General features: G+C 37.2%; 1 protein-coding gene and 4 long non-coding RNA genes across 5 annotated transcripts; 2 read left to right on the forward strand and 3 right to left on the reverse strand.

Moving 5' to 3' along the window:
• Nucleotides 1-11,829: 11,829 nt before the first annotated feature.
• LOC142609752 (uncharacterized) lies at nucleotides 11,830-18,314 on the reverse strand. The gene is made up of 3 exons (XR_012839666.1): nucleotides 18,179-18,314; nucleotides 12,210-12,321; nucleotides 11,830-12,099 (listed from the first exon to the last, which is right to left on the reverse strand). It is a non-coding gene; the product is annotated as an uncharacterized LOC142609752 (long non-coding RNA).
• Nucleotides 18,315-20,190: 1,876 nt separating this feature from the next.
• Nucleotides 20,191-20,699, reverse strand: LOC142610202 (uncharacterized). The gene is made up of 3 exons (XR_012839787.1): nucleotides 20,627-20,699; nucleotides 20,351-20,405; nucleotides 20,191-20,231 (listed from the first exon to the last, which is right to left on the reverse strand). It is a non-coding gene; the product is annotated as an uncharacterized LOC142610202 (long non-coding RNA).
• Nucleotides 20,700-31,975: 11,276 nt separating this feature from the next.
• Nucleotides 31,976-41,801, forward strand: LOC142608622 (uncharacterized). Its single transcript, XR_012839553.1, has 4 exons — nucleotides 31,976-32,171; nucleotides 37,346-37,420; nucleotides 39,368-39,474; nucleotides 41,277-41,801. It is a non-coding gene; the product is annotated as an uncharacterized LOC142608622 (long non-coding RNA).
• Nucleotides 41,802-55,600: 13,799 nt separating this feature from the next.
• LOC142609279 (uncharacterized) lies at nucleotides 55,601-55,909 on the reverse strand. The gene has a single exon (XM_075780858.1). The coding sequence runs from the start codon at nucleotides 55,907-55,909 to the stop codon at nucleotides 55,601-55,603; it is 309 nt and encodes a 102-aa protein (XP_075636973.1).
• A 1,436-nt stretch (nucleotides 55,910-57,345) lies between these two features.
• On the forward strand, nucleotides 57,346-59,745 carry LOC142610981 (uncharacterized). Its single transcript, XR_012839926.1, has 4 exons — nucleotides 57,346-57,612; nucleotides 58,559-58,960; nucleotides 59,064-59,244; nucleotides 59,377-59,745. It is a non-coding gene; the product is annotated as an uncharacterized LOC142610981 (long non-coding RNA).
• Nucleotides 59,746-72,089: the final 12,344 nt, after the last annotated feature.

The raw sequence follows: 72,089 nt of genomic DNA on the forward strand, positions 1-72,089 counted from the left end.
GTTTAGAGTTTTGACAACACATGGAAAAACGGCAAAAATGGGCAAATAGCCCTAACGGCTGAAGAATATAGTTAGTAGGCACTGTTTCAGAAGTTTATAGAATACTAGCATCTCGACTCTTAGAGAGTCGATTTTGAGGCTATAAATCGTCTCTTAGATAGTCGATTTCTGTGGGTTGATCAGATCTGATGTGGCGATTTTTCACGTGGTGGCCACCTGAAAATCGACTCTTAGAGAGTCGATTTATATGGGAAGAATTAATTACCATTACATGCTGCCAGCTGGAAAATCGAGTCTCATAGACTCGGTTTTTAAAAAGGAAAATCGAGTCTCTGAGACTCGATTTTCAATGGTTGGTCCCCTTTCTGCCACGTGGTTAGGGCAGCTTCTTTTTATCATACTATACCTATTTTTTGGGTTCTGCCGTTTGCCACACCTCAAAACCCAGCAGCTCTCTCTTCCTCTCTCACTCTCTCTCTCTCACTCTCATAGAAAACTTCAAATCAAACTCATCCTCCATTTACACATTATCATGTCAAGTAAGGTTTTTATACACTCTCTCTAGTTGTTAGTTGTTTTTTTTTTTTGAATAGTTGTTAGTTACATAGATGTAATGTTAGGGTTTTTTATGGGTAGTTGTTAGTTACATATATGTAATGTTAGGTTTTTTATGGGTATGTATCATTAGTTTTTTTGTTTGGTTTGTAATTTTTCTTTATATTTTTTATAGAATGATTTGAATATTTGTGCATTTGGTTTTTTTTTTTTTTTTTTTTAGTATGATTAATGAATTTTTTTTTTTGTTTAGAAACAAATGGTAATGATTGAGTATATATGTTAATGTGGGGTTTGTAGATGCATATGATGTAACAAGTTAGTGTATATATGCTAGGCTTTTTTAAAAAAAAATTTTTTATAAGAAGTAAAAAATATTTAAGATATATATTTGTATTGTTAGGCTTTTATCATGGCTATTTTTGTTGTTGTTTGGTTTAATATTTGTTATTATCTTTTTGTTAGAATGATTTGAAATTTTGTAGTGGGGGTAAGTGTTGTCTTTAGTTTTTTTATTTGTTTGAGTATGAAATAATAATGATTGAGTGTGTTTGTATGTGATGTGGAGTGAGTATATGCAAATGTGGGGTGTGTTGGATGTAAGAAGTTGTAATTTTCCTAGTTTGAGTACATAAAAATGTTTTGTAATTGTGTTAAAATATGTCACTAACATATTACCCTTGACTCTAATAGGTTCACAATCTCTGAAGAATATTGACGTAAATGTATACTACGGTGGTCCCCTTTTCAATCCTGAACAGATTGACGGATTCCCATTTCAAGGGCCGAATATCGAATGCTATTACGTGATGCTACGTCGTAAGTTGAAGACATTGAATGATTTGAAGATGAAAATAATGAAAGAACTGAGTTTGAGCCCTACTTGTTATGACATAAATATTATTTATCGTTACCCACAAGAAGTTCTTCATGAGCGGATAAATTACAAGTACATGGCGATCAAAGAAGATAAACATGTAAAGGTCATGTTTAATAGAATCCATAAAATGCCCCAAGTAAATGCTGCTGAGTTGTACGTAAGTTCCGAGCCGCTCGCAGAAGTTGATGTCGAGGAGTTGCAGCAACAAACAACTACATCTTTGCAATTAGACGATGGATGCACTACAATGGGAGGTTACACATTCCCATCTCAAGATTATGCTGCCAATACTAGTGAAACACTTCAACCTCAAGAGACATATTTAGGGGTGGAGGACGAAGATCATTTTGCGAATAATGATGAAAATCTCGATGATATGGATGAGTACGAAGAGAGGATTGAGCGAGGCGACTTTGAGAAGGATGTGGATGACCATGAACTTGCTTCGAATTTTGAAGAGGAACATATGGAGTGCCATGATGAAGGTGATGCGGACGATGATATTGGTGTCCAGCATGTTACAAATACGACCACTGCCTACACACCTCCTGCTGGGTCATTCTCTGCAAATACTTGGGAAAATATGGTTGATCCTTCACGTCTTCAGATACCATTTGTTTCTACTTGGGAAGATGGGATGCATTTTAATAAAGGGTTAACTTTTGCAAATAAAGAGGCGGTGAAGCGTGCATTGATAATATACGCAGCAAAGGATAATAGAAATTTTATAATCCGGAGGTCGACCAAAAGTAAATTGTGCGCCGCGTGCATTGACCCCAACTGCAACTGGTACGTTGGGGCATTCATGAAGGCTCAATTAAATGGTCTATGGATGGTCACGTCTTATGTGGGTCCACACAGTTGTATACCCTTTGGGCTGCAAAGAGACGGTAAAATGATGGATTCTAATTTTGTTGCATCAGAAATTGTGGGGAAATTGCGACAAAATCACACTGCTCGTATTGATGAGCTCCGGGGCCACATAGATACTAAGTATAATCATAAGCTCTCTTACTATAAGGTATGGGATGCAAAACAAAAGGCAATTGTTAAGATATTTGGAGATTGGGAGGAGTCTTACCAAAGGTTGCGAAAGTTGTTGTTGGCATACTTGGATCAGGATTCGGGTACCCAGTACAGCTATTGGACCATACCTAGCCCCATAGATGGTACTACGTTACTGCGCTATGTATTTTGGGCATTCGCTCCATGCATTGCTGCATTTAGATATTGCGGACGATGATCGGTATTGATGGGACTCATTTGTATGGTAAATATCGAGGGGTGTTGATGATTGCAATGGCAACGGATGCTAACCAAAAGGTTTTGCCTCTCGCCTTTGCTGTTGTGGACAAGGAGTCAGGGGCTAGTTGGGGGTGGTTTTTAGAGTGTCTCAGGAATTCGATAGGGCATGTGATACCTAACGAGGGCATTTGCATTATTTTTGACCGACATAAAGGTATCAAATGCGCCATTGCAGAGTGGCCTTTAGGTGATGATGGAAAGTTACAGGTACATCACGATATTGCCTTCGACATGTTGCTAGCAACTTCAACACACACTTTGATGACCCGACTCTAAAGGCATTGGCCTTGAAAGCTGGATATGCGACTCATGACGCTAAATTTAAGTCCATAATGCAAACTATTAAGGATGTCGAGATTAATGCCGAGGAGGGTAGACCACGATGATTCCCAACTTGAACGATATATGCCATACACGCTATCTAATGAGTGAGGATGTGGAGAAATGGACCGCCCGGTCACATGATGGTGGAAGACGTTACGGGGCGATGACAACCAATATCTCTCGAGTGCTTTAATGGGGTACTTAAAGGTGCCGCGGTTTGCCCATTCTTTGCAATGGTTGAGTTCACTTGGTGCAAACTTGTTGCATATTTCCATGATCGACATAAACAAATTACTTCGATCGCTCTCAAGGTAAGGTGTGGAGTGATTATGCAATGGGGATCTATAACACAAATTTGCAGAAAACTTCAGACACAACTGCGGGAATTTAATCATGAGACGGTGTATATCAAGTGGTTACCCCGTACAACGACCATAGAGGTGGAGGGGAAACCACGATCATGAAAGTGCGCGTATTTGCTAGAACATGTGGTTGTGGAAAGTGGCAAAACATTAAGATCCCTTGTTCACATGCAATTAAAGTTTTGCGACAATTGCATCTCAATGCGACCAGCTATATTGACTCATGTTACAGTTTGGAGAACGCCATTCACACATATTCACATCAATTTGTGGTGCCAATGTCAGAGTCATTGTGGAGGGACGTTCGCGGACCACGGTGGGTGCCCTGACCCAAGTCTGTTGCGGGCCAAAGGTCGCCCTGTGAAGTCAAGAATAAGAAATGAAATGGATGGGGTACGGCGAAAACGGGGAAGCCGGAACCCAGATTCGGAGTTGAGGGAGATTCAACCGAGGCAGCGATGCGGAGTGTGTCATGAAGAGGGGCATAACCGCAGAAGATGTCCCAATTCCCTTGGGGGTTCGACAAGCGGTTCCCGTGGGGCTTCGACAGGCGGTAGTGCTACAAACTAGGCAAGTACCTTTGTTGTTTTGATATAATATGCTCATAATCTTATTTGGTTTTTGTTCTTTGCATTTAGGAACTAACAACTGCATTTTAATGTTTTTCAGGCGAGCGGAGGCTCGATTTTGGAATGGCATTGTACGTGGGAGTTGTAGTTATCTTCGGTATGGACAACAAGTGTTAGGCAACTATGTAGACTATGTTGTATCGACTTAGTTGTTATTTTGTTTATTACTGAATGTTGTTGTAATTAAAGCAGTAGCTATCCATTGTACTCGTTACATTAGTTGCGTTGTGCAGCTTTTTTGCCTATAATGCCAGCAATCGTACTACTTTGGCATTAGTAGCACTTACTTCGGCAAGTTCAACCACAGGGGCCTTGTTTGAAGCAATGATAGGTAGTTATCAAATTGTATGCCGGATGTACACGGCCTTAAATTTGTATGGTCTGTACCTAAGAGGGCAACTATATTGCCCATGCCCAGTAACTAATTAATGTTTGTATACATTGCCCATGTGTTGTGTTCTGGATTTGGTTTACAATTGCAGGGGGGAAGGAAAAAAAATGTCTGGTATACTGCTGCAGGGCATGCCAAGGCCTTGGCTGCGTGCCTTGGCCTTGGCTGCTGCATGCCCATGCCTTGGCCTTGGCAGCACGCCCATGGGGGCTGCCTTGGCCTTGGCTGCATGCCATGCGCCTTGGCCTTGGCTGCATGCCATGCGCCTTGGCCTTGGCTGCTGCATGCCATGTGCCTTGGCCTTGGCTGCTGCATGCACATGGGGGCTGCCTAGGGCCTGGCTGCCTTGGCCTTGGCAGCACGCCCATGGGGGCTGCCAAGGCGGGCCCTAGGCGACCCCATGTGCATGCGGCGGCCAAGGCGCATGGCGTGCGCAGCGTGCCAATGGGGGCTACCTTGGCCTTGGCAGCACGCCCATGGGGGCTGCCTTGGCCTTGGCTGCATGCCCTGCCTTGGCCTTGGCAGCACGCCCATGGGATGCCTTGGCCTCGGCATGCCATGCGCCTTGGCCTTGGGCTGCATGCACATGGGGGCTGCCCTGAGGGCTCGGCTGCCTTGGCCTTGTGCATGCCTTGGCCTTGGCAGCGTGCCCATGGGGGCTACCTTGGCCTTGGCAGCACGCCCATGGCTGCCTTGGCCTTGGCTGCGTGGGCCTTGGCCTTGGCAGCACGCCCGTGGGGGCTGCAAGGCCTTGGCTGCTTGCCTAGGAAGACTAACAGGAAAAAAAAAAAAAACAACCCAGTAGAAATCGACTCTATAAGACTCGATTTCTAGTGCAAATCGAGTTACAAACAGACGATTTGTATACGACTTATTTACGAAAATACCACTGAGATAGAAATCGAGTGTCAGAGACTCGATTTCCACTGGGAATTTTTCCAGTGGCATTTGCCCGTAAATATTTTTCAACTCTCTGCCTAGCGTACTCGCTGGTAGGGAACTCGAGTTCCACTGATGGAAATCGAGTCTCTGTTACTCGATTTCCACTGAATAGAACTCGAGTTTGTAACACTCGATTTACAGTTTAAATCGAGTGTTTAATACTCGATTTATGTAACTTATTTTTTTTAATTTTTTTTTAATCGCAGAACTATAAAAAGATGATGTAACGAACTTCTGCAAAATTCTATGTAAATAAATGGAGGTGATGTGGAATCTGGTACATGTCAGAAGAGTGTTCAAAAATTCAGTGTTAATCTCAACACCTTGAAAATTGTTTAAAAAATAATTATACGAAAAATATAATTTATGCACCTTAAAAAAAATGGAATTTGTAGAATATATGGTTGTTCACACTTAACCTTTTATTGCCAAGACTCCAGATAACATGTCAGTATGACAATTACAAAATATCGAAGTATGAAATTTCGAAATAAAAATTTGAACCCTCGAAAGGCATAGATCCTACCATTTGAAAGATTTGAAGCCATGGGTTCTCTTGCAGTTGTAGCACAGGAAAAGGAAGAAGGAAAAAAAATTTAGTTTTAACGTCGTTTGCTTGGGTTGTTAAATTGGACAGATATCAAACTTTTAATTAGGGAACTTAAAGTACTGTACCTAAGTTTTACCCTTCTAGTATAACCCCTAATAATTTACTAGAAGGTTAAGTTATAGACCGAGTTAATAGATTTTCTGGTTTAAGTAACTCCCATTGAGGGTGGAGACTTGAAACACAAAAAGAAAAATTCTATTCAGTACATCATGATCAATTTTAGAGTAAATTCAAGGACATCATGTCACCCAATTCAAGGACACCAAATATGTAAACTACAAGGATAAAACAACCCTCTGCTAGCATTTCTAGATTTGAAAATGGTACAAAAGAAAAATCCAATAGAATAAAGAGTACCAGACATAAAATGAAAAAATTAAGTCCCCCTAAAAAGCAACTCCAACTTCAAATAGAAACACCATACAATTATTATTGCACCCCGCTCCACCTAGCCCAGTCCACAAATTGCATCCCACCATATACATTGTTGGCAAATCGCACGCCAACTGTGAAAGCCATTGCAACGGGTGGAACCTGCTTTGCTATAGGAGATGCTTCTACCAGATGTTCCAGTCCATTGATGACCTGATAACGGGTGTTGGAAGAAACTGCAAGAAATACACCTGCAAGATTGGAGAGAAAACCAAAACCAATCAGCAGAAAAGAGTAGATACATGACAATTAAACCTCAAGTTATCGCCGAGAGCACAGGCTATATAGATGGCAGTGTGTTTGAGAGGAACTAAAGATTTAGTTATTAGCAACGATAAAGGTACTGAATTTAGTTTTAATGTGTTACTGAATGAAGCTTTTCTCTAGGTAAGGTGTTGAGTCAGACCATAGAATTGTCTTGCATTACTAATTACAAAGGAGGAATGAGGATAAGCCTTTACAAGATTGTAAATGACACAATGGAAGGGAGGTTCAAAGGAATCAACAATGAAGCATCATGAAAATGATTCCATTAGTGCGAAAAAACTGAGGTTTTATACTGAGTTCTTCTATTGCATTTACCATGTAATTCCAACAAACTATCATAGACCATATGACATAAGCCATGTCTAATTTATAGGTTGAATTTTCCTAATTGATAATTGGGCCATTCAAACTCATGCATGTACCTCCTGTCATGATATTTCATAGAAAATACAATTACTGAAACAAGCTCAAGTCATGCACAAGCCTAATGGTTGCCACAGTAATGTCATACCTTATCAGTCTTCTGTCATTTTTGCTGTTGGACCATACTGCTTGCAAGGAATTATCCTGGAAAATGAGCAACAGAGTGTCAGACCTAATGACCAAAAGAGATCAAACACACAACCAGGTCATTTTATCAACCATATTAGACAAACTTACTATCAAATCAGCAAGAGCAGTTTCAAAATTGTATTCCTCCGGTAGCTTTCCATTAACGGATCAGTATCGAGTGTCAAGTCCCACATATTCTCGCAAACCGGAGAAGTTCATCACATAGTAAATGACAACCCTTGATCGGGCACATCTATTGGTGAAAATAAATTCTGCAACTAATAATTTAAAAAGCAAAAGTACACAAATAAAAATGCAAACGGCAACACCTCAAAGGTATGAGCAGTCTCACCAGACGCATCCTAATTCAAAATCAAAACCAAGTAAAAGCATCAACAAGTAAGCATAACCATATAAACAAAACCTCCATTACACTAACCCTCTATCTGGTTGCTTATGCAAAGGAGTTACAATCTAGAAAAAACCAATTTTACAATCTTATTAAATAATTCATAGAGTCAAAATTCAGAAACTCAGATAGAGTAACCCGTATAACTGTATTTTTATAAATTCAGTGCTAATCTCAAATTTTTTAAGTACACCAAAGAGCCCAACACTTCCATTCCCTTTCCTTTGCCACAACCACAAAGCAATCAAACAGGGCAAGAACAATAATGCAACTCATACTCACATGAAGCTGTAAAATGTGACACTTATGAGGCTTAAAACTCTCAAACTTTGGAGCTATCTTGCTTCAAGCCAGCTGGTGATAGTTAACCAACAATAATTACTTTCTTTTTTTTAAAGAAATTCCTTCCAAATCCAATATCTACCACCACCCACAATCCACAAGCAGAAAAATTCAGTCAGATATTCTCTATTTAATATAATCAAAGAATTTTCCAAGCACGGTACAGAAAATAGTCAATTCAATTCAATCCAATCCAACCCTTTACATATAGGACCAATCACAGCCTTAGATATAATATCCATAAACACAGGACAGGAATTACATTAGACACAATAGTGGATACTTTACATATCCACTTTTTAGTTCAAGAAGAAATGGTTTCTAGGAACAACTCCTATATATTTTCATCTTAAAACATATTTCATTACACATTTCAGAAAATAATTTGAACCAGTAAAACTTTCAAATGCATTTAACCTGTACAAATTAGTAGTCTCACTAAAATTACCAGCAGGTCTATTACCAGTCACATGGTCATTAATATGGCTTTTCATGGATTACTTGCAGCAAAAAGCACTGCCACTGGGTTCCTAACTTAGTAACTGCCACATGAATGATGGCATCAGTAATGCACCATACCAAAAAGTGGAAAATGCCCAAAGAATACAAAGATTCTCAAATAAGTGATGGGAACAAAAAGTAAAATGACTACATACTAACCACTATTTAAAATTGCTAATAGAGCAAGAGCAGCAATTAGCATGTGACAGATATAAAGGAAGCATGTATATAGGAAGTATACCGCTTGGCTGTCATGATCAAATTTGCAATCCCTTGACCAATGATGCCACATCCGAAGCCAACTATTCCATACAGGATACCCTGGAAACAGACTTGGTTAATCAACAATAATAAATATGTCAGAAGTTCCACTATGTTTCAGAACAGATATGTATAAGTTACCTAATAAAAATATGTACCAATTCTGTGCTTTACAGTAAATCTACATCCTGACTTCACAGTAAAAGTAACTTTCAAATCATTATAAAAAAATCTTAGATATGGCTTTCAAAAGACTCATTGGATTGTCAACATACCTAGCCATATAATTGGCCACACTAGGCAATCGATGCGCATGCATGAATGAAGACCTTGCTTCATAAACCGTTTCAATTGACTCCATACGAATGAAAAAACACTTGACAGATGAAGAAGTTGGGTCTTTTTTATTTCCTTCTTTGCCTCCATCCTTAAACACTAATCAATATAAAGAAAACATAAATTACACTAGATCTTTTAACAAGTCAAAATTGAAAAGACACATGTTCTATCGGTTAACATGTCACTGGCAACAAAACGATTAACTTGAATGATGTAAGAAGCATGAACTATATTGGATGATGAATGTGAAAGAACTTGAATGGAGGCAGCAAGAACTATCCATTTGAATCAAGGGAAAAGAGCTTGTCAAACAAAACCACAGTAATTGTGGAAAAGTTAAACATGTGTCAAAGTTGCTTACAAATCAATTGTACTTTGTAGAATTCTTTTCACACTAGCTGCACATCCTCCACATGTCATTCCCTACCATACACACACAACACAAAAACACAACCAATAATAAACATAAGACAAATATATGAAGTATGTGCCTATATAACATAGAAATCTGTGTCTCAGTTCAGTGTCTAATTACCTTTTTTGAACCTTACGCTGTCGCGTATAATGAGGAGGAGGTCTTGCATGTCCTTCGTCAGATGCCTCAGGCCCAGCATTGTGTCCATGTTTGTGCCCTCCTGTCCCACAAGGAGGTGCCTTTGCTATGCGTTTCGGCCGACCTCCTGCCTCTGCAGGTAACTTGACAGCAGGCTACTCGCGTGAACATGGGGTGGGTCGATGCCGAGAAGAAGGGCCGGTGGATGTCTTGTGGGAGGTGGGCTGCGGGTGCATGGCGGGCGGGGTTAGATCAAGACCCGGGTCGAAGGAAGGAATGGGTGACAGCTCGGGGAAATGACCGTGGGGTGGGTGGACGGATGTCGAGACCCGAGGACATGGATGTGGAGTGGGTGAAGGGATGGTGGTGGGGGTAGAGGATGGATGTGGGATGGGTGAGGGGATGGTGGGGCTAGGGGATGGATGTGGGATGGGTGAGGGGATCGTGGGGCTAGGGGATGGATTTGGGGTGGATGGGTGGGGATCGGGGGTAGGGACAACTCTCGGGGTAGCAATAGACGAACGAGACCCACGTCCGACAGGAGCTCTGCTTGTGCTTGGGCTTTGAGTAGGCGGCTAGCGGCCGCAGAGTGCTGCCTCCTCATTCGGGGCCTCGGGGATAGGAGGTTGTACACGGCCAATCTCTGCACCGCATTTAGCACATCGTAATGTCCTTGTGGTCCTCGGTGCCCCTTTGGGTGACACCTCGACAAACGGGCATATCCTTCAATGCGAACATGAAAAAACCGGGTATATTAGTAATTCAATCGATAATAAAATAAACATTGGTTTTGAATTGGTTCTGCTAGTAATAATTGCAAGTTATAGGGAGACCGAGTGTTACCTTTGACTAAATTTAAATTATCTTTTATATTAAGGATGTAGCTAGCGCATAGAGTAGACAAAATGCTAATTAAAAATTCAACGAGATAGAAAAGTTACCATTATAATCAATCTAGCACCGAGGACATTGATGAACCTCAGTTATCCTTTTGTACCAATCGAAGTACTCGTGTTGTGGAGGCATATCACCAACCATGCTTCACAACCTTTTGAAGGCGATTACCCACTCTGTAATATGCGCAGCATGTTTCCGCATCCAATCAACACCAACCTTCCCCCTCAAATCAATGGCATGGAGCACTGTATCGGTGTCAACATTACGGGGAATTTCTTGGATCATCCCGAATTGACGAACGACACGATCCGGTGTATGTTTCTCTACTAGGTGGAAACATACAAGTGGCACCGTTGCCGTCCATGGCCCTCACGCAACGCACCACGGCGGAAGGTTCTCGAATTCGGCTTGGTACGGCCGCACACCACCTACGACGGCCAAAAACAAGCAACACATTAGGCAACAATGTTTATATGGCAAAGTTCACTAAACCTATATCTTGTTCCTAAACATGTTAAATAAGGCATTTTCATACAGCTGGCCAACATTGAAGCTATTTGCTCGCGATACCTGTCCGGGAAGATGTGGGCGGGGCTGTTTTCTTGTTTGGGACCCACGACCACCTACAATCCAGGAACAAGGGATCATATTAACCGATATAATTTAGAAAATTTGACACAAAATTATAGTGTATAACCTCTATTTCAAATTGTTTAATATAGACTCAAATAATTTCTAGAAGCTTTTTAAAAAAATAAATTGAAGTTACATGACGTGTATGAGGTAGAGACTTACTTCGGGGACGAGTGGACCACGAGCTGGAGGACCATAAGCATCATCGGCGGGCCATGTGCCAACCTTCGGGCACAAATATGGGAACCTAGCCCATGCCCAATCTTGGACCAACGCAAACACCCACCAAGCTCGATTAGCTTTCTTATCGCTTGCCTGCATAACTCTCGGTACAACCATGCAAGGCAAGCACTTCCAGCTGTACCTTCATGGATTGCGAAGGTCTTCCAGCTGCGCACCCACCATCGAGATGCACCTATCGCCGGATTTGTCCTTGAAGATTGTGTCCCCTAGTAGCGCTAGGATGTAGCATCGTGCGTACTTATGCAAGCTGATCCTCTGTGGCATTAGGCGGCAAGGGATTGGCAACGACTTCCAAAAGCCGTTGGATGAGAATCCTCGGCCATGAAGTTCCTTTCTCGATTGTTTGCAGTGCGAAGCCAAGAAATTCCTCACACACGTTCTCCCATTCTTTCTGCGTGCTCCCTGTAATGACCTCGCCGTCAACAGGAAGCCCGAGAAGAACCTCCACATCTTGCAAGGTGATGGTGACCTCACCATGTGGCATGTGGAAGGTGTGAGTCTCCTGCCGCCATCGCTCCACTAAGGCCGTTATCAGGCCGTGGTCAATCTCTCTACCCGGGGTCCTAAGGAGTCCCTCCAAACCGAGTGCCTTAATGATGTCAATGACTCGGTCGTCCACCATTGGCTCTCGATCGGAGAACTCTTCAGTACGGACACGGCATTTAAGAGACCCTAGATCCTGCACAGAACAAAACCATGGATTAATATATGACAGCAAGTGCGCTCACATTGTATGAATCAAATGTGTGTACATTCATTAAATATTTAATGTTGTGCTTTACCTGCCCATTCCAAATAGATTCAGACCGATGGTTGGCCTGCAACGTCAACACCGACTGGTCAATGGGGCCAGGCTGTGTGTAGTCAATCTGTCCAGCATTTGCAGCAGCCATACTGCACAAGAATGATAAGCAATTAGCATGTAATAGACATTGAAAACAATTAAAGGAAATAAATAATGTTGAACTGCATAAGAAGTAATGGAGACAGATTGTACCACTGTTTACAAGAACTATCAGAGTTCCACAGCTAATAACCCAAAAGAATATCTTTGAGGAAGGATTTGATAAAGTGAAAGGGAAGTAAAAGTTGGTAATCTTGAGTTTATTACCATATCCTGGTAGTAGTCTAAAATAAAATTATGTGATGCAGGGAGTACAGAGATAGTTTTATTTAAGTTTAAAAGTCTAGTAAGGTAATTAGGTTTTAGTATTTTATTTAAGTTCATAGGGTTAACCTTTATTTGTAAGAAGACATACAATTCCAATAACGACTTAACCTTACGATATTTGGTTCACATAATTTCCCATCTATCGTTAAAAAGGATTAAAATAGGTTACAAGAAAAATGAAGGTTCCAGCTAGCTTGGTTGGAGAAGTCTACATCATAACATAATGATAAAACTTGGATTAGACATTTTAGAGATGGGGAGATGAGTCGATCTCATTCCATAGACTGTAGGCTAAGTGGGCATTGGCCAGATAGTCTAGAGCAGAAATGGTGTCAAAACTGGAGGAAAGTAGCCAAGAGAAAATACTTTCAAATGTTGGCCTATGTCAGGCTCACTCAAAGCAGTTTGGGCTTTGATTGGAACAGTTTTCTGAAAATGTTCTCAAAAAACTGTTTAATGTTGTTTTCAAGAATATGTTGTACCTAGTGTACAAAGCTCCCACTTTTGCAGGGTCTGCGAGAAGTGATTGATTGTTTTTGAGAATCAGAACCAAGAAAAAAAAATTTCTGTTGTTTTCAATATCAAAAATTTATTTGGAAAGATGACTTAAAACTGTTTTTAGAAAAGTTCGTGAAGTAATTTCATTCTCAGTTATAATTTTTATAAATGATATAACTATTCCCACATGCCAAAGCCCGGACCACACATGCCCCAACCCCCTATCTACTAAAGCCTTGCCCTTCTCAGCTCTCACATTTTGCATAAAACCCATTCCATAACCCCTTCACGCATTTTTTCTAACACATCTCATATAATTGCCACAAACAAACCATTTCTCAAGCCTCCAACCATTCTCAGCTCAAACCATCAAGAATCCATTTGACTTCAATGGCCACCAATTCGAAACTCCTACCCTTGCTCATCTTAAGACACTTGTTCACTGCTTGGAAATAATATTGAGCATAGAAATTTCTAAAAGTTTAGCATAGACTAATTTACAAAACATCATAGCAATGAAAATTTGCACATGAAGATGGACCATCCATCTGACAATTTCTAAGATGACAACCAAAATGCAATTACAAGTAAATCAAAGATGCACTTTCCCTTTATGGGGCCAAAAAACAATTAACTCCACTAATACTGCCTTGAACTATGCAAGTGATTTTTTTTTTTTTTTTTTTTTGGATACATCAATAGTTGGGGTTGGGGGGATTTGAACCCTGGATGTCTTTGTTGGTGTTGGATTTGAACCCTAGTGAATGCAACTGATTTTCATTTTGGATTTGAACCAGTGGCGGCGCCACGTACATTTCAGGGTGTTCCCAGGAACACCCTGAACTGAATTTTTTTTTTTTATATATATAATAATTTTAAAAAAAATATTTGTTTACCTTAAAAAAAAATTAGGAATACCCTCAATCAAGGGTAGGAACACCCTAAAAAAAAAAAAATTATTTGTTCAGCAAATAAAAAAAGCCAAAAAAAAAAACTTGGAACTAAAATCTGAAAAAAAAAGAAAAAAAAAAAGAAAGTGTAACGGCAAGCCCACAGATTCTCGAAAAAAAACAAGCAAGCCCCACATCAAGCCCAACAGATGGTAGCAAACCCAATAACCCACAGATTCTCCCAAAAAAAAAAAAAAAAAAAAACCTAACCTAATATACTGAAATCGAGATCGAGCAACACTTCACACTTCACACTTCACGGGCGGACGCAAAAAATTTCACGGAACGTCGGAACGGATGACGGAGTAGGAGATCGCCGGATCGGGCCGAGCTCAAAATCGATCTCCCATTCAAACGGAAGCTACATCTCGACGTGCTCCCCGCCCGATCGGTCTTCCTCAGTTCCTCGCCTCGCCACGCCACTGTGCCGATCGGTCTTCCCCAGTTGAGTTCCTCGCCTCGCCTCGCCCTTTGTGCCGACGGCGGCGCCCTCGGGTATTTCATCTATGTGACTGTCTGTCTCAGTCTCTCTGCTCTCTTTATCTGAAGAGTGAAGAGGGAAGAATGAAAGTGAACAAAATGAGACTCTCGGACTCTCCCTCTGTCTCTCTGTCTCAGTCTCTCTCTCTCTTTTAAGACTTTGAACTGAGAACTGTTCTTGTTTTTTTTTTTTTTTTTTTGTGATTGTCATTTGTCTGCTTTTGCCTTTTGGTTAGTATGCTTTATAAAATTTTATTAATATTTGCACTGTTTTTGGAGTTATCCGTTGGTATTGATGTTGGTGTGGTGAGATAAATTAGATGTCTGTGTTGGTGTGGTGTCTTTTTGTGAAATACAATTAATTGGCTTTATCTGATTGGCTCTAGTCTTGTGATTGGAGTCAGGGGCATTGGGTACTGTTGAATTGGGGTGAATGGGGGTGTGGCTGTTTGCAACAGTACAACTAATAATTAATGAATAATCATTTAATTAACTAATAATTAATAAAAAACCATTTAATTAACTAATAATTAATTGAAGGAAATAACTAATAAATAATAAATAATAATTTAATTAACTAATATATTATAAAAGACAAACAAATTAAATTATGTTATTCTAGGCTAAACAACAATTAATAATCTTATAATTAATGAAACAACAATATAACAAATTATAGTTTATAAAAGTCAAAAAATTAAAGAAACAACTAAACAACAATAATTAATAATTTGATAAGAAAACTACGTACCAAAAAAAAAAATTTGGAAAATTTTTTTAGGAACACCCTAAGAAAAATTCCTGGAGCCGCCACTGATTTGAACCCCAGATTTGTAAAAAATACCCTGGATTTGAACCCTGGCTAATGCAAGTGATTTTCATTCTTAGTTTTATATTAAATACACTTTTCTTTTGGGAGCCAAAAAAAAAAATCAATTTAAGATACAGTGAAAATATCTCTTTGTTGTTGCCTGAACTGATCATCACAGTATTTTTAGAGTTACAGTTTTCAAAATGACTTTTCTGAAAATAGATAGGAAAACACCTTCTTTGTATAGTTTTCAATTCTTTCCGTTTTTAAAAATTTTACATCTATCTTACTAGTTCAAGTCCATCCACCAACAATACTAACACTAGACATTATCATTTAACTGGACGCTGAGCAGAGCAGTCATGATTGATGTATATAACTTAATGAGAACAAATATCTTCGTATTCTTCAACAAGCTTCTGACAAATGATAATTGCTGCTTTCAATAACTCAAGTCCCAAATTAACAAATACACAATAAATCCAAGTAAAGTTTCAATGAATGCAGCTTTTAGATTAATGCACCAGTTAGAAAGAGTGGGTTGATTCAAATTGAGGGAATGAAAATAGACAGGGGAAGACAAAAAATAACATTAGTAGAAGTAATTCAAAAGAACATATCAATTAAGGAAGTAATAGAGGCTATGACTTTGGATAGAATAAAACGTAGGAAAAGAATAAATGTGGTCAGCCTAACTAATCTTCTTGAGGATCCTTAGTTGACCCCAAAAAACTTAGGACTAAGGTTTTGTTGTTGTTGCATCATTACAATAGTTGACCAGAAACACAATCCTTGTCATATTTAAGTCAACATTCATATAGTATAGTAGTCACTTTGTACCCTGTAATGCATGTATACATGTAGGGGCCAAAATGCCAACGATATCAAATTGTCAAAATAGACAATTATAAGGCATTTGATTTTCTTTTTCATTTTCCTTTTTTGGGACAAGTAATAGTGAAACTTTATTAGAAAGAGGCAAGGAGAGACCTTAAGTATACAGGATGTGTACAAAAGACACTTAAATAATATGTGATTCAGCTGGCATTTGAATTGCATATATCTAATAAACAATAAAACTTCTAGCATGTTCATAGTACTGATATTGATCTAGTGCTATAATAATCTCAAAGAAACCTCAAAACCAAAACTGGATCGTGATCATATTACTCTTTTAATGTATTTCTGTAATTGTGCTTTTAACACTTAAGGAGCTTCATTCTACATAAAACCACTATTAAAATTTTTGTCGGGCCAACATTCATCATCTAGTGGCAATTTTGTACCAGTCTGATAAAGTTTAATGTGTTCATCTATAACACTGGATGATTTAAATGGCGAATATTTCACTGTAGCAAATCTATAGTAGCAAGCAATAGTGAAATGGAGTTTTCTGGATAACAGTCATATGATATAGTAAAAACCAAAGTTCAGAACTATTTCTTGAAACTGCCTCTTCATATTCTCAGATGCTCAAAAAGAGAAGACCAAACCATTCTACATCAGAGAGAGGAGCATTACTCTGCTACAATCTCTTCAACCAACTTCTAATTCAATGTGAAATCCTCCCCACCCCCCCCCCCCCACCCCCACCCACCCCGGCTGTATATTTTTTCTTTCTTTTTTCATTGAATAAAAAAAAAGAAAAAAAAACTATATATATATTTAAACTTGAAACCTTTCGCTTGCAACCAACTCTGTAGAACTAGGAACTCACTCATCTCATACGTATAACCCCTGCTTGAAATTGCAAGCTCCAGTCTCTAACTAGCAACAAGCTGAGGGGAGGAATTAAAATTTCCATAGCCTGACAATGGTTTTGACATGTCCACCACTAACTTATCCTATGCCAATCTCTCATATGTAATCAAACCAAATGACACTTTCTACATTGTTTCCACCTTTAAGTTTATGAACCTCACAACCTACTATTCTGTTGAGCTTGTCAACCCCACTCTAGTCCCTACCAACCTTTCTATTGGTGTTACTGTCCTTTTTCCTATCTTTTGCAAGTGTCCTAACACGACCCACGTGCAAAACAGAGTCAAATATCTGATATCCTATGTATTGATATAAACACAATATATCTTTTCTTTTCAATTATTGATATAAACACAATAGTCAAGTTTTAAGGAGTTTTAACCACATCCCCTTTATTTTTGGTAGAAAAATTCGACTCGCACTACCATATGAATTGAACTGATTACATCATCCTTCAGCCGCTGATGGGGACAAGATTCCTTTCAAGTCCAAATACCATTGGCTCAAGGAGTTTCAACCCTTTTTTTTTTCTTCCCCCCCCCCCCCTAGTCAAAGAAGTTCAAACTAATTAGGAATTCAGAGTGCTATGTGAAGCAACGTCAATTAAATACAATTTCCTTCCAAACAGCACTAAAATGATTTTCATTCACTTGTGTCTCCTATATCCTCTGCAAAGTCTCCTCTATTTTTCTGCATTCACAGTAATTATCACTTGCAACTTGCCAGATTGCATTAAGAATGTTCACATTGAATTAAAAGAGTAACTTTTCCAATGAAGCATAAATGACTAATAATTGCAAAAATTGCATATAGAACAGTCTTGGATGAGCCATAGTGGCGCTATCTCTGTGCCTGAGAACAAACCATTAGTCTTGATCAAATTTTGTAATTATCTGAGTTAGTCTTCAATTACACAACCTACTGTAATTAGATGGTGCATGCTTCATACGTATTACAATTGTCAAAATTTTGATACTAAATCAATCTAGTCCACATGCAAGGATCAGCAGTCACAAAAACCATGTACTAGACTTTCAACTAACCCACATAAAAAAATCACACTTAAGAAGAAAAACATACCTGCTTACTGAGTGAGAGTGGAGAGAGTGCTTGAGAGTGGAGACTATGGCAGGCCGAGTGACAGCTCAGGGGGCGAGTCAGAGGGTGGAGAGCCGTGACAGCTGCGAGTGAGAAGGTGGACAGAGGCGCGAGAGGGAGAGTGAAGAGGCGCGAGAGGGAGAGTGAGTGACAGAGAGTGGCTCTGGTCTGCGACAGTGAGAGGGTGAGTGACAGAGAGGGAGAGTGAAGAGGCACGAGAGGGAGAGTGAGTGACAGAGAGTGGCTCTGGTCTGCGACAGTGAGAGGGTGAGTGACAGAGAGTGGAGAGAGGCGCGAGAGAGAGAGTCTGTGCGAGAGGCTGGACTTGGGTTAATTTGAAAAACCCCTATTATAAATCGATCCTCAAACACTCGATTTCCAGGTGGTTCAAGTGACATGTACACGTCACCTGGAAACCGAGTATTTAAGAGTCGATATATAAATCGACTCTTAAAAACTCGATTTCTAGGTGGCCGCCACGTGGAAAATCGACACATCAGATCTGATCAACCCACAAAAATCGACTATATAAGAGACGATTTATAGCCTCAAAATCGACTCTTTAAGAGTCGAGATGCTAGTATACTATAAACTTCTGAAACAGTGCCTACTAACTATATTCTTCAGCCGTTAGGGCTATTTGCCCATTTTGTCCTGGAAAAACCCACTCAAATAAAAACGGTCTTTAGTATTTCTGTGACAAAAAGAAATTACGGAATAATTTGTGATCAGATGCTCCAGTCATAATTGCAACCAGAAAAGTCTTATAATTATTCGAACTTTTGAGAAAGATCCATGTTGGTATCTGAGTGTGACAAAGTCCAGCAGTTTGGTGATAGAATATAAGTATATAATTATATTCTATGATTATATATTTTTTAGATCCGGTTTATATGTGCCTTTAGAATTAACTATAACAAACTTTTTGAAACTTTATACCACGCACAATTCTAAAAAAGACATAGGAGAATGAAAATTATAATCCATATTACAAGCATAGTACAAACAATTATAGAAAATGTGGACAGAAGGTTTACATGATGGAAGAAGCTAGAAATGTCCAAAAGAGGGAGGATCACTTTGACAACAAAACACTTAATGTTCTATTCCTATTTATTTTATGTCGTTGTTTATGATGCATACTCATGTAACCAAGAAGCTGGAGATACTTCAAAAGCACTTTCTATGAGGAATTGGGGACACCAAAAAATCACACTTGGTGAATTAGATAGTGGTTTGCTCTCCACTGAAAAATGGTGAATTGGAGATCTAAAGTTGGAAAAGGATCATCTTTCCCCTTCTCTAATAGTGAAAATCAAGTTTTGTGGAGACCAACAAAGAGTGGTGCATTTGAGGGTCGTTCATGTTAAAATGCCCTCAAGAGCTCTACAAGCCACATTTTCCCATGGGAAAAGCATACAGGGTGCAATGACTCGACAAATAGTTACGTTTTTTGCATTGACAACAATGAAAAAAAATACTGACAATTGATAATTTTCGTAAAAGAGATTCATTGATAGTTGATAAGTGTTGAATGTACTTGAGGACCAGAAAATCAAATGAAGTAAAATGACCACATACGGTAGTAAAGGTAGAAGTTTAGCTTTTCATTGAATCTAGTGACTCAACATAGGAGAAATTATGTAAAATGCCAACATTACCATAGTACTAAAAAGTATTACAATATAATAAAATATCTACTCCACACTTTCGTTTCAATTGAAAAGTAAGAAAAATTATCGCTTAGAAATAATTGGACTTCTTTTGCGAAAATTCACTGATTGTTTTATATTCTTTTTTTTTTTAATTGAATACGAGAACTTTATTTTACAGAAGAGGAACATATAGTCCATCTCCATCCAAAACTCCCAATGCAGAGGGAGGAATGGAAGAGATGGAAGGTGTTCCTCTAACATTACGATCACATGCCCAGAAAGTAGAAACAATTGGAAGATCACTTACAAGTTCAGAGATGTACTTCGTTTGTACTGACGTCTGCTATTGGGGCAGCAACTGAAAAATTGGGAGTGTAAAACTGCAATGAACAGCCATACGGGAAAATAAATTTTGGGTAAAATGAGTACATAATATGCAAATTTAGTATGTAAGAAGTAACTTTAAGAAAATTAAGTGCAAGCTACAGTGAATCATTACCAACAAAGAAGAAAGTGATATCTCTCAATAATCTTGAACAAAACACCAACCAACCCTACAGCAACAATGAAAATAATCAATAACAATAATCAAAAACCAAAAAAAGTGTCGTCCTTTTAGAAACATTTTCTAAGAAATGACATTTGTGGACCATTTGTTTCAGGGCAAGCATTTTCCATTGACAAAAGCCCTGTGCAATAGATACATATTTATATATAAAACACTGTTACTACCAGGATTACTGAAATAAGTGTGTCGAGGAGAAACCAGTCCTACCTTGTCCAGTATGCTTCATCCTGACGTTCTTGTCAGAAAGCTTCTAGCCACAGACTGATTCTCCACCTCTTCCATTACCAAGTGCAAAATTACTTCCCTGAGGTAGGGAATAATCCTGTGGAATGTGCTACCAATGTAATGAAGAGGTTTTCCACTCTTTCCAACAACTTTCTCCCCTGAAATAATTAAAAAGAAAGGAACCTATAAGATGAACTTCTAAGACCATTTGTTGTGATAAGGCCAAGGTCAAGATATTATTCAATCCAGAACAGTCAGCAGATTCCTTATAAATCTACAATTCCTTTTACAATTTGCTGAGGAAAGAAGGGTGGCAATGGGGCATATATAGATAGTGTATCTAGAGCATCTGTTAGGTACAAGAGGGTTATTGTTAAGATCAAACTTCTGGTTTAGGTGTTTCATTGTTTAGAGACTAGAGAAATAAACTTGATGAAAAAACTAGAGTAGGGTTTAGTTGTGAGATAATGGGAGAATGAGATAGAATAAGGAATTGTTGAAGAAGTGAAAGATGGATATAGATAGAAAGATAATTGAATTGAGAGGGATTGAGGGAGAGAATTCTACGAGAGAATTATAGAGAATTCTACAAGAGAAAGATCCAAGCATATGCATCACAATTCACTAAAGAGATTATAGTTACAAGTTGAGTATTAATAAAAGGACTTGCTCCAATCCTAGTGGTTCTTCATTTTCTAAATATGAATATGTTATATATGGCTATTTCCATATTTAACATGTGTTAAATGAGCTCTAAATTGAAGAAGAAGCTAGACTAGGAAGCAATTGCTATTCAGACAATTTCACGTGTTAAATGGGCAGTAGTATAAGCAGTGTGCCAAATTATTCTCATGCTTCAAGAAAGCAATTGCAATTCAGACTTTGTGCACATCATGGCTCCTTTATGAATCTTCTGTCTTTTCATCCCTACCTTGTGTTTGACTAATTTGGAAGCACTAGGTGTATGGATTGCTTCATCTTTCTTGCTAGCGTTAGTCAGCTCCATCTTGCTCTGGTCATTACTTGTCATAATTATGTTGTAATTCGTAGTGCTCCTTTTGTCTTTCCCTCTACTGACTCTTCAGTGATTTTGCATTATTAGAGCGCTTAGCACTTTAAACTGCTCTTACGCCACCAACAATACCAGATGACAAGTGATGCTCATTTGAGCTAGGGATAAGGGCATTGATTTTCTTCTCCCTCTTTCTTTTCCTTTGTTCTACTGAACCATTCTTCTCAGTTATAAAACCCATTGCTTTGTGTTTCCTCTTCTCCGGCCTAAAAACAATAAAGCAAAATAAGCAAGTCCAACGGTAATGAGATGGAGATCTAAAGAAAGGATAGAGCGAGATCTAAAGAAAGAACAGATCAGGATATAAAATTAAAATGTGATTAATTGTACATGGATCCAGAAGCCTTTGTAAATGAATCTGCAGGCGTCATTTCTGTATCACCAGCACCAGATTCTTTGGACTTGTTTTCCCATGGCGGTTCTGCAGTAAGATATACAAAGACAGCATAATCTTCCATGATATATTTAATATGATTCTTCATCAAATACACTTCAAATGAACTCCCACCAAAAGAAAAACCACCTCAGGAGGGACATCAGTTTCCCCATGTTTAAACTAATAATGCTCATTCATTAAGGGGGAAAAGAAAGTCATTATGTGTCTTCAACTAGAGGACTTCATCTAATAAATGGGTGAGGACACACTATGAGACCAAATTGATAGTAGAGAACAGAGGAAAAGGGTAAAATAAATGAAGAATGCAAGGATAACAATCAAATAACGCAATAACAGCCTATAGCTGGTCTATGTCAAATTTCAATAACAAAATCAGAATATCTTAACAACCCCCCTCCTCTCTCCCCCCCACCCCCCCCCCCCCAAAAAAAAAAAAAATATATATATATATATATATATATATATATATATATATATATTCAGCATCGGGGATGAATTCTGGTTTATGACACTTCTTACAAACACACAAGGAATTCCAGGCAACACAAGTGCAAGACCATACAAAGGCTCAAAGCCAGACACCAAGCTTCGAACACTAGCTTGGGTTCATTTCATGCACAATGTCTCTGGCATAATTTAAACTCCTCCAGACTTCTAGTCCCCCTTAACTATCCCCCACCTCCATCTTCGTTGTCCACCTAGTCGAGTTCATAGGACGCACTTCTGCCATGTTAATTGTGCATGACACACACAACAAATCTTCGGAAGGCTATTTAAGACATGCTGCAACATTACATTGCTAATGTTTTTCTCAAGATTATAAAATATTTGGAAAGCAGAATAAGCATGTGGGTTATTAATGCCATCTGTCAATAATTTACCATTTAAATGAGGAGGATATTGCCTGGATTGGGAATACTCCATGGCCTTTGGGTTGAAAGTTGAAGGAGGGGCGTGGCCATGGAGGATTCTCCTAGCCTCATATGCATCAGCCATGCTCATAATTATAAAAAGCGCCACTGTCACTGTGGCTACGTGAAGCATTTTTAGAAAAAGAGATGGTACCATATTTAGAAGCAAAGGTGGTTCAGAAGATTTTTGATGAACAACATGGCCAGCATTTGGCTGCTTTATATAGGAAATTTTTACTACTGTAAAAATCAAATTTTACAATTTTTTAACCAAATCAATTATCGAGAAGCTTTTTTACACGTAGCATTAACACAAAGAAGATAATTTCGTGAGCAGACAATTTTAACTTTCTCAAAAAAATAAGTAACTTTTTTATTTTGAGTGGTGGAACACATTAAGAGAAATTCAATCCAAGAATCGCCTAGAGAAATTATTGATCAGTTCCAAGGACTCAGGATTTTAAGTTAGCGAGAGCTAGAGTATAAAGAAAAAAAATTTTAAATAGACATTCATATAGTATTAAAAAAATTATAAATACTCAAAATCGTTGTTTCTAAATACATTAAGATGCAATCATTTACCAACAAAGACAAACAAAAACAAAATAATGTCTTTTTTCACATTAGTGATATTCAAAATTTTAGCTTTTAGCACCTCAAAAAGTTATTTTTATCTATTTTACCACTTCATTCTACAATACACCCAATATCAAATGCTATATTTTTTTTTATAACTTCATTTAAAATAATATAAACAATTCATTAAAACAATAAAGGAAACAAGAGAATTTGAGTTTTTTAATTGAATGAAGAGATATAATAATCTTAATAAAATATTGTATATTATGTTAACAGCTTATTACAATCAATTGGTATTTATACCAATTTATTGTAGTTGCATTTTTGTTTTTTTTTTTTTTTTTTTGAGAATCTAGTTGCAAAAAATTTAATTTTAGCTTCTCCAATAATACATGATTTTTAGTTCTTTAGTGATAAAATAGTTTTTTTTTTTTTTGCTAAAATACAATCACCATTGTGAATATTTTTATTATTTTTGTTAAGTTTTTTGGTTGGATAGTTGCTATTTAAGTAATGCTAGTTAGACTTATTGTAAAGAAAGGGGTCTAAGACTAAGGTTTTGGAAAATGGCCATAAAAAGAAAAATATTATAACTAAAAAAAAAAAAAAAATGGACCCAGGACGGGGCTGGGCTCCCTTGGGCCCCCACCTGGGTCCTGATCAGTTCACCGGTGTTTTATGCAATATTTTTCTCCAACTCTTTAAGCAGCCCTACCAAATTAACAAGAAAAGTAGTCTATCAATCGGTCATGTTTGGTTTGATATCAGATTCTATAACCATTTTCTATGCTGAGGTTTTTTTTTTTTTTGTTAAAATGGAGAATTCATTGAAACTAAAAGCCCAAAATAGGCAAGTTACTGGCTGTGAGCCTTATAGAGTTCAGACCCGAAGTATCTGAGTCCAAAATACTACATAGATTAACAAAAGATGGATTATCTAATACAACAAAAGCAGTAGAACATGTGCAGGCTTCTTTCGCAAGCAGATTTGCACATCTATTGCCTCCCGGTAGATGTGGTTGATCTTGTAACGCTGAAAGTGATGCAACAGGTACTGCAATCATTTAGGAGTGGCGTGTAAGCTCTGACTATGCAGAGAATTGAGAAAATCTAAAACATTCTAATGTTAACTAGCATATTAAAAATTATTATTACCATCATACATCATTGGTGTAATAGTCACTCCATAAGTATAAGTATTTATGAGGTGTAAGAGGTAAGAGATAAGGTTCAAGTCCCCAAAAGCGAACTTCACACGCATATACATTTAGATTATTCTATAATAGAATTTCTATCTTGTATAAAAATAAAAAAATAAAAATTACTATTTTAGAGCATTAGTATTTGGAGGCAAAATTGATTTTCACCTTAAAAAACGTCGTCTCCTTTATAAAATGTTACCGAGGTACATTGTGCGAGCAAGAGATGACACTTTTTTTTTTTCACACGACCTTCAGCATTTGACTCATTTGGTTCTACTGCTACACCATTCAGAAAAAGAGAGAATCTTGCATGTTAGTTAATCATGGAAAAAACACACACACAAAAAAGGACCCACCAACAGATTGAACGCAGCTCGTTAAAATACTCATTATGAGTTATGAGTTATGACATCTCGGTGATCTCATATTCAATTGAATTATTTTCAATCTTAATTTAAGCCCTGCCAAACGAACAACTAGTCCATCAATTGGTCATGTTTGGTTTAATGTGAATTTCTATGGCAACCTTTTTTATGCTGAGAATTGAGAAAATATAAGACATTTTAATGAAAACATCTTCAATTTGTTTGCTCTACCTACAGTTCTACTCAAAGATAGGACATTATTAATATATTAATAATGTGAAAATTAATATATTAAAAACACTAATTTTTAATGTGAGACCTAAACCACAACCAACAAAACATACACATTTTCAGCCAACATGCTATGAGGCTTAGAAAGACAATGTGAGACCTTTCATAAAAGACTTTATAAAGCTTTTGTGTGGTCTTAAGTAACACAGGAACCTAATAAAATTTGAAATAGAGGGGGACCATCCATTACTAGTGTATGAAGTCATCTATAAATTTGAGGTTCTAGCCCCTTTGGATAGTTATTTGTCTTTGTATTTTCTACTTGTGCAGCATAACAATAAGATCACTATCCAGAAGATAGGTAGGACCAAGCAATATAACGACATAGTAGAACCATGTGTTTTTGTGCATAATTGGTTCTCATCCATAACAACAAGCAACATAGCAATAGTTTTGTTATTAATCAAAGTTAGGTAGGCTGTGGGTTTTGTTTTTTTTTTTTTTCTGCTGGCGACTTAGCCATGGAGGTGGAAGAGTCGTGAAGGAGATAGAGAGAGAAACGTGCAAAGAGAGAGAGAGAGAGAGTTGTGCAGTGGAGAGAGAAAGAGTAGATGTATAAGTTTTTTTGGGTTTACAAATAAGTTTGGAATGTATTTAATAAGGAATAATAAATGAGATCAATTAGAATATTAGTATTAATAAAGATTTTTTTTTATAGTTAGATCTACTTAAATTCAATGGTTTAAAAAATGTGCAACTCTTTAGAATTACACCAAGTGTAACTTGAACATCTCTCTCTCTCTCTCTCTCTCTCTCTCTCTCTCTCTCTCTCTCTATATATATATATATATATATATTGTTGGGCTTAACTTAGGACAGAGCCAGAACTTTGAGTTAGGGGGACGACTGTACTGCTAGCTGTGTGCGACGGTTTCAATCTCTAACTCTGCTACTATTTAGCTGTTGAGATTTTTTTTTTGTATGAGTACGAACAAAATTATTTTTGTTTAGAATTTTTTAAAGGACATGATTGTTTATTTTGGATAAAATTAGTTAATTGAGCTTAATTTTTTTTAGTTTTACTATTGGTAATTTTTGTTGTTGAACTTTTTTTTGGCCTTGTATATTTTGGTTTAGATTTTAGATCTATAAATTTTTTTTTATAGTCACTAAAATGAGGAAAATGTTAAATTTACAAACTTTTTTATAAAATACTAATATGATAAGTGGTTGCTAGTAAATAAAAAAATATTGTGAGTGGTTGGTCCATATACGAACTAATAAGAATTTATTATCAAAATAGTTTATAAAAATATTTTAATTTTTTTTTTAGTATAACATTACTCTTAAAAGAATCAATACTATTATTCAAAGAATATGCATGTCATTTTATAGAATAAATTTACAGAAACTTAGTACATATATAATAATAATAATAATAATTAAAAAAAAAAAAGGCCTCTGACCCCAGTGCAATGATGGCTTCGTACCTGGCTTAACCTAACCCTTATCTTAAACAAAACGAGATCTTCTCTTGTAGAAAAAATTGGTACAAAATGACCTATATTGTCATTTTTCTTCAAATGTTTGACCTTCATACCTAGAATCATCATGATATTTTGGAGGTATATATATTTTTTTAATTTTTTTTTTTCGGGTAAAGAGATCTCAGCGTAATTGATATCAGCAGATCTAGGAGTTGGTTAGAGCGTCACCATCTTTTTTTATTTATTTTTTATCACGTCTAACTTAGAGTTTTATGAAGGACATAATCAGAATTTTCCTATCCAGTTGTCTCATATGAGATGTCAAATTGTTCATAGATAGGCTAATATTTTATTCAATAATTTCAATTCGGCAGTTTGTGCTGTAAATCATACAGGTCCCTAAACTAGTAACTAGTCCACCCTATGTGTGGCACTAAAGAGAGTAAAGTACAAAAATAGTAAAATGACAAAATATCTTAAACTACGCTCAAAGAGATGACCAGAAAGATATAAAAAGATTTTATAACGAAGGTTGATTTTCTAAATAAATTAACATTATCAAAAAAAATTTGGAAGACAATCTCCACTTTTTTGAACTTTTCTATTTTATCATCTCAAAAACTATTTTATCAATTATACTATACCATTTTATAATATACCCAACATCCTTTTTTTTTTTTATCTCATCTATTCATTAAAATATTAATTTCACCAACTCTCTCTCTCTTCCTCTGAATAAAAAAAAAAATTAGAAATACTCACCCACCATCACTAGGGAAAAATAATAATAATATAAAAATGTATACAAGTTGCTACAGTGCCATCATAAAAATAGGATGGCATTGTAGCACAATTACAAATTTTTTTTGCAATGGTAAGTGATGATGCGAAAATCATCAGTAATGTAGGTTCATCCAGACAGAGTTGAATCCTCGTCATTGTAACTGTAAATGTGGTGTAAAGCTTTCCCCAGATGGTCACGGGTGTGGTGTTTGTCACAGTGCCTCTGATGATAAAGTCAATAAATGGGTATTTTAGGGAGTAAGGGAGCTCAGAATATCAGAATTATGTGTGCTAGAGTGTTTTTAGGTTGTGTGTATGTACTTGGTCTGATTCTGATGGACTTGTATATATAGCTTCATAGTTTCTAATCGTTGGGGCTTTAATCGTGGCTTTAGTGCTCTTTCTGTAACACCTCAGAGCTTATTAATGCCGGTGTTGATGAGCTTCCAATGGTTTGACAACTAATTTGTAACTGTCCGAGACATTGAAACTTCTTATTAATGATTCCCCTGCCTTCGTCCATGTCATGGCAAGGTGGAAGAATGTTCTTGATAAGGTCGTCTGGGCAAGAGAGTTCGTCGGTCCCATCAGTAAGATTTTGCGAGACTGGGTAATAGGGGATTTTAACTTTTAAGATACTGACACTAAAGATTACCAACATATGACATATATAATGCCCAATGTGAATGCTTTAGTAAAGTTAAGAAAATAGATTTCTATCCATCTCTTAATTAACTAATTTACCAGTACTCCACCAATTAACTTTGTTGCTCTCATAATTCTCAAAAAAAAAAAAAAACTATGTTGCTCTCATGATCATAAATAAAGGATTTTAGGCCCTATACGTCTCTTCAAGATTAAAGACTTCAAGAAAGTGGTGTTCCCTTCCATGCACATGCACATGCACTGGCAAGTGAACATGTCACGGTGATTGTTTCATGTTTTGGAGTTGGTGCTTTTGGACTAATTAATTGGTCAATTGTTTTACATCAATTTGAAGGACCTCCTACTTTATTTTTTCAAAGCGAGCAATTCTTGTGCCACATAAAGTGGCACAACATTGGCCACAACTTGCCCATGTGGCGAGTTGTGGTTGGTGGAGGGGTATCTCCATAGGGGTGTGGTGGGTCCATATGGAGATACCCCTATGGAGTTGTGGCCAATGTTGTGCCACTTTATGTGCCACAAGAATTTCCCTTTCAAAGCTCTCTATTCCACAACCAAGGCTAATTGATTTTGAAAATCAGTGGTGATGTAGGATTGAGTCATAAATTTAAACTAAGTGGCACTTTTTTATTGGGTGAGAGGAGCTGGAAGGACCACATCAGTGTAGGGATGAAACTACCCTTGGACTAAGAGGGGCCTCTTCAATTTTTTTAAAAAAATATTATTATTATATATATATATATATGTATACTAATTTTAGCAATTTTGTTCTATAAAATTACATTTTATTTCTGTTTAATAATATCATTGATTCTTTTAAGAGTAATGATATACTCACAAACTTTTTTATAACATTTTTACAAATCAATTTTGTAGCAAATTTTTATTGATTCGCATATGGGCACACTACTCGCATCATTTTTTTTACTTACTAGTAATCACTTATCACATCAGTAATTTACAAAAAAAACTTGTAGCTCTAGCATTTTCCTCATTTAAGTGACCATAAAAAAAATTATAGATCTAAAATCTAAAACAAAATATACAAGCCAAAAAAATAAAAGACTCAACAACAAAAATTACCAGTAAAACTAAAAAAAAAATTAAGCTCAATTAACTAATTTTATCCAAAATAAATAACCTTGCCCTTTATAAAAATTCTAAACAAAAACACCTTTTGTCTTATCCACCAAAAAAAAAAAAAAATCTTAGTAGCTAAGTAACAGAATCGAAGGTTGAAATCGCTACACACAACCACTAATAAAACTGCCCCCTCTAACTCAAAATTCTAGCTTCGTCCCTGCATCAGTGGTCCTTCAAGAGGTTCCAATAATTTCTCCTGTTTTAGACACTCAGACTTTTTTCTTAGCCAAGAATGCTAGAGTTATTGATACAGATGTCTTTTGGATAGAGGAAAGCTCAAATAATTGTGTTCAGCAATTTAGAGCTTGTTTGGATGGGAAAATTTTTGAGTGATTTCACTCAGTTTTCTGTTTTCATCATCCAAATCATGTGGGTCCCACAGTGAAGCATTTGTTTGGATTAGTTTTGAGTCACAATTTTTATGACTCAATTACTCAAAAAAATGGGTGTGAGCGAGGGAAAGTGAAAACAAGTTTGAGTTGTTTTCAAAACTCAAAAACTGATACTTAGTGGATGTTCCATAAATATAATGAGATTGTGGGCCCTTTCACTAGTGCATTGTCACATCCATCTCAGGCTGGTTATGACCGTTGGAGCTTCCTCTGTTACATTTCATTTCTCCCCAAAATTTTTGCTGAAATTTTTCCCTCTTCATACTTCCCTCCCTCAGCCTCTCCTCATTTTCATTTCCCTCTTCATCCCCAGCGAGCTAGCTCCATGGCACCACAGTCCGTGATCGAAGCACTGAACACTGCCTGAGAAGGACACTGCGTGATTGAAGAACAACGCGTGATCGAAGCACTGAACCAGCCCTGAATCTTCACCGGCAAGTCTACCGAGCTCTATCACCATGTCCATACCTCTCTCTCCCTCTCCTAGGTGCAATATATATCTCCCAGGTGTAATCGAAATCTCTTTCTCCCTCTCCATTTTCCATGTCCATGGTCTGGTTTGGGTTTTTTGTTGGATGTGAAAGGGGGTTTTTGATGTAAAGTACTGATGTTGGTTGTAGCCTCTGAGACAACATTCCTTTGTAATCTTTTGAAATATTAAGTTCTATTGGATGCATTAATATATTAAGTAGAATAAAGTAAACAACACCCATGAGAGAACTAGAACTTGTTTATATGTGTTCATCTTCTCTTTAGCAATCCTTTGTGCAACCTTACATTTTTCTGCCTTTCGCTTTGCAACTCTTTCCCTTTCTCGTTCTTCTTCAAGCGATGCACGTGCTTCTTTCTCACCCATAGAAGCAAGCATTGCCTCATTCTCCAGCCTCTTGAACTTTGCTATCACGATAGGTGTTGTTTCCTTGCCACGCTTGCAAGTATTGCTGTCCAACCATCTAAAAAATTTACAATGTCGGTCATCATCCTGCAGCGTACATGACAATATCAATTAAGGCGAAATGAAGGAATTTATTAAAAATTTACAAACAATGTAACTAAACACAAATGTAAACTCATTGGCGTCCATTCCCTACAACCATAAAACCTCCTACCAAAGTTATGGAGCTTCAATGATGTCCTAACCACACAGTGATCCATGTCGCATATATGGCTATTACAGTTGGAGTAGTAGTTACTTCCTTTCGACATTAGTTCAAACACCACAACCTCTACACACAGCACAAAATAAACAATTATAGTAAAAACAAACAAATAGCACAGAGGCAGCAAAATAATGATTGACCAGGCCATTCTTGAAGTGGGACCTATTAAGCTGAATCAGACCAACCAAACCTAAGTAAAGTTTTTTTTTTTTAATAATAAATCTTTGTGAGGGTTTCTCCTAAAGCAAAATACAAAAATTACTATAAATTTTGCTATACTATTAAGCTTTAGCAATTTATAGTAAATTTTGCTATAATATTATCTTTGGAGAGTTGATGATTCAATGAATTTAAGCTTTAGCAATTAATAATAAAAGTTTGGTGTCAAGAACATTGCGGTTGAATTAACACTTTCTATGTTTTCAACAAATACATCTATGTAATTGTCTTTCATGTGTTGATATTGAAATAATGAAAGTTAAAATTTTCATTTGTAATTTTGGTCCTTAAATCAAAATTTTTAGTTTTCTAATTTTCTTTTTCTTTTTAAATTTTTTTTAAATACTTATTTCTAATATCAAAACAATAATGTCAAAAATTTTGTAGTTCAACAGAGGAGTTCATAATTCAAATCCATAATTCAAATCTTCTATTGCTATCTTAACTATCAAATTTATTTAAAAAGCAATAGTAATTACGCAGAATTTTTAAAAAAAAAAAAAACCCTTCCAAACTCTCAAATGATAAAATAAATAAAATTTGGGAAAGCTGCAATTTAAAGAAATTATGTAGTTTCAAAATTTAACTGAAGTCTATCTTTTAAAAGATTCTTTTAACTCCCAAAAAAAAAAAAAAAATTATAACTCAAAGGCTGTGACGTTTAATTGGCTCATTGAAGAGTTGGCACGTGTTTCTATTGTAACAAGCGCGCCCATTGTTCGAAATGAAAATTTCCTTAAAAGTTCTCTCCAAAACGCGGCATAAACTACAACCATATGGTCTGGTCCTTTGGTGATACATACAACTATGGTTTCACAGTCGGAGAGTTTTTCCAGAAGCGAAGGTGACAATGGGACCCACCCACTCCAACCACAACAGAGAGCTTGAAGAGATAATCAAATCAGACACCGCCACTACTGGTAAATAATTTTCTAAACCATTAACATATTTTATTTTTATAATTTTCCCAATAAAATGTAAATGTTTAATTTTCGGATCTGGGTATTTCATAACGTTTATTGAAAAATTATCATAGTTTTTGTGTTCGCATCAAACTGTTTCTTGTGAAGTATCTGGGATATTCAGTTGTGTTAATTTTTGTTTTTGAAGGTGTCAAAAGCCAAAAAAGTGTCAAATTCTGGAAATTGGGTTCCTAGTTTTTTTTTTTTTTTGGGTAGTTGTTGACTTGTTGTGTTGAGTTTTTAGGAAGTGGGTCCTACTTTTTAAGCACATGAATGTAAAGAGATTGATTTCAATAAGGAGTTGGGAGCAAGGAGGGAAAATCCTCACAAGCCACATCTGAGGCTCTTCCCTTTGCTGATGAGAAAACTTTGCTAGCTCTTGAGTTGCATAGTGACATTCTTTTCTGCACAACTTGGAAAGAAATACATTCAAGGCTTTAACATGTGTTGCCTAATATCATCTAGCAGTAGTTTTGCGTAATCATTCCATATGTTCAGTTAGTGATTTGATAGATTTATGTAATCTGAGTGATTGATTGTATGGTCCCCAGTTGTACACTCCTATAATTGGATCACTCTATTCTTTGACATTAATAAAACTTCATTACAGTTATTTATCAAACAAAGAGAAAGCTGCTACATTTGTAATTGCATTAACCAGCCCAGTGTCTTCACATTCCACAATCACTCAACTAAATCCTGTGACACGGCTCCATTACATCACACATGAAAGAGTAGTAATACACAATTTTTTAATCAACTAGGAGTCTAGGAATCACAAACTCTCCCAGAAAATGCAGCAAACTTTTCACCTGCACTATCATGAATCACGGCTCCCACACCTCCAGTCACATCTCTGAAGCTCAAACCAGCAACTTATAGCTTAAAACAGCTTGTATCAGGAGGTTACTACTTAACTAGATCTGGATTGAAGTGAATCTCCTGCTAGTTCTGTTCAATGGATGACATGGCTAACTAGACAGCACTAGAAGCTGTGATGTTAGGCAATGACATGGCAGGCCCCATACAAACTTCATTCCTACGATTCCATAGTTTCCACCCAACTGTGAGGAAGTTCTCAAGACAAGGAGACTCCCAATTTTTGAAAGCCTTGGTCCTTGTTTGAAGGATTCCCAAACTAGCGTACCAAGCAAAATTTTGAATCTTAAGGGGCACCTCTAGAGACCAATCATATTCCAGAATCATTTTCTCATTTTCTCATTTGAAACACTTTAAAAAGTCATAATAGGGATGGAAACTAAAAAGAACTTAAACTGGAATCCACCTTCTTGCCGACTTGAGAAACAGAGGAACTCAGAGGTTCTGACCTTGACACTTTGGTACAGAAGGTCAAGTGTCGAACAGCACTTTAAGGCCTTCAAATGACACTTAATTCCCGGACCAAAGTGCCGATATGTCTTGCCTTCTTTTGTTTCCATTGTCCTATAAGTGCTTCTTGATAGTTAAATGCACATGGTAGGAATTTGTAACTTGAATGGGAAGCTCAGATTAGGGTTAATACATGTATCAAGGCCAATAAGTCAAAGTTAGAGTTAGTAACAAGTAGCCCAGGATTCATTAAAAAAAAAAGTAGCACATGCATGGATCAATTAGATCAATTTTAGAGCTCATTTTACAGCTTTTTTTTTTGCCGATTATCAAGTAATTTTTATTGCCAACATTCTGGGAAACCAGCACCAACATACAAAAAGGATTACAAAACCAACACACAGGCCAAAGCCAAAAACCTGAAACTAACACCACCCTCACCATGGAGGCAACGCCAACTACACATAGAAACACCTAAACAAAACAAACCAGAAGCTAAGGAAATACAACAAATGCCCATTTATGCAGCAACAACCTGCATAGAATATAAATCCAGCTTACTCAGGTCAGCAATCCGTCTACCAGAGATACAACGAAATATACTAAGCCAAGGAGGCCACAGCAAATTTCTGTAACAACATTCCAGCAACCAGCTAAACCATAGCAGAGACTCAGCACATTCTTTATCTTGTAGGGGCTTGATGCCTGAGGGTAGCTTCTGCAAATCCCCATCAATAGCTTGTTTCCCTATTAACTCTGGTATCAGCATAGGTTTTTCCATCCTCAATTCGAGGTCTAACCTGTTTTTTGACATCTTCCCCATATGTTCCTTAGATCTAACCAATCCTTGGAATATAACAGCATTTGTATGGGTGCAACGATGAAAGTTTGCTGCACTGAGTCCTAGTTTACCACAATCTTATCTCAAGGAAGCAACATTTGGAATCCCAATCATCAACAATGGATTCCTGACAACACATGAATTTAATTCTCCACCATGACCTTCTGGAAAAGGAACACTTGGAGAATAAATGGTCTCTATTCTCCACAGCTGCCCTGTAAAGGACGCATGGCATGTCCCTGCCAATACCCCATTTTTTCAATCTTTCTCTGGTATTCAGCCTGTCCTTCAGTGCCAACCATGAGATGAAAGCAAGTCTTGGTATAGCTTTAGGAAACCAAATAAGTTTCCACCATTCTACTTTAGGATAATCTTGCCTAATTTAATCCCAATCATTAGGAACAATGAAGGACCCTATTCTGGAAGGAATCCACCAAGCCTTATCATTAACCCAATTTGATCATAGGCAACTTATGTAGGATAGTAACCAGGTTTTTTGACCTAACAGGACCCCGGTTTAATTTTCTACCGATCATGACACTAGCTAATTTGGCATTCACAGTGCTGGCAGCTTCATAGACCACTCTTATGACCAAACTTGTCCTAGAGAGGCCTAAATAGGTCCTGAACTTTAAAAGTTTCCTCCACCCCACCCCCAAGAGCAGTCATGGAAGCTCCTAACACACCAGAAGCTTTGGCCCTTAAGAATCTATAACTTGACTTATGCAACTCTTAAGGATTCAGCTTGGGCGAAGAGAAGCCACATGAATTTAATAATGGCTGCCTTATCCCATTCCTCTACCATTTTAAGAACATGACCACCTTCCTTTTTAGGACACCAAACAGGATCCCAAGCCGCTTTTTCACCCTATACAAGACCATCAGTACCTCTTCAAAGGAAAATAGCAAGATCCTTACCCCTGTTAAAGAAACCCACTAGACTTCAATTGATTGCTAATGAGAATGAGGGAGATGAGATGAATTCTTTAACTTATGCCACAAACTTCTCAAGTACTCCAATGGTAGCTAAACAATGCAGAGTCCAAATGGATGGAATCATATATTCATATGCCTTCATGAGATTCACCTTTGTAAGACATCTTGGAATACCCCTCTGCCTGTGACAGTTTTTCACCAATTCCTGAGCAAGAATAATGTTTTCTGCAGTGCACCTATTAGGAATGAATGTTGTCTGGTTATTCCTATCATATTAGCAAGGCATGGTCTAAGTCTGTTAGCAAGAATCTTAGTAGTGCACTTGTATATATGGTTGCAGAAAGATATAGGCCTAAAGTCCCCATTTTTGAAGGATTTGGAACTTTAGGCACCAAAGTAGTGATGGTTGAACTTGAATCAACCTCTTTGAGCAGCCTCCCTATGTTGAAAAAGGATAATACAGCATTAGTGTGTTATGACCTGAGATGATATTCAGGATAAATTGTTTTTTGAATTTGAAGTATTTAAATTTAGACTTAGTAATAGATCTTTATCTGAATAAGGTAGTAGTAGATTAGTATTGTTATTTGCTTTTATTCAAATTGATTCCTATGTTTTAGGATAGGATTAGTTCCCATGTTTTAGGATTTGTTGATGAGGTTATCTCATCATTGGCTATTTGTCTACATTAAATGCATTAATGAGAATCAAGAAGAAAATTAACCAAACAAGTCTATTTCCTCTCTTAAGTGTAGGAGATTAGTCATCTTGTATTGACTATCTTTTATATGCATTAAATTATCCCAGTTCACAACACAGTGACATCCTCCTTAACAATGGGCCAGGATCTTTTATAGAAGAGTGTAGAAAACCCATATAGACCAGAGGCTTCATCCTTCATTGAGAAGATGGCATCCCTGATTTCATAAGCAGTTACCCCACCCTGCAGCAGTTCCTTTTTCCTGCAAGAAAATTGTATGGGTAAAAAAATTAGCGATCCTTGCAATATCTGAATTATAGAGCTGAGAGGGAAGTTGGCCCAATAGTTTTTTGTAATAGGACACAACTAGCTCTTTAATTGTTTCAAGGTCTTCCAGCTTGACACCATCTACATTCAGCAAACATCTAATGGACTCTATGGAAGAACCCAATATTTTGATTCCCAAGTTTAAGCCAAGCATTTTTTATTATTTATTTCTGCTTCATATATGATTCCTCAGCATTGCTATTGGTTGAGGAACATGTGCCAAATGAACAACCGTCAGGATTGGAGCAAGTCCCTATATAAATACTCAACTTGTAACTCTAATCTCATTAGTGAATAGTGATGCATTTGCTTGGATCTTTCTCTCTTGAATTCTCTGTAATTCTCTCCCCAGTTTTTTCTCGATCTCAATTCTCAGAGTCTCACTTATTTAATAATTCCTTGTTTTATCTCATTCTCCCAATATCTCACAATTAAACTCTAGTCTAGTTTCTTCTTCAATCCTGTTTCTCTAATCTCTAAACATTCAAACACCTAAAAAACAAGTGTGATATTTACAATAACCCTCTTGGACCTAACAGATGCTTAGATAAAAGTTATCTATATACGCCCAATTGCATCCCTTCTTTCCTGAACAAATTGTAAAGGCAATTGTAGGACTAGTTTGATTTGTTCCCCTCGACCCACTGATTTCAGTAGTCCTGGTAGTAACATTGTTTTTATTCATTTATTTTTTTATTATTATTAATCTTTTGTACAGGGCTTCTGTCAATTGCAAATGCTTGCCCTGAAACAAACAGGGCTATTGTCAATCTTTTTTGCTTATTTTGTGTTGGTTATTTTCATTGTCATTGCAATAAGAATGGTTGTTGTTTTGTTCAAGATTATTGAGAGACTGGCCTTTATTCTTTGTTGGTAACAATTCCTTAACTGTAGCTTTCACTTTATTTTCTCAAATTAAGTTACTTATTACATACTTCATTTGGAAATTACTCACTCATTTTACCTAAAATTTATTTTCCATTTTGCTGTTCATTGCAGTTTTGCACTCCCAATTTTTTACTTTCTGCAGTTATAGCAGAGAAGTTAGAACAAATGAAGTATATCTCTGAATTGGTAAGTGATCCAACTCCAATTGTTTCTACTTGCTGGACATGTGAGTGTAAAGTTGGAGGAACACCTCCCATCTCTTCCATCCCGCTCACTGCATTGGGAGTTTTGGATGGAGATGGACTATATTCCTCTTCTGTGAAAGAAAGTCTCTAATTAAAAAAAATTAAAAAAGACTATATGACATAAGGACAAAGTTTAACTACAAAATTGGTTGTAGCCTTAAGCTGTAACCTTACTTAATATCTTTTTATTGGAGGTGATTTTTGACAAACTCACTACTGGATTACATCTTTTTCTTATATCCTTTATGCTTACAAAACTTCTAGAAAATTAAAGATCAATAGCTATGTTATCAATAAATTGTTTAAATTGCAAGTTTTTGTAGTTTAAAATTATGCATAAATTATAAGCTTATAGATCATATAGCAAATAATATCCGATTGATACAAAATTTGACATGTGTATTTAGAATGTAAAGAACATGCAATTTAACGATTAGATTTTCAAAATATGTAGTAATGTTTATTTTATTGAGTAAGGTTGTAGATTTAGACTACAACTAATTTTGTAACTAAACTTTCTCAATGAATAATTAGTGAATTTTCACAAAAAATAAGTCCAATTATTTATAAGTAGTGATAACTTTTCTTACTTTTCAAATGAAATGAATACTAGGAATAGAAATTATATTATCTTGTGATACTTGTTAGTAGGTACTAGGTAGTACTATAATAGTAAGTAATGTTGGCATTTTTTTTTTAATTTATAATTTTTCCTATGTTGAGTCGCCGAATTCAATGAAATGTTAAGGGGCTGTTTGGATCATCAATTTCTATAACTCATAACTCTGTTTTCATAACTCATAACTCATAACTCAAAAATGGTGGGACCCATAGCGAGAAGTCCGTTTGGGAGCACCATAACTCTGTTTCCATCACTTAATTCTCTAATTTTTGAGTTATGAGTTATGGAAACTGAAAACACATTTTGGCTGTTTTCAGTTTCCATAACTCATACTCAATGGCATTTTTGTAATTAAACGGCATTTTTGTAACTAAACACACATAGGGGACCCACTAGTCATAACTTAGCCACACCTTTTGACCAACTGATTTTTTTTTTTCACTGGATTTGGTCTTCACTCTTCAGTTCTTTTTTTTTTTTTTTTTTTTTTCCACTGGGTTCAGGTGATTTGGGTACTGGAAAAAAAAAAGAAAAAAAAAGCTGCACCGAGTAACAAGTATGAGACCCACAAACAATGTGAAAAATATTGAGTGATGGTGCCAAATGGGTGTGATATTTTAAAGTGATGAGTGATGAGTGACAGAAATTGAGTGAAAAAAAAAAAAGCATCCAAACAGCCCCTAAGCTTCTACCTTTCTCTTCTTCTTCTTCTTCTTCTTCTTCTTCTTCTTTCTTTTTTTTTTTGGTAGAAGCTAAACTTCTACTTTACTGCTGTATGTAGATGTAGTCACTTTACTTCATTTAATCAAAATCACAATCTTATCCATTTTTTTTTTTATTAATCTAAGGTATTTTTATCTTCTGTAAATTTCTTATAGTTTCCTACTTCATTCCAGAATTTTAGAAGTTTTGTTAGCCTACCACTCTAACGGATAATTTTTCAATACCAAATAATGTCCTATTCAATTGGAATGTAAGCTTATACGTGCTTCTATGGATTGTTTGTTAGTAATTCAGTAGAACATGATTCATAGCTTATTTAAGCCACTTAGCCACAGCTTTATGTTCTAAATGAAAATTGTTTGTATGAGAAAGATATTGTTATCAAATTTTTGTTTTATTAATCGTTGATTACTTTTAGAAATTATTTTTCTAGCATTATTATTATTAATATTTGTTTAATTGGGTGATAGATTGGGAAAAATCTTGGTATTTACCCGACTTAAAATGCTGATAATGACAATGAAATTAAATGGTGCCTTATAGGAAGAGTATAGTATATTGGGGCTATGGCTGAAAAAAAGGAGCACATGGGAGTGGCACCCACATCGTTGCAATGCTACATACATGCTCTCAAGTCTCAACGTCATATGGTAATCCCTAGAGCCTGTGTGTGTGTGTGTGTGTGAGAGAGAGAGAGAGAGAGAGAGAGAGAGAGTCATAAATGTGAAGGTAAATGAACAAGTGGGGCATCTATCAAAATTGGCAGAACGCACGTGGGTTTAAGAGCGTGTACACACTACACACTAATAAATATCGAATGAAAATGAAGTCATACCCAGCACTGTTCCACTAACTTTGGCTTTTACTTTTGTTCACTGAAACAGAACCACGTAACTATGGGAAAATTGACAGCTAGCTCTCTCTCTCTCTCTCTCTCTCTCTCTCTCTCTCTCTCTCTCTCTCAGTGGATACTTTAGTCTAGTTAGTTTAGGTTTTTTATTTTAATATATTTATTTTATATATCCATAATTCACCCCTTAAATGAGAGAATAGTTTGATATAATATCAAATTATTAATGATTAAATTGACACATCTAAAATGTTAAAAGACAATTTTGACACATGGAACAAATATTAAAAATAAAAAATAATAATTAAGTTTTATATTTAAGTCATGGATCAAAATAAAATTTTGGGTAAACCCAAACTTTATAAACCATGATATTCTAAACACTATGTATATATATTTTAAAAAATAGTCACTATTTATTATTTATGTTTAAATTTTTTCTCTTCTTTATTTCTTATATCTTCTTGTGTTTTAATTTTTACTCTCTCTAATATTGAGAAAAGACAACTACTTGTGATAAAAAAAATAATAAAAAAAGAAGAAGAAGAAGAAGAAGAAGAAGAAGAAAAAACAACTGCTTTCTCCACCAAATGAGTTACTCTATTAACGATTTAAAAAATACAATTAATGATTTTTTTTTTTGAGGGGAACAATTAATGATTTTTAGTAAATATATATAGTGTTTAATTAGAGGTCAATTTTTTCTATCTTTTACTTTAAAAAAAAGGTTCAAATTAAAATGTCACGATTTAATTGGTCAGGTTAAATTTTGTCTTTTTGGGTGGGCTTTTCCACGAGGTTGTCAAATGGGGACCACCACTCGACTGCGTTCTGTAACTGCAACTGGTGATCAAATTCTGGAGAAATTAAAGTTTACGATCTCTAATATTATCTCCAATACCATCATCTTTCACCTCTCTTAACTCTAAGTCGGTGTCAAATTCTGAGTAAGTTTCTTGAGAGATTCACCGAATACATATTAACATGAAAATGGAGAGAGCTGGTTACTAATACTGAAGCACTTCGAAGTAGATTACAATAGCCCATTGGAAGAGCCTTTAAGACGCATCGTCCCCGCCGGCGACCCTGCATGGTCGCCGACCTCCCCAAGCTTCTCTAAGCTGTCTTTTAGATTTTAGTTTAGGGTGTGTTTGTTGTTCCCAAAAATACAAAATACAAAACTGCTCTACATCTCAACCAACTTTAACTCAAATCACACTTAAAATTGCACTGAACTACTATTTTTCTGAGAAATATGATTGGCTGTTCTTGTTCTATTAGATTTAGATTTGTTAATATGGGGGTTTTTTGGCTGCTGAGAAAATATTGGGAAATCAATTTAGTACTCTTAACGCTGTTGTCTGGCCTAGAATTTAATTTCCTTTATATCCCTCTATTTTCTCGGCAGTCAGACAGATTTGCTATGAAGTAGATAAAAGAAAAAGAATCAAATTTTGGAATTCCGTAATATAAAATTGTATAGCTTAAGAAGACTCTCATGCCATACATATATGATCCATACAACACATCAGATGAACCAAAACAGTTACATATATGTCTGCTAATGCTTTTTCTTTTTTTGAATACTGCATGGTAATAAAGAAAAGATAGGGAATATAGATATTCATGTGGGCTAGGTCATAGCATGAGGCGGAGGACTCTCTTACAGTACTGTGCCTGGGGATGGTGCAGGTGCAGCTTTGTGATTGGCTAAAGAGCTTGTTGAAGGCGGGATATAGGTGGCTGGATTCGGAGCAGATGGCTGAGTATGACCCTTGAGAAGCTTTCAGCCTAGGACAGGAAACTCCGGCGGTGGTGCAGGTGCAGCTTTGTGATTGGTTGAAGAGCTTATTGAAGGTGGGATATAGGTGGCTGGATTCGGAGCAGATGGCGGAGTATGACCCTTAAGAAGCTTTGGGCCTAGGACCGGAAACTCCAGCGATGGTGCAGGTGCAGCTTTGTGATTGGTTGAAGAGCTTGTTGAAGGTGGGATATAGCCGGCTGGATTCGGTGCAGATGGCCGAGTATGACCCTTAAGAAGCTTTCGGCCTAGGACAGGAAACTCTGGCGGTGGTGCAGGTGCAGCTTTGTGATTGGTTGAAGAGCTTGTTGAAGGTGGGATATAGGTGGCTGGATTCGGAGCAGATGGCGGAGAATGACCCTTAAGAAGCTTTGGGCCTAGGACCGGAAACTCCAGCGATGGTGCAGGTGCAGCTTTGTGATTGGTTGAAGAGCTTGTTGAAGGTGGGATATAGCCGCCTGGATTCGGTGCAGATGGCCGAGTATGACCCTTAAGAAGCTTTCGGCCTAGGACCGGAAACTCCAGGGATGGTGCAGGTGCAGCTTTGTGATTGATTGAAGAGCTTGTTGAAGGTGGGATATAGCCTGCTGGATTTGGTGCAGATGGCCGAGTATGACCCTTAAGAAGCTTTCGGCGTAGGACAGGAAACTCCGGCGGTGGTGCAGGTGCAGCTTTGTGATTGGTTGAAGAGCTTGTTGAAGGTGGAATATAGGTGGCAGGATTCGGTGCAGATGGCCGAGAATGACCCTTAAGAAGCTTCCTGCGTAGGACCGGAAACTCCAGCGATGGTGCAGGTGCAGCTTTGTGATTGGTTGAAGAGCTTGTTGAAGGTGGGATATAGGTGGCTGGATTCGGTGCAGATGGCCGAGTATGGCCCTTAAGAAGCTTCCGGCGTTGGACAGGAATCTCCGGCGATGGTGCAGGTGCAACTGTGTGATTGGTTGAAGTGCATGTTGAATCTGGGATATTGGTGTTTGGCGCAGATGTTGTAATGATCTTAGTAGCAAAGGACTTTTCAATATTGATCCGGCTGTCGCCAGTGGTCGGAGAAATGGTCAAGGCAACAGATGTTGTAATGATGTCAGTAGCAAAGGCCTTTTCCTTGATCTGGCTGTCGTGGAAGGCAACAGTTGGGGTAATGAACTCAGAGCTTAACTGGTCAAGTGTAGCGGCTAAGCTTGAGTTCATGTAGGAACAAATGGCAAGTACTATGAAAAGGGATGCAACAAAGAATTGTTTAGAAGATGGGCTTTCCATCTCTGTGTGTGAGTGTGGAGTGTACTACTTTGTGTAGGGGTAATGGATGAAGGGTTAACAATATATATATTTATATAAACTTTGCAGGGGCCTTCATTTGAGGATACACTTATTTGAGGATACACTTATTTGGAACTCGTCCCAAATATCTCCGATGTGCAAGTGCAAAAAAGTTTCCCCTGTTACACATTATTATACATTGTTGAAATTGTTGAAAGGGGTGGCTTGTGTCCAATGGACACGTTGGATGGGGGAGCTGGATGGTCTTGAAAAGCATGAGCCGAAAAGTTCAGACGGCTGTTAAGATCAACCAGGACAGAAAGGGAATAATGCAGATTCTCTTCCCCATTGTAACACCTTTCGAGAGCACGTGTCCTTAAAGACACGTGTTGTGTCCCTGTGATAAGTACGACGATGGGATTACATCATCGCTCATCCTTTGTCGTTGAATTCTTTAATCCATTCCCGTGCTTATCTCATCGACTCAACTACCACATTATTTTATTCCTCATATATTCAAAACTTAACAGACATTGTGTATTAAACTAGAGTAAAACGATGAGTGTCGATTGACTCGATTCCCCCTTGCGGACTTTTAAAGGCAACACGCTAAAATTGATTGAAGTTGTTTAGAAATGCATAAGGGATGTGAAAGTGGAAATTATTTTGCAAGATTTTAGGTTATGTTTACAGCTATATATGCCTTAATAATATGTATCAACTTTCTTTATGACCTTAAGATTTGGTGTGAAAGCAGTGCACATATAACAGCCTTGTTATGTGATCTTAGATGCCAATTTCACACGAGATCCATTATTAGTAAATGTAGCATATATGTGGGAGACTAGCGTTTGATAAAATAATTTTCGGTTGTTTGTGAGATTTATATATCCACCCATTGGTTATGTTTGATCCAACCAGGGCCTTTATTTGATTCACAAAAAAAAAAAAAAGACCAGGGCCTTTATGCCCTCACATTTAAGTATTGCTCAGAAAGTGTTTTCAGTAAAAATTATGTGTGCCCTTTTTTTTCCATCACAAATGATTATTGAAAATATATTAGGAAAAATAGTAACGACATTCAAACACTTACTTCAATATATATATATATATATATAAATAATGATGACTATAATTGCCACTTAATATTTTTTTTCAAGGGATTAAGCAGTGTAATTATTTATTATTAGGGCACGTTGTTGTTAGTGACTTACCAAATAAGTTTAAATCAATGATGATATATACACACAAAATAGGTTGAAGTTATACACAATATAACTATGTATCATTCAAAGTAATTTACTACAAGATAAAAAGAGAAAAGAGAACTCTAATTCCAAGGGAGATGTGTCAATAATGCATGTTATCGGCCACAAATTTTTTCAAAAATCTCGATCTCAACCCCAGGAAGACGTGAATTACAATGATTGAAAATACACCAGAGAGATATTGGAAATGGAACCAATTTAACCTAATTGAACTGCCAAAGCATGGACTAGAAATCTAAATTAGATTTAAATGAGCAAGATATAAAGAAATTAATAATATAAAGCATGAATCAAGTTTAGGATTTTAAAAACCACATGCGCAGCTTCTCAACCATCCGTTAAAAATTAATATGCTAATATGGGTCTTGTTAAAAAGTAGAAACCATGCATCACAAGCTTGCTAATGGCACTGATAAGAACACCTGATGTGGAGGTTGGAAAGGCCATCAAAACGGCGCGGCACTCAAATTTGACCCAAACTAAAAAACATTAAAAAAAAAAAAAAGTTTTTTAATGCAAAAGTTGCGCATTCAGATGCTTCTCTTAGAAGAAAACGGGCCGACTAGAGTAGAAGCAGCTCAGTGTCTGTTTTGCAAAAAGACAAACTGCTTTTGGCCACAAAATATGGCAAAAGAAGGACTCGCTTTTGGCTTTGAATTGTCAGTGTTTGACGAAGACCAAGGTCACAGTTACAACTCACAGGCAAGTTGGCAACACTGAGATACTAACTTGACGTACCCTTAAATAATTGTTAATAAATTATATGAAAGTTTTTATATTATTTTTATAAAAATAAAATAAATTGTCAAAAAATTAATTATTTTATTATTTTTTGGTAAAATTTTTCTAAACATAGTACATAAGCCAATACTATTAATATTTCTTTTTTCTTTTTTTCTTTTTGAAAAGAATATGTTAAGAAGTGATCATTGCAATCCGGTGCATTGAACTGTTACCAAAAGCAGATAAATACTCTTTTCAAGTGAATGTTGTGCAAATTCCCAAAGATACGCTTAAGTAGCAACTTGTGATTAAGTGTGTAGTGCCTTTTTTTTTTTTTCTTTTTTTATGGGAAGTCCGTAGTGCCTTTGGTAACCAATTTTTTTAGGATCACACACTCTAGTCTACCACTCCTACTACAACTTGCACATGTGTCATTCCAACACAAAAGTAATATTTGTAGTAGATTCTGCATTTTCTCTCTCTCTCTTTTTTTTTTTTTTTTGAAGTATCTTTTCTTATTGTTCTATTCCCTATGGATTAACTTGCTGGGTCAGTCCAAGTATACAATTAATTATGAAAGTTGATGACAGAGATTCATAACATCAACCAAGAAAATTAACCAACTTATAGACCCAAAATTTTTTTTAAAAAAATATCAAAAATTCAAAATGAAACTGTAGAATGGTGTGGTACTGGTGCACGAACTTCGGTTAAGATATTGGTTTTGAAGGAGAAAATCAGACCAACCTGAGATCAGTCAAAAGGTATCTTACGAATAGCTATAATGTTTGAATACTTTATTTTTTCTAAGAGATTAAAGAGCGACCCTCTTTCTCTATCCCCAAAAGCACTATTTGAATAAGTGCTTATCCCACTCTCTTTTAGATCGTTTACATTGCACCCACGAATGAAATGTTGAAGTTATAATGGAGAGCCTCAAAAGACAAAAGTGAGTCCAAGAGAGACTAGACAAGAATTTAGAATGTAGAAAAAGTTTCTAAATTGATAAATCCTCACAAAGCCATTAAGAATCTTTGGAGGAGTACTGTTTACACTCTTTCACGTGTTTTGATGGGGTTTTAGGTGGTTGCCTTTACATGTATGTCTTTTTGGACTTGGTTTTGAAAGTGATATTGAATAATAAAATTCCAGCAATACCTTTGAAGTCTTAAACTACTTGTAGAATTCTAGGGTTCAAAAGTACTTTGGTTTTTTTTTTTTTTTTTTTTTTTTTTTTTGTATTTTATGTTTTGGGGTATTTCAGTAATTTTTTAGCTTTCGGGGGTATTTTGGTCATTTTGTGAGTTTTGGGGGGTATTTTGGTCTTTTTTTGGGGTTTTGGGGGGTATTTTGTTCTTTTTTTTTTTTTTAGGTTTTGGGTTTTTTTTTTTTTTTAAGGTTTTGGGAGTATTTTGGTCATTTTTAAGTTTCGGGGATATTTTGGTTTTGGGGGTATTTTGGTCATTTTTTGGGTTTCGGGTGTATTTTGTTCATTTTTTAGGTTTTGGGGTTATTTTGCTCATTTTAGAGATTTTGAGGTATTTTAGACATTTTAGTGGTTTTTAAGCATATTTGGTGATTTTAGAGATATCGAGGGTATTTTAGTCATTTTAGAGGTTTCATGGGTACTTTGCTCATTTTAGAGATTTTAGGGATATTTAGGTCATTTGAGTAGTTTTTGAGCATATTTGGTAATTTTAAAGATATTGGAAGTATTTTGGTTATTTTTGAGGTTTCGTGGGTATTTTGCTCATTTTAGAGATTTTGGGGATAATTTTGGATGTCTAAGGGTATATTGGTAATTTTGGAAGTGTAGGGGTATTTGCGTCATTTTAGGTATTTATGGGTACTTTGGTAATTTTGGAGGTCAAGAGGGTATTTAAGTAGTTTTAGAGGTATTTGGGTCATATTAGATTAAATTAGTGAGTTACTAATTAAATGGGTTGGATTGGTAATGGATAATTACACACCAAATCCATTTATGACCCCATTTGCCACTCCTAAATAAAATACAGAACCTTTATATGGTTTGACACTCGTACGCTTAAATATTAACTTGTGATTAAGTGTGTAGTGTCTTTGGTAACCAATTCTTTTAGGATCACACACTCTACAACTCCTACTACAACTTGTACATGTGTTAACTTGTGCTTGGATTACCATCATCTACACATGGGTCAACTATTAGAGTATTAGTACTTGATAAAAAGTAACCACAATTTTGATGTCGTAATTGTGAGTAATTGTCTATAACTTTCACATAAACCCTTTTTTTTTTTTTTTTTTTTTTTTCTGCCACTCACAATTATAGCAAAATTGTGGTAAAAAAATTTTGGTCCTAGATTTTTTTCCTTTGCTTTACCATCAACATTTAACTGACTTTTTAGCTGATTTTTGGAGTCCTGCAAGGGGGAAAAAAGAAAGAAAAAGAAGCATTTTTATTTTTTATTTTTTATGTTCAGGTTGTGTCCAAACGCTATTGCTTGGGACATTTGAGAAATTACAAAATTTACAAGGCTAAAACAACGTTGTTTTATAACGGTAACTATAGCTTAAAGTACCCTAATATCTTGTCCATCATCTGTTAGTGACTGTGATGGAATTAAAATTTAGGGGAGGTCACTTCGAGGGGACCTGGGCCTCCAAAGAGAGAGAGAGAGAGAGACCAAAGTATTATTCATCATGAACAGTTACAATGTCTTTCCCACCTTTATACTAATCTCATACACTAATTAACCACCCGGATTATTAGCTAATCAATCCAACTAATCCAATAACAACCACTTATTGTCTGACCTGGCAAATGCTTTCATACAACCCATACTACATATAGATGGTACAAACGCCTAACATCATCATATGTTTGTTCATTTGTTCATTAAGGGCATGTTTAGTATGTTGTAATTATTATTATAATGTAATAGAAATAAGTATAACAAGAAATGCAAGAAGCACTAATGAAATAATGATCCCCATTCATAATGTTTAGTGAGTAATTGAGTATACTAGAATAGAATTCTAAAATATTATATTTTAGTCATATTTCCAAAAATATCCTTTCTTTTTGTGAGGTTTTCTAAGCATTTTATTATAACTAAATTTAACAAATTATATGATTATTATGCTGTTCAAAATTAATATATTGGTACTTCAATTAAACTTGTTTGACGATAAGTTAAAATAAATGCTTATAAAAAAAAGATTAAGATAAATGAATTAAATATTTTTTTTTGATGAATTAAAGATGTACACAGTATACGATTTCTTATATTTAAAAATGGTTAATTACAGTAAACTCACTTATGATTTGTCTTGAAATCACTTTACTTACCCGTAGATTGATAAATGTCACTTTATCCATTTGTGGTAAGTTTCTTTTATTTTCTGTAATCCACCTCTATTAAAAACAAGAGTAAACATGTATTTTTAATTTTTTTGTATCTCTCTTCTCCCAAAACATAAAAAAAAAAACTAAAAAAAACAAAAGAAAAGAGGATCTAAAAGCAAGATTTTGTAGAATTTAAGAATAAACATAATATTGCTCAAGAACCCTAAATGTCTGTGTAACACTAGAAGAAAATATTATTAAAGGAAAAAATCACTTACTACTCTTTCCATTACTTCTTATTTGACTTTATTTCTCTCTCATTCACACACTCTCTCTCTGTTCAGTTTATGTCTCTCTCTCATCTCCCACACTTTGGTTTAGATAGGCAGTAGCTTTGGGTCACGGTTGCAACGGAGGAGCCAAGAGTGGTTGTATGGGTTTGGGTTTTGATTTGTGGAGGAGGAGCATGACTGATTTGGGTCTGGGTTTTAAGGAGCGTGACGTGTAGGTTGCGATTTAGGTTTTGGTGGTGGTTGATCTGAGATTTTGGGTTGTTAAGGTGAACGCGGCTTGGTTGCAGTGTCATCGTGGGTGTGGTGGATTGTCGGTGTTGCTAGTGGTGGCTCCATTCCTTTGCTCAAAACCAGATCCATGATAAGCAGATCATTTTAGAAATGGAGTGAGCAGCACCCATGAAGATCAACCATTGAAGATCATGTCTTCTTACATCCAGTTTCCATGTTGTTAGGAACAAAATTTGATGTCACCTGCCATCATTTTATGGTTTGTTTGTATGTATTAAATATCAATGAGGCAATGATAGTGGAAGTCTTGGATTGGGTCATGGATGATTGAATTTCTTGGTTTGAGTTTTGCATTTGATTCAAGCCTATTGTTATGGGGATTTGAAAGCTGGAATGAAGGGTGTGGAATCACCGTGGTGCTTGGATTTTTTGTGGGTTTTTTATTTGCCTTTGAAATCTGAATTTATTTATTTATTTTATAGGTATAAAGATCTGATTCTATTGCTAAGACCCAAGATTTATCGTAGGTTTTTGTTTGATTTTATAAAACAATCACTTTTTAATCTTTTTTATCTTGTCTTTTTATGTTTTTTCTATTTTGGGAGAAGAGAGACATAAAATAGGAGCAGAAATACATATTTACCAATATTTTGAACTGAGTTAGGTTACGAAAAACAAACAAAACATATCTTAGGTGGGTAAAGTGACACTTTTCAAATTACGGATTGACAAAACGATTTCAGGTCAAATCATGTATAGGTTTAGTATAATTACCCCTTTTAAAAATATAAAACTAAAATTGAAAAAAAAAAAAAAAACACCATCAAGCATTATTTTAGATCATTTTGTTATCTTGAAATAAAGATCTAAAACTTCATTTTTGCGGTTGTGTTAAAACAAAAGGAATAAAGGAGAATAAACAAGAAAAAACTAACATAGTGGAAAAATGAAGAACGAAGAAAAAAAATGTTAGAGAGAGAGAGAGAGAGTTGTTTTGCTTGGGCATTTTAGGAATTTATATTTTTTAGTTATTACCTAAGTTAAGGAATCAATCAAAAAAAAAAAAAAAAAACTATTAGGACCATTTTAATAAGTATTAAGGAACAACTGTTTTTCATTCTAAATAAATAGCTATTCCTAAAAAGTAACCATTTCTTGTACTAAAAATACAACTAAATAATTTAATAGTTACTCCTAAGGAATAACTCACTATTCCACTATAAGAGCACGGGCTAACATAGGCTACTTAATGCAGAGTACAATAACTTACACAAGCCATATATTGGCCTCTTCTTGATAGGAGAAGTTTCTACCATATCTATCAAAATTTTCTTTAAAATATTTCTCATGAACATAACAAAAAATATGTATCTTGTGTTCTTTATCGGTGGAGAAAATGGGACATAAAGTATTGTAACTAGAGTAATTGGGCATGTGAAATATTGTAAGTATGGATCGTTACATTAGTACTTCAAGCTATGAAACTTTCTTAGGAACTCACAAGATAATGAAATGCCATTAATTTCATGAACATTACATAGTTTTGAACATTTTTATATTACATCTAATTTAATCTAAATAGGTAGATACATTACATCCTAAACCCTTTTTAGCACATGGGCCAAATAAAAATGGGCTGACCCGGCCCATTGACAAGCCCAAACCATTCAACAATTCTTCTTTTAAAAAAAAAAAAATCGACTAGTCCACCTCCCTCTCTTTTGAGCTTTAAGGTTTAGGGCCTCTCACTAAAACCTTAAACCCAAGAACTGTAGAACTCTAATTCTGTCCCCACTAGCCAGGTTCCAGAAATTGCATCGACAATTCCACTTTCCTCTCTCTCTGCTCTTTTTTTTTATCTCTGATTTTTTTTACGGTGTTGGTTTTGTTCATAAAGTTCAGTAACAAAGGGAAAATAAATTTTTAAATAAATGTAGTGTGATTGCACTTCGGAGAAAAAAATTCTCTCCATCGATGAATGATAGATTAGGGGTGAGAAAATTGGATACTTTTAAACCCAAATTTGTTAAGTATTTTGGGAGGAAAGACTTCAGCTTTGGAAGTGAGTTACCAGAATATATAAGTATGGTGTGAGGTTGGGGACAATTGACAATATATTTACTATTTTTGTTGCAACCTTTGGAGAAGCGAATGGCATTTGCAGGACATGAGACCAATGTTGTTTTTTATCCAAATAAAAAATAAATAAATAAACGAAATATCTCCAATTAAGCAAAATTGTAGTTAACATTATATTTGAGAACTAAATAATCTAATGTACTAGAGTTCTAACCATTTCCTTTTCAATACGAACAACCAAATTAATGAATTATTAGAAAATCACTTGTTTGACAATAAATTTTACCAATTGAGTTGATTATAATCCATTAATAGAATTTAATTATTAGGAATATTTCTAATTTTTTCATCATGATAAACTATTTTCTATATATCAAAAGTTTTGTGTAGTTCAACTTACATTTCCTAATATTTTTAAGGGGAATCTTCAAATCTCTATCCTCCAACTATTAGATTGTTAAAAAATACTCTTAATCACAAATCACAATTGTGTTTGTTTGGTCACATTTTTGAAACCTTAATTAAAAAGTGAAAATAATGTTATTTTAAGCTGAATCAGACCAACCTAACCTAAGTAAAGATTTTTTTAAAAAAATAATAATAATAAGTCTTTGTGAGGTTTTCTCCTAAAGCAAATTACAAAAATTACTATAAATTTTGCTATACTATTATCTTTGGAGAGTTGATGATTCAATGAATTTAAGCTTTAGCAATTTATTGGAAATTTTGCTATACTATTATCTTTGGAGAGTTGATAATTCAATGAATTTGAGCTTTAGCAATTTATAATAAAAGTTTGGTATCAAGAACCTTGCGGTTGAATTAACACTTTCTATGTTGACATTGAAAGTTAAAATTTTTATTTTTTATTTTGGCTCTTAAATCAAAATTTTTTAAATATTTATTTATAATATCAAAATGATAATGCCAAAAGATTTATAGTTCAATTGACAATCTTTAGTATTTTCAATAGAAAAGTCCATAATTCATATTATCCACTGCCATCGTAACTATCAAATTTATTTAAAAGGCAATAGTAATTACGCGGAATTAAAAAAAAAAACACCCTTCCAAACTCTCAAATGATAAAATAAATAAAATTTGGAAAAGCTACAATTTAAAGGGATTATGTAGTTTTAATATACTATAAATTAATTAATAATAAAGTTTGAAAAGTGTTAAATTAAATAGTATTGTAACAAAAGCGCGAATTATTACCCATAGACTTGTTGATTATAGTTATATTGTTGAAATTTGTTTTCGATTTCAAAATTATAACTAAACTCTATCTTTTAATTCAAACTATATATAAAATAGCAGAAGCTTTTTTCTTGCAATTAAGGCCATTGAGACATGTAGGAAAAACTACCCGCTTAAAATTCTAACACGTGTAGAGTTCAATTGTGAAAAGTCATAAAGAAACCGTTTAAAACTCACTGCTTAACCCATCGCTTTACTTAGTGTATATAACAAAAACTAATCGGCTGTTCAAAACAATATTTCACTTCCAATTTTATGAAAAACAGCGATTGATGGAGAGATCATAAGGCAAAGAGAGAAAAATGTGAGGATTGCCATTACCCGCCATTTTGGCCTTCCATGATCATTCGGTCTCTCACTGACATGCTATCAGTAAATTTTGATTTTTTTTTAAAAATTTTTACTTTTAAAAAAGGAAATTGGCGTTAAATATTATTTAGACTTGGGATTGTTTTTGCTATATGATTGTTTTTTCTTAAATAATTTTCTATACCTTTAACATGTTATATTTTTATAATTTTCCCAATAAAATGTAAATGTTTAATTTTCCGATCTGGGTATTTCATAACGCTTATTGAAAAATTATCATAGTTTTTGTGTTCGGATAAAGCTATTTCTTGTAAAGTATTTGGGATTTTCAGTTATGTGTTAATTTTGTTTTTGAAGGTGTCAAAAGCCAAGAAAGTGTCAAATTCTGGAAATTGGGTTCCTAGTTTTTTTTTTTTTTTTTTGTTGTTGGTAGTTGTTGACTTATTGTGTTGGGTCTTTAGGAAGTGGGTCCTTGTTTTTAAGCACATGAATGTTATATACCATTGTATAAAGAGATTGAAGGAAGGAAAATCCTCAAGCCACATCTGAGGCTCTTCCTTTTGCTGATGAGATAACGTTGCTATCTCTTGAGTTGCACAGTTACATTATTTTCTGCTTAACTTGGAAAGAAATACATTCAAGGCTTTAACATGTGTTGCCTAATATCATCTAGCAGTAGTTTTGCGTTATCATTCGATATGTTCAATTAGTGATTTGATAGATTTATGTAATCTGAGTGATTGATTGTATGGTCCCCAGTTGTATACTCCTGTACTTGGATCACTCTATTCTTTGACATTAATAAAACTTCATTACAGAATTTATCAAACAAAGAGAAAACTTGCTACATTTGTAATTGCATTAACCAGCTCAGTGTCTTCACATTCCACAATCACTCAACTAAATCCTGTGACGTGGCTCCATTACGTCACGCATGAAAGAGTTGTAATACGCATTCTTTTAATCAACTAGGAATCACAAACTCTCTTAGACAATGCAGCAAACACTTCCTGCACTATCACAAATCATGGCTCCCACACCCCCAGTCCCATCTCTGAAGCTCAAACCAACAACATATAGCTTAAAACAGCTTGTATCAAGAGCTTACTACTTAACTAGATCTGGATTGAAGTGAATCTCATGCTAGTTCTGTTCAATAGATGACATGGCTAACTAGACAGCACTAGAAGCTGTGATGTTAGGCAATGACATAGCAGCCCCATACAAACATCATTCCTATGATCCCATAGTTTCCACCCAACTGTGAGGAGGTTCTCAAGACAAGGAGACTCCCAATTTTTGAAAGCCTAGGTCCTTGTTTGAAGGATTCCCAAACTAGCGTACCAAGCAAAATTTTGGATCTTAAGGTGCACCTTTAGAAACCAATCATATTCCAGAATCATTTTCTCATTTGAAACACTTTCAAAAGTCATATTAGGGATGGAAACTGAAAAGAACTCAAACTGGAATCCACCTTCTTGCTGACTTGACTTGAGAAACAGAGGAACTCAAAAATAGGCAAAACTGGGAGGTTCTGACCTTGATTGACCCTTTGGTACAGAAGGTCAAGTGTTGAACGGCACTTTAAGGCCTTCAAATGACACTTAATTCCCAGATGAAAGCGCCAATATGTCTTGCTTTCTTTTGTTTCCATTGTCCTATAACTGATTCTTGATAGTTAAATGCACATGTTAGGAATTGTAACTTGAATGGGAAGCTCAGATTAGGGTTAATTCATATATCAAGGCGAATAAGTCAAAGTTAGAGTTAGTAACAAGTAGCACAAGATTCATTAAAAAAAAAAGTAGCACATGCATGGATCAATTAGATCAATTTTTGAGCTCATTTTATAGATTTTTTTTTTGTTGCCAATTATCAAGTAATTTTTATTGCCGAAATTCTGGGAAACCAGCACCAACATACAAAATGGATTACAAAGCAAACACACAGGCCAAAGCCAAAAACCAGAAACTAACACCACGTTCACCATGGAGGCAACACCAACTACAACTACACATTGAAACACCAAAACTAAACAAATTAGCAGCTAAGGAAATACAACTAAAGCATATTTATTCAGTAGCAGCCTGCAAAGAATATAAATCCAGCTTACTCAGGCCAACAATCCGTCTACCAGAGATACAACAAAATATAATAAGCCAAGGAGACCACAGCAAATTTCTGTAACAACATTCCTGCAACCAGCTAGACCATAGCTGATACTCAGCACATTCATTATCTTATAGGGGCTTGATGCTTGAGGCTAGCTTTTGCAAATCCCCATCTATAGCTTGTTTCCCTATTAACTCTGGAAGCAGCATTGGTTTTTCCACCCTCAATTCAAGGTCTAACCTGTTTTTTGACTTCTTCCCCATATGTTCCTCGGATCTAAGCAACCCTTGGAATATAAGAGCATTTGAATGGGTGCAGCGATGAAGGGTTGCTGCACTGAGTCCTAGTTTACCACAATCTTATCTCAAGGAAGTGACATTTGGAATCCCAATCATCAGCAATGGATTCCTGACAACACATGAATTTAATTTTCCTCCATTACCTTTTGGAAAAGGAACACTTGGAGAATAGATGGTTTCTGTTCTCCACAGCTGCGCTGTAAAGGACACATAGCATGTGCCTGCCAATACCCCATTTTTTCAATCTTTCTCTGGTCTTCAGCCTGTCCTTTGTTGCCAACCATGAGATGAAAGCAAGTCTTGGTATAGCTGTAGGAAACCAAATAACTTTCCACCATTCTACTTTAGGATAATCCTGCTAATCCTAAGCACAAGCAACAATGGACCCTATTCTGGAAGGAATCCACCAAGCCTTATCATTATCCCCAAATTTGATCATAGGCAACTTGTGTAGGATAGTAACCAGGTTTTTTGACCTAACAGGACCCCAGTTTAATTTTCTACCATTCATGACACTAGCTAATATGGCATTCACAGTGCTGGCAGCTTCATAGACCACTCTATGACCAAACTTGTCCTAGAGAGGCCTAAATAGGTCTTGAGCTTTCAAATTTTCCTCCACCCCACCCTTAAGAGCAGTCATGGAAGCTCCTAACACACCAGAAGCTTTGGCCCTTAAGAATTTGCAACTTGACTTATGCAACTCTTAAGGATTCAACTTGGGTGAAGAGAAGCCATATGAATTTCATAATGGCTGCCGTATCCCATTCCTCCACCCTTTTAAGGACATGACCACTTTCCTTTTTAGGACAACAAACAGCATCCCAAGCCACTTTTTCATCCTGTACAAGACCATCAATACCTCTCCAAAAGGAGAATAGCAAGACCCTTACCCCTGTTAAAGAAACTCACTAGACTTCAATTGATTGCTATTGAGAATGAGGGAGATGAGATGAATTCTTTAGCTTATGCCACAAACTTCTCAGGTACTCCAATGGCAGCTAAGCAACGCAGAGTCCAAATGGATGGAATCATATATTCATATGCCTTCATGAGATTCACCTTTGTAAGGCATCTGGGAATACCCACCGGCCTGTGATAGTTTTTCACCAATTCCTGAGCAAGAATAATGTTTTCTGCAGTGCACCTATTAGGAATGAATGTTGTCTGGTTATTTCTAATCATATTAGCAAGGCATGGTCTAAGTGTATTAGCAAGAATCTTAGTAGTGCACTTGTATATAAGGTTGCAGCAAGATGTAGGCCTAGTCCCCATTTTTGAAGGATTTGGAACCTTAGGTACCAAATTAGTGATGGTTGAATTTGAATTAACCTCTTTGAGCAGCCTCCCTGTGTTGAAGAAGGATAATACAGCATTAGTGTGTTATGACCCAAGATGATATTCAGGATAAATTGTTATTTGAATTTGAAGTATTTAAATTTAGACTTAGTGATAGATCTTTATCTGAATAAGGTATTAGTAGATTAGTATTGTTATTTGTTTATATTCAAATTGATTCCTGTGTTTTAGGATAGGATTAGTTTCCATGTTTTAGGATTTGTTGATGAGGTTATCTCATCCTTGGCTATTTGTGTACGTTAAATGCATTAATGAGAAGCAAGCAGAAAATTAACCCCACATGTCTATTTCCTCTCTTAAGTTCAGGAGATTGGTTATCTTAAATTGAATATCTATTATATTCATTAAATTATCCCAGTTCACAACATAGTGACATCCTCCTTAACAATGGGCCAGGATCTTTTAGAGAAGTGCAGTAAACCCATATAGACTAGAGGCTTTGTCATCCTTCATTGAGAAGATGGTATCCCTGATTTCATAAGCAGTTCCCCCATCCTGCAGCAGTTCCTTTTGCCTGCAAGAAAATTGTATGGATAAAAAAATTAGTGATCCTTGCAATATCTGAATTATAGAGCTGAGAGGGAAGTTGGCCCAATAGTTTTTTGTAATAGGACACAACCAGCTCTTTTTGATTGCTTCAAGGTCTTCCAGCTTGACACCGTCTACATTCAGCAAACATCTAATGGACTCTATCGAAGAACCCAATATTTTGATCCCCAAGTTTAAGCCAAGTTTTTATTATTATTTATCTCTGCTTCCTATATGATTCCTCAGCATTGCTATTGGTAGAGGAATATGTGCCAAATGAACAACCATCAGGATTGGAGCAAGTCCCTGTATAAATACTCAACTTGTAATTCTAATCTCATTAGTGAATAGTGATGCATTTGCTTGGATCTTTCTCTCTTGAAATCTCTGTAATTCTCTCCCCAGTTCCTTCTCGATCTCATTCTCCCATTATCTCACAATTAAACTCTAGTCTAGTTTCTTCTTCAATCCTATTTCTCTAATCTCTAAACATTCAAACACCTAAACAACAAGTGTGATATTTACAATAACCCCCTTCGACCTAACAGATGCTTAGATAAAGCTATCTATATACGCCGCATTGCATCCCATCTTTCCTGAACAAATTGTAAAAGCAATTGTAGGACTAGTTTGATTTGTTCCCCTCGACCCACTGATTTCAGTAGTCCTGGTAGTAACATTGTTTTTTTTTTTTTTTTTTTAAATTAATTTTTTTATTATTAATCTTTTGTACAGGGCTTCTGTCATTTGCAAATGCTTGCCCTGAAATAAGCAGGGCTGCTGTCAATCTTTTTTGCTTATTTTGTGTTGATTATTTTCACTTTCATTTCAATACGGAAGGTTGTTGCTTTGTTCAAGATTATTGAGAGATTGACCTTTATTCTTTGTTGGTAACAATTCCTTAACTGTAGCTTTCACTTTATTTTCTCAAATTAAGTTACTTATTACAACTTCATTTGGAAATTATTTACTCATTTTACCCAAAATTTATTTTCCATTTTTCTGTTCATTGCAGTTTTGCACTCTCAATTTTTCACTTTCTGCTGTTATAGCAGAGAAAATTAGTACAAATGAAGTATATATCTGAACTGGTAAGTGATCCAACTCCAATTGTTTCTACTTGCAGGGCATGTGAGTGTAATGTTGGAGGAACACCTCCCATCTCTTCCATCCCACTCTCTGCATTGGGAGTTTTGGATGGAGATGGACTATGTTCATCTTCTATGAAAGAAAGTCTCTAATAAAAAAAATAAAAAAGACTATATGAAATAATCAGTGAATTTTCACAAAAAAATAAGTCCAATTATTTATAAGTGATCACTTTTCTTACTTTTCAAATGAAATGAATGCTAGGAATAGAAATTTATTATATTGTAATACTTGTTAGTAGGTAGTACTATAATTGTAAGTATTGTTGGCATTTGTTTTTTTAATTTCTCCTATGTTGAGTCAACGAATTCAATGAAAAGCTAAACTTTTACCCTTTTTTTTTTGTGGTAGAAGCTAAACTTCTACTTTACTACTGTATGTAGATGCAGTTATTTTACTTCATTTAATCAAAATGACAGTCTTATCCATTTTTTTGTTAATCTAAGGTATTTTTATCTTGTGTAAATTCTTTTAGTTTCCTACTTCATTCCTGAGTTTTAGAAGTTTTGTTAGCCTACCACTCTAACAGTCATAGGAGATAATTTTTAATTACCAAATGATGTCCTGTTCAATTGGAATGTAAGCTTATATGTGCTTCTATGGATTGCTTGTTAGTAATTCAGTAGAACATGATTCGTAGTTTATTTAAGCCACAACTCTATGTTCTAAATGAAAATTGTTTGGATGAGAAAGATATTGCTGTCAAATTTTTTAGTTCTATTAATCGTTGATTGCTTTTAGCAATTATTAAACCAAAATCTCAAATCTCAAATTTCAATGAATAATGAAGATAGGAAGGGAACCCCTTCCATACCAACTTGTTCAAGATGATTGAGTTCGAAGGTCCAAAATATGCTAAGAAGGATAATTTGCTGATAAAATTGTCAGATGATGCAAACCTCAACCATTTGATGCAGTATCAATCCCAAAGTATGGCCCAATTCAGGATGCAGAAGCAGTTACAAGGCCTTTTGGGCATTTCAGCAATGGTGGTTCCATAACGATGGAGGCCTCTCATGCCAAGGCTCCTTGAAGTCCTACTAGTACTACCTATCAGAAGCGAGTTATTAGAACAGATTTTAGAACACAAATTCCTACTCTTCAGCCACCAAAGTCACCTGAACCGCCGATACGTGCCAGAAATGAGGTTCAGAATATGATGCAAACTGAGCTCACTCTTTCTACAGGTTTCCAAACACCCAACTTGATTGGTAGTGCAAATGGTAAGGGATCTCAAATAAGGAGATCACTGCGGACAATTGGAAAACTGATTAACGGCTCTGAGAAAAGGTGAGACTAGTTTGTTTAGGGGAAAAAAGGTTCTTTTCTTATAATAGAGAGGAACTCTGGCTGGCACAGTATATCATTTCAACATTTCAATGTAAAATCTCAGGAACCAACAGAATTTGATGGAATCCAGACACCCATCAAAGGTGCTACTAATGTCATCGGTCCCAAGTCACCAGTGACAGCTAATGCTAGGACTCATAGGAGACAATCACTAACTGGCATTCCAGCGTCAGGGTCTGACAAGTCCCGAAGATCTTTTCTTGGAGGGAAGTCAAATGATTCTGGTAAGTAAACCAATACAAGTGTCATTGCATGAGATTAATATTGGTTACACACTGACACTATCCTTAAACCATATTACAAGCGAAATCTTCTTTGTCTTTAAGATCTGAGATCAATGTTGTTTTCTTTTGTAGACACAAAAGAAAATAGGAATGCTAAGACACCTCCTCCAGTACACCCATCAACAAAGATAAGTAAGAGGTGGCTATAGATTGTACGATGATGCTAGTTGTATGACTGTAGCGGTGCTTTGACTCGAAGCATACTGACATTGCTGACATTTGAGTTACAACATACTCCAACATTTGCCTAGAAAAAGAATTTTGCTGTTGGATTGTGTTATCTGACGCGATCAACATGCTGCCCATGTAGAAAGGGAATAAAATGTCTACTTGTTATCGATCTACTTGATTCTATAGCCCAATTTTGACTGCAAAATGTCTTTTGCTTCTTGTTAACTAATTCTTCATCACTTCATGTAAAAATACTGAAACGCTGTAATTTTTTTTGTAATAAAAGGTGAAGGGGATAAAAATAGTAAGTGGACGGATATAATGAGGACGGATCTATTCGCGACTATGACGGTTAACTTTTGCTGAGTATCCGTCATATGAGAATTAATTGCGGGTTCCAGGTGGCATGTAATGTGATATGCTCCCGATGAACTTTGGCTTTATCCCCACGCAAACGTGCACACTTGGACTTCTTGCGACACACGCTTGAGAAGACTCCTATATGGAAATAAGCTTGAGGAGGAAGTTGTATCCTAAAAGAAAGGTAATTCCGCTCAATATAAATACCTCCGAAACCCTAAATATGAAGGTACGCATAATATTCTTAACTCTGGCACTCTAGGGTTAAAGGAAAAAGATTCTAACTTGACCTTTGGAGTGTGTTCGGCCGACACCACACCGGTGCTCTCTTCTAGGTCCTTTGTTTTCCTTTTGCAGGTATTGCTTTCGTTTGAGGAGAAGCGCTTGCAACTCACTGGTGATATTTTCGGCATCATCAGTTGGCGCCGTCTGTGGGAAACACTAAGGAAGAAAAACTTCGGATTATTTTAGCCTCGCTCTATCCCTGAGACAAAGAGTTGCATGGCACTCACCCGATCGATGACAAAGAACAACAATCAAGGCGATGAACCACGCGCCACCGCTTTGAAGAGGCAGGTCCAAACGCTTGCAGCGGCTGTTGAGCGCCTCACTAAGCAGAACCATGATTTGGAAGAGCAGTTGCGGCAAATAACTGCACATCAGAGCGCACCACAGGAAGATCAGGAGGGAGCTAGCCCCGAAGGAAGGAACGCGGAAAGACCTGAGGGCAGCAACGCTCCGACTAGACCCGAGCGACAAGAAACCAATCAACCACTTGCTTTAGACCCTGTGCCGACTCACATAGCCACCGAAATGCAGGAGATGAGGGAACGTATGGATGCAATGATGAACGCCCTTAAGGGACGGGTATCCAGCAATCTGGACGACCTAGTCCATAGAACGGATTCACCATTCACAGCGTTGGTGAATTCATGCCCCGTCCCTTCAAAGTTCAAAATGCCCCATGTGGAAAACTACGACGGATCCAAGGACCCGTTGGATCACCTGGAGTCTTTCAGAACACTAATGCATCTTCAGGGTGTACCGGACGAAATCATGTGCAGGGCTTTCCTCACCACCTTGAAAGGGCCTGCGAGGGATTGGTACAGCAAGTTGACGCCTAATTCCATCGGCACCTTTAAGGAATTAGGTGCACAGTTTGTATCACACTTCATTGGAAGTCATCGACACAAGAGGTCTATTGCATGTATACTGGGAATTAAACAACGAGAAGGTGAGACATTGAGGTCTTATATAGCCCGCTTCAATAAGGAATCCCTCTCGATAGACGAGGCGGACGACAAGACACTGGTGGCAGCATTCACAAACGGGTTACAAGAGGGTAAGTTCTTATTTTCCCTATGTAAGAATGACCCAAAGACTATGTCCGATGTCTATTACAGGGCGACAAAGTATATGAACGCGGAGGATGCCTTGCTGGCCAGAGAAGACTACAAACCAAAGAAACGGGAAAGAGAGGAAGATATGAAACCAGATAACGGACGAAAAGTGGCTAGAACCAGAGATCGGCGAGAAGACCGGAGACCCAAACCACCTTCAGGGAGGTTCACAAGTTTTACCCCCCTCATAGCCCCAATTGACCAAGTGCTTATGCAAATCAAAGATGAAGGAAGCTTGACATTCCCGGGCAAATTGAAGGGAGATCCGAACAAGAGGCCAAGAGATAGATATTGCCGCTTTCACCGTGACCACGGCCATGATACGACGGATTGTTATGATTTGAAACAACAGATTGAAGCCCTTATAAGGCAAGGAAGGTTGCAAAGGTTCGTGAGGAAGGAAAGAACTGATCAGCCCCAGGAGCAGAATCCTAGACGGGAAAACGAGCGTCCCAGACCACCGGTAGCAGACATACGGATGATAATGGGGGGCAACGCTTAAGTAGGATCGTCCAAGAAGGCTAGAAAGACTTATTTACGGACGGTACAAAGTGTCCAGTCAACGGGACCTTCATTGGAAAGAATACGGCGGAATGACTCCAGTATCGAGTTTTTTGAAGACGAGGCCCGGCGCCTTCACCACCCCCACGACGACGCGCTTGTGGTTAGCATACAGGTAGGGGACTTCAACGTCCACCGAGTTCTAGTAGACAACGGGAGCTCAGCAGACATCCTTTACTATCCTGCGTTCCAGCAGATGGGGATTGCAAAGGAGCGCCTGATCCCGGCATGCGCGCCCCTCGTCGGCTTTGGGGGAACCCGGGTCCATCCTTTAGGGTCCGTCACATTGGCGGTGACGGTAGGAGACTACCCACGACAGATAACTAAAAATGTCTCCTTTCTTGTGGTTGATTGCTCCTCAGCATACAACGCCATACTCGGACGTCCTACTCTCAACGCGTGGAAAGCCATCACTTCAACCTACCATCTGATGATCAAGTTTCCCACTGAACATGGGGTTGGAGAACTACGCGGAAATCAGGTAACTGCACGGGAATGCTACGTGGCCATGATGGAGATGGATGACCATGTACAGACAATGAGCATCGAAGAACAGAGAACAGTGGCAGAACCCGTGGAGACATTGGAAGAAGTCCAACTAGATGATTCAAGGCCCGATCGAACCACCAGGATAGGAACCTCGGTCGACCAAACGATTCGACATGCGCTCCTACTGTTCCTTAAAGAAAACCAAGATGTGTTCGCATGGAGCCATGACGACATGCCAGGAATAGATCCAGCAGTCATAGTTCACAAATTGAATGTATCGCCTTCCTTCCCCCCAGTCCGACAAAAGAAACGCGTGTTTGCCCCCGAGCGGGATCGAGCCGCAGCAGAGGAAGTGCAGAAGCTACGAGAAGCGGACTTCATACGAGAGGTGTATTACCCAGACTGGCTGGCAAATGTGGTAATGGTCAAAAAGTCAAATGGGAAGTGGAGAATGTGTGTTGATTTCACGGATCTAAACAAAGCGTGCCCTAAGGACAGTTACCCGCTCCCACGGATTGACGCCTTAGTCGACTCTACCGCAAAACATGAGTTGTTGAGCTTCATGGACGCCTTCTCGGGGTACAACCAGATTAAGTTGGAGAAGACAGATCAAGAGAAGACATCATTTGTGACAAGTCAAGGGCTTTTTTGCTACAAGGTGATGCCATTCGGGCTCAAGAATGCAAGAGCCACATACCAACGATTAATGAACAAGATGTTCGAGCACCAGATTGGCCGGAACGTCCAAGTCTACGTAGATGACATGTTGGTAAAAAGCGTAAAGGCGTCGGATCATCTGAGGGACCTCCAGGAGACTTTCGACACTCTTCGAATGTACAAAATGAAGCTGAACCCAAGCAAATGCGCATTCGGAGTAACTGCGGGAAAGTTCTTAGGGTTCATGGTGTCCCAGCGGGGCATTGAGGTCAACCCCGAGAAAGTGAAAGCAATTATGGATCTATCTCCTCCAAGGACGGTGAAGGAAATGCAAAGCCTGACAGGGAAGATAGCAGCCTTGAATAGGTTTGTATCAAGAGCAACAGACAAGTGTCTCCCTTTCTTTAGGACGCTAAGGAGATCTTTCGAGTGGACGGACGAATGCCAAACGGCATTTGAAGAGTTGAAGGCATACCTCTCTGCCCCGCCATTGCTTAGCCCATCTACACCGGGGGAGGAATTATTCCTGTACCTTGCTGTCTCATCGGCAGCGGTGAGTGCGGCTCTCATTAGAGAGGAAGGGAAGGTACAGAAGCCCGTCTACTTTGTAAGCCGGGCGATGCGAGGCGCAGAAGAAAGGTACCCACGGATGGAGAAACTCGCCTTCGCTCTTATAATTGCAGCCCGAAAACTGAAGCCGTATTTTCAAGTACACACAATAATAGTCCTGACGGATCAGCCGTTGCGGAGAGCAATGAACAATCCTGAAGCCGCCGGACGGATGGCTTTGTGGGCCATCGAGCTAAGTGAGTACGATATCCAATACCAGCCACGAACAGCTGTGAAAGGACAAATATTGGCAGACTTTATTGCGGAATTCACTACACATGAAGAGCAGGGGGCACCAGAGAAGCCCTCATGGAGAATTCACACAGACGGGTCCTCCAATAAGCATGCGGGTGGAGTCGGAGTTGTACTCCATACCCCGGAAGGAGATAAGATTGAATGTATGATCCGTCTGGAGTTCCCTACTACAAATAATGAAGCGGAGTATGAGGCCCTGATGGCGGGATTAGAGCTTGCAATAGCGGCTGGGGCCAGGAAGGCAGTGGTCTACTCCGATTCCCAAATCGTAGCTAGCCAAGTTAATGGGAGTTATGATTGCAGGAGTGAACGAATGAGAAAGTACCTCGGGGAAGTGAAGGGTCGAACAAGTGACCTCCAATTCACAATAACTCAAATCCCGAGAGAAGAGAATCAAGAAGCGGATCGACTTGCAAAGGCTGCTTCGGCCGAACCTATGGTTATCCCAGAACAGGTATTGTCCTTTGTCCAATATTCGTCGTTGCTAGATAACGTTCAGGTGCAGGAGTTAACCACTGAAGACGATTGGACGATTCCAATTGTGGCATACCTCAAGGACGGGAAGCTTCCAGACGGGAAGGAAGAAGGTAGGAAACTGAAGGTTAGAGCTGCCCGATTCATACTGATCAAAGGCATCCTCTACAAAAGAGGATTCTCCCGACCATATCTAAGATGCCTGGGCCATGACGAAGCAGACTATGTAATGAGGGAAGTTCATGAAGGGATTTGTGGAAACCACTCAGGATCAAGGTCTCTGGTACACAAGCTACTCAGAGCTGGGTATTATTGGCCGACAATGCAGAAGGATGCCCATATATACGTGAGAGCCTGCGATAAGTGTCAACGGTTCGGCAATCTTATTAGGCAGCCAACGGAGGAACTCACACCCATGACGGCCCCATAGCCGTTCGCACAATGGGGATTGGATATCATGGGTCCATTTCCAATGGCGGCAAGACAACTGAAGTTCTTGGTAGTAGGAATCGACTACTTCACCAAGTGGGTGGAAGCAGAAGCTCTTGCTACAATCACGGAGAAAAATATTCGCAACTTTGTATGGAGAAATATTATCTGCCGATATGGGATCCCGAGAGTGCTCGTGTCGGACAACGGGAAGCAATTCGACAACGATGCGTTCCGAGACTTTTGTTCTCAGCTAGGAATCAAGAATCACTATTCGTCGCCCGCTCATCCACAGGCTAACGGACAAGTTGAAGTCACGAACCGGTCCTTGTTAAAGATCATCAAGACCCGGCTCGAGGGGGCAAAGGGCATATGGCCGGACGAACTACCAAGTGTCCTATGGGCGTACAGAACAACGGCAAGAACGCCAACGGGAGAGACACCGTTTCGATTGGCGTTTGGTGCCGAAGCCCTCATACCGGCAGAAGTAGGTTTGACGAGCTACCGCGTGGAAAGCTATGACGAAAGTAAGAATGCTGAAGCATTACGTCTAGAGCTTGACCTTGTTGATGAAGTCAGGGCAATAGCGGCTCAAAGACTGGCGCGGTACCAGGACATGATGGCAAAACATTACAACTCTAAGGTTCGGCACTGGAACTTCAAAGTTGGAGATCTAGTGTTACGAAAAGTGCTTGGCGCTACGAAAGATGCATCCCTGGGAAAGCTGGGTCCCAACTGGGAAGGCCCGTACCGAATCATCTCATGGCGCAGGAAGGGAACGTACTACTTGGAGACATTAGACGGAAGGAAGTTGAGCCATCCCTGGAACACGGAGCACCTGAAGAAGTACTACCAATAAGTGCAGCAGTCACAATACCTACTGCCTTACTTTTCAGTTTAATTCTAGACAGTTGTAGCTTTTACTTTTTAGAGCTCAGTTTTTCTTTTTCATAAACAATTTGGTTTATTGAACTTATGAGAGGAATTTTTTAAAAATGCATGCTGAGGAAAATCTACAAGTCCAAAAGTGGACGGTAAATCAAAAACGATGAAATCTACAAGTCCACAAACTGGACGGATCACCCAAAGGGTGAGAAACCTACAAGTCCACAAAGTGGACGGATCATCCAAAGGGTGAGAAACCTACAAGCCCACAAAGTGGACGGATCACCCAAAGGGTGAGGAAAACTTTAAAGTCCACAAAGTGGACGGATCACCCAAAGGGTGAATAACCTTTAAGTCCATAAAGTGGACGGATCCTCCCATGAATGAATGTCTACATGGTGGACGGTTAGCAAAAATACATTTGAAAGTCCATTCACAAAGTAGACGGATTAACTGAATATACGACGGATAATGAGCAAGCAACATGCAATAAAAGATTTGATAAGTCAAGTTTAATAATTACAAATGACGGTCTAAATAAAGTTCTCTTACAACGGTAAAATTTTTTACAAAAAAGCAAGTATCCTATTCATTCTTTGGAGAGTTCTCGACCAATGGACCGTCATTTGGCTGACTAGGAGGAGGAACTTCGCCTTCGTCAGCTGGAGCAGTGACGGCAAACACTTCGTCTGTACTTTCTGAACGGACGGATTGTGCGAGTGTTTGCCCTTGGGCGTCAATGGTTATGTGGGATACGTCCAGGTCAGGGTACGATGACTTCACCTGACGGATGGCGTCATCGAACCCGTCAGCAAAGGAGCTCCCCAGCTCCGCCAAAAGGAGTTCAGAATCACGATATTCTTGAACGGCTATCTCCTTTACGCTGTGAAGCTTGGACGTTGTCTCCGTCAACTGCTTCTCCTTGTCCTTCAATATCTCACGAAGATGCCCGTTTTCCTTTTCCACCTCCTCTCTGACCTGCTCCGAGCATTTGAGCTTTCTGTCCATGTTGATCTTGTAGGTCTTCAACTCGTGCAGCTCATCCTCCATCGTCTGGCTTTTCTTTCTCAGACGGTCCATAGATGTCTCATGATTGAGACAACGGCCAAGGAGCCCTTTCATCATCACCATGGCCTGGAAGCAAAGTACAATGTCATGACGGATGTGAAGGAAATTAGCAACAATACCAGACGGATTCAAGATTACCTATGCAATGGTGAAAAGACCCGTCTCACCCATCGCCTCCGTTGAATGGTTGCCGAGGTCTGCATAGTCGTCAGCTGTCAGCATAGACAACATCTTCTCGAGGGCATAGCTAGAATCCTCCCGGAAGAGGACGGGTGGTTTCTCCCCTGCTGGGCCTTTCATAAAGCCTTTGCCCTTTCCATGCTTGACAACCGTCTTCTCTGCCTCCAAGGCCACGACGGGTTCGGAGGTCTTTTGCTTCTTGGGAGGACGGTCCGTTTTCTCAACTTGAGTCCGTTTTGACGGTACAGGTGGGACCGTCCCCTTTGTTTGACCTCCCTCTTGCTTTTTCTTCGCCGCCTGTTGTTTAATGAATGCTTTCCTCCTGGCGGCGTCCATCTCTGTAAATCAAAGACGGATGAGAAAGGAAAGATAAAAGTAAAACGAGAGAAAAATTAAAGACGGGTATAATTTTGATGAACTTACGTTTTCGAATTCTACTATCGTATTGACGGGCAGCGGATGAAGGTTCGGGTCCGTCACAATACCAGTGAAGCGTATCGAGTGTGACGAGTTGAGCCCAAGTCCTCTCTTGCAGCTTTGTTTTGTTAAAAATTTTCTCCAGAAAATTCCACTGCTCCAGATCAACCTGTGGACGGTCCCGAGCTGCAATAAAGAGCGGTTAGACCTAAAAAATAAATTAACTTCAATGACTGGACGGAAGCAAAAAGGATACACATACCCGACGGAGGCATTATGCCCCATGTTGTGTCGACGGGCATGTTAGTTACATCTCCTGGACGACACATCCATTCGTCCCCTTCCAAAAAGAAGTAACGACTCTTCCAGTCTCTGTTCGAGTCTGGAGTGTCACTGACGAGCCTCAGTAAAGGACTTCTAGCTGCAAAGCTATACATCCCCTTGGACTTAACAATCTCTGTTGGACGGTAACAATGGAAAAATTCTTCCACCGTCAGCCTCCGGGAACCGTCAGACATTGCCCCATATAAAACCTCAACCCCTATGAATACTCTCCAGGCATTGGGGGAGATTTGGGTGACGGACAGACCAAGGTATTGAAGAAGTCGACGGTGAAGAGAACTTAATGGAAATCTGAGCCCCGCCTTTAAAGCTTGCTCATAGATCCCAACACCGTCTACTCCCTTGTAATAGCATTTCTCGGATTTTTTGGGAAGACGTAGACGGATGCTATCTGGTATTTGGTACTTGGTCCTAAGTGAGTTGAGTTGAGATTCAGTCATGGACGACCTAAAATCATTTACCGTCCAGAGAGGCAGCATGATGAACTCCCTAAGGCCATCTGGGCCAATTACTGACTGGACGGGGGGATCCACACCGTCCAAGCTACTACTGGACGACTCTGAACTCTCCGTCTCTAGACCACCGTCAAGGGAAGAAGAGGTACTTGACGGATTCCTCTCTTCACTTGAAGTGTCAGGATCTCTTGGACCTGACGGAAACTTTTCATCGTAGCCCGCCCCCTCGCGGGCAAACGACTGGTTACTTGACGCACTAGACATTACCTACATTTATGACGGTATAGCCTAAGATACCGACGGTTCTAAAGAAAGTGCATATACTCAAAACAATGAAATTCAAAGAAAGACGGAGAAAGGTTTGGAATACATACCGGATAGAGATGGTTTCTAACGAAGAATGACGGACGGATCTGCTGACGACAGGAAGGCACTACAGCTGTGACGGTTGCGCTCTGCTTAAAAATTTTTGATAAGAAGAAGAAATGAAGGGAGAAGTATCTGGCCTTTTTATAGAACAAAGGGCACGGAATACGAAGCGACGCCTCGTTTTGGGGAAATAGCCAGTCCACGAGGGCCACGTGCTCTTCGTCAGAAACACAGGCCACGTGTCATCCGTCGTTGTATACCAAGCCCGTTCCCATTTAATACATTGCTTCTAGTCAGTCCATGGATCCGTCATGTTATAAGGACGAATCCAAGGACTGAAGGGGCAACTGAAGGGGATAAAAATAGTAAGTGGACGGATATAATGAGGACGGATCTATTCGCGACTATGACGGTTAACTTTTGCTGAGTATCCGTCATATGAGAATTAATTGCGGGTTCCAGGTGGCATGTAATGTGATATGCTCCCGATGAACTTTGGCTTTATCCCCACGCAAACGTGCACACTTGGACTTCTTGCGACACACGCTTGAGAAGACTCCTATATGGAAATAAGCTTGAGGAGGAAGTTGTATCCTAAAAGAAAGGTAATTCCGCTCAATATAAATACCTCCGAAACCCTAAATATGAAGGTACGCATAATATTCTTAACTCTGGCACTCTAGGGTTAAAGGAAAAAGATTCTAACTTGACCTTCGGAGTGTGTTCGGCCGACACCACACCGGTGCTCTCTTCTAGGTCCTTTGTTTTCCTTTTACAGGTATTGCTTTCGTTTGAGGAGAAGCGCTTGCAACTCACTGGTGATATTTTCGGCATCATCAAAAGGTTTCATTTTCCAAATGGTATGTTACTTAAGTTTAAATTTATGTTTGGTTAAATAAAATTTTGTTTTATACCAATGTTATACTATATAACATTTATATATAGCAAGAAAAAGTTTAAAGAAGGCATGAGCTCTTTTTTTTGTTTTGATAATTCTGCACATCTTATTCTGCCATTCATATGGTAAACAGAAGCCTATAACCATTAATATGAACAATTACGAGCTCTGAACATAATTGCTGGAGTGGCCACCGCCACATATAATAGCAACTAATTAGAAAGTGCAACAAGTCGAGAACTGAATATCACTTGTTATTAAAAAGAAAAAAAAATGCTGTCTATAATGCTGGAAACTGCAACAAAGTTGCCTCGGCAATTTCAATCACTATATATAGTATCCCATTAGCATATCTGGAATACCATGTAACTTAGTAGCAATTTTGTTTACATGCTTCCTAATCATCATGCCCAAAAAGAAGGGGTAAAAATAAGAATAGCCCATATAAATTTTTTTTTTTTATACAAAACCAAAATATAATGGTCTTGAGAGAGGGAGCAAATCATGGTTTTATTTATGTGGTGGTTTGGCATCTTTGGCATTTTTATTTTTTATGTTTTTGTTTCTGTGTTTTGATATTGAGGTTATAGAGAGAATAAAGTTTCGATATTGTGTGTCATTTTCTATCTTCTATTTGAAAAATAATAATAATATGAGACATTATTGACTATGTATTCATAAGGTTTTATACTTTGTCTTTACAAAATCTAATATCCTTGTTGAAACATAAATATTGTAAAAGGCAAATGTAGATTGACATTTAAAGGTGAAACAAACCAACCTAAGTAATTTTTTAAAAAATATCTAAATTATGGGTTTCTCCTAATTAAAACTACAAAAGCAATCACAAATTTTGCTATATAATTACTGCTTTATTCCAGGAGAGTTGACAATTTAACTGATCAATGCTTTTACAACTTACAAATGCTTTGCAGTTTCTATTTTAGATAAAAATAAAATGTTAATTCATGTTGATTGTTCTATTGATTAAGAGGTTTTAATGCGTTGGAATGGAATGGTGATATTGGAGAGATGTAGGTAGGTTTTTATTTTTATCATTTGCTAAATTTTGATATTTTGATTTCAAGAGTTTTTTAGGGTTATCTTATTAAATTAGAGTACTATTATAATAATTTATCTATTAAAATCTCATTAGGATTAATCGAAAGAGAAATACTATGTTTTACAACATTTTTATAACATTTTCACAATGAGTCCTAAATGATAGGTTATTACTCTTAGTTATTGATGGGCAAAATAGTAATTTTAGAGCCAGGTTCAAATTAGAGCCAATAATAACCTATCACTTAAGATTTGTTGTGAAAATGTTTGAAAATATTATGGACTTAACACTTTCCTTAATGGAAAGCATTAATATTTGTTGCACACATCCATACATATATCCTTGAATTTCAGTTATAATTATGAAATCGTGACATTATATTTTTAGTTATACTACATTTTAGGGATTGCTTGTTAGTAATTCAGTATGAAATTACTTCATAACTTTTTTAAGCCACAACTCGATGTTCAACTTCATTTTTTTTGAGTGAGTAAAAAAAAAAAAAAATTGTAAATGGGAAAGATATTGCTGTCAAATATGGTCAAAGTTTTTAGTTCCTTTAATCTTCGATAAGGTTTTGCATATAATTTCTGTAGCCTTACTGTTTTAAATGGGTGATAGATTGGGAACAATCTTTTGTATTTCTCACCCAACTCGAAAGTCAAAATGTTGATCATGCCAATAAATTAATTGTTGCAATATGTGTTAGGAAGAGCTTAAAAAGGAGAACATGGCACCGGCACACACGACACACCATAGCGAATGCCAGAATAGATAATCGGGAACTCATATTGACTAATGTGAGGTAAAGAAAAAAAATGAAGAGATAAAACAATATGTCCATACAAAAGGCGCAATATTTGGTGGACCCTATATGCTGTTCCATGGAAAACTGTGCCTTGTAGAGCCCATGAGGGCATTGTAATATGAATGAAACCTCAAATGTGGGCCTCGACATTACTCGATTTTCAATACTAAAGGAGGGGAAGATGACCTTATGAAGGTTAAAAGATTTCTAAAGTTATGGGTTATTTAGTACGTGTGTTTAAATAACAGTTTTTAAGTTTAAAGGTTTTTCTGAAAATATGTGTTGATAAAAAAAGAGTGTAAAAAAACGTATAGTATTGTTTAAAAATTGAAAATTATTGTTTAAAATCATGTACCAAATACCCCTATACATCCTTGTATGACATGATTCATGATGATGGTACAAAGACATAAACTTCAAAGTCTCCTTTTTTACCGGGGGAGCTAACCTCTCCAATCCAGTTAATAAAAGTTTTAGGTGTCCCCAATTCTCTTTCCCATAGAAAGTGACTTTGAATCATAACTAGAGGTAGAACCAGAAATTTTTGTTGGGTGGTCAAATTGCGGCACTAATATATTTATCAAAACAATTCACACACACACACACACACACACGTTTTTTTTATTATATATACACACATACATACACACTTTTTTATTTGATAAGTTATATATATACACACCAAAAAAAAAAAAAAAAACTTAGTATTTTCAATCAAAGTTATGTTTGATGATGATCTTTATAAAATAAAATTCATTTTTTCTATTTTCATAGTGAAATTCTTAAAATGTTTCATTTTAAATACAAATTATCAAATTTTATACTAAAGTAAAAAAAATCTTTCAATTGAACTATTGAAAATTTCAAAAACATGCAACTAAAAACATTAAAATAA

The sequence above is a fragment of the Castanea sativa genome, chromosome 9, assembly GCF_040712315.1.
Source record: "Castanea sativa cultivar Marrone di Chiusa Pesio chromosome 9, ASM4071231v1".
Taxonomy (NCBI): Eukaryota; Viridiplantae; Streptophyta; class Magnoliopsida; order Fagales; family Fagaceae; genus Castanea; species Castanea sativa.

Bases quoted from the DNA above. Each gene is read 5' to 3' on its own strand.
- LOC142609279 (XM_075780858.1), bottom strand. From the start codon at position 55,909: ATGGGGACTAGGCCTACATCTTGCTGCAACCTTATATACAAGTGCACT.